We start from the raw sequence: 72,089 nt of genomic DNA on the forward strand, positions 1-72,089 counted from the left end.
TCAGAAGTAAAGCTGAAACGCCGCCCCTTGGGCAGAAAGGCGAGCAATTCTATCAGGTTATAAAACATCATTTTAGAGTATTCATAAGGTGGACAGGGGTTAGACTTATATGTTTTTATTACACAATAGAAGACCTGTCCATACATATATACAGCTAATTATGCTTATTCGGCCTGTCAGTGTCCCTTTAAGACTAATTCATTATCAATAATTACCAAATATAATTTCACATATTTACCGTTCAGGAGATATAAAAGTAGTTTTCTTCCTCTGCTTCCCACTGTGTTTCCTCATAAATTACCATGGCATCGACCTGTAGTTCTGAGCCTTTGTTAGGTCGAGCATGCTCAGTGTGGTGCCATCAATTCTCTAGCTAAATGCCTTGTGAAACAAAGGGCGTGTCAGTGTGCTGGTGATTGGTGAGTAGAGGGGCGTGACCGGACTGTAGATCAGGCAGCCAATCAATAAACTCAACTCACAGCAGGAAAGCTAGGGATTGTGGGGATTGTAGTTTTGTGAGGGAAGATCCGGCGCCACGATACTCTCAGGCTGGGTTCACACTTGAGCGTTGCGCAAACGCGCGTTTTCCGCGCGTTTTTGACGCGCATTTTTATGCGCGTTTTTGTAATAGTGAACGCGCGTTTGACGCGCGTTTGTGTGATTCACTACAGTGTCCTATGGCCACAAACGCCCCAAAAGTCGCTCATGTACTTTTTGGAGCGTCGGGCGTTTTACAGCGCGATCGTACGCGCTGTAAAACGCCCAAGTGTGAACCATTCCCATAGGGAATCATTGGTTTCTCCTTGTTGAGCGTTTTACAGCGCGTAGGAACGCGCTGTAAAACGCTCAGGTGTGAACCCAGCCTTAGTGTGTTGCAGGCTCACATAGGAGCTGGACAAATGGATTGCAAGGTAAATTGAAGCTCTGGTTATATGTATGGGTTCTGGTTGGGTCACAGCTTGCAGCCTTAATGCAGTTTTTCTAAAATTAAGTTACTTTGCCAGAATACCCCTTTAATACTGCAGAATGAAGTGAGGTTCAACAAAGAATATCAGTATATATATTTCCCCAAAAGCACAGGATACTGGTGCCTGGGCCCATGACAGACACGGGGATGGTGGAGCAGCGCTCATGGCTACTTGAAGTAGAGGTGCAGCGGCAGGCATGAGCTGCCAACATAACACTAGGCATATAGTATAAAAGAGCACCCAGGTCTAGTGCAATGAAGGTTACAGTCTACATCCAGGGTACTCTAGGGCATATAAGAAGTTAAAGGGGCTCTCCGGGAATTAAGAAAATTAAAATACTTAAGTCCTTAACCTCTGGTACTTAAGGACACAAGGCGTACCTGTACGCCCTGTGTATTTCTGATCACCGCCGCGCAGCGGGCGGTGATCGGAAGCCGGTGCCTGCTCAAATCATTGAGCAGGCACTTCGGCCAAATGCCCGGGGGGGACCTGCGTTTTGCGGCTTTTATCTATTGCGGTGGGGCGTGTGGCGGTGCCATCCGGTCCACATGCGGCTGTGGGGGGGACCCGATGGCATGGAAGGCAGCGAGATGTCTAAGGAAGGCATCGCGCTGCCTTCCGGTGACGAGCCTGTGAGATCCAGCCCCCTGGATCTCACAGGCACCGGAATCTGTATGAGTAATACACAGTATTACTCATACAGCCAATGCATTCCAATACAGAAGTATTGGAATGCATTGTAAAAGGGATTAGACCCCCAAAAGTTCAAGTCCCAAAGTGGGACAAAAAATAAAGTGAAAAAAGTTGAAAAAATTAAGTTTTCCCCTCCAAAAATTAAAAGTTTCAAGTAAAAATAAACAAAAACATAATTTTCCCCAAATAAAGTTTTAAAAAATTGGTAAAAAAATAGGGGGGGAGTATACATATTAGGTATCACATGACCTAACCCCTCAGATGAACACCGTAAAAAATAAAAATTAAAAACTGTGCTAAATAAACCATTTTTTGTCACCTTACATCACAAAAAGTAAGCAAGCGATCAAAAAGTCACACTCACCCCAAAATAGTGCTAATAAAACCGTCATCTCATCCCACAAAAATCTTACCCTACCCAAGGTAATCGCCCCAAAACTGAAAAAATTATGGCTCTCAGACTATGGAAACACTAAAACATGATTTTTTTTGCTTCAAAAATGAAATCATTCTGTAAAACTTACATAAATAAATAAAAAAGTATACATATTAGGTATCGCTGCGTCCATGACAACCTGGTCTATAAAAATACCACATGATCTAACCTGTCAGATGAATGTTGTAAATAACAAAAAATAAAAACGATGCCAAACAGCTATTTCTTGTTATCTTGCCTCACAAAAAGTGTAATATAGAGCAACCAAAAATCATTGTACCCTAAACTTCCACCCTATCCCGTAGTTTCTAAAATGGGGTCACTTTTTTGGGGTTTCTACTCTAGGGGTGCATCAGGGGGGCTTCAAATGGGACATGGTGTAAAAAAAAAAACTGTCCAGCAAAATCTGCCTTCCAAAAACCGTATGGCATTCCTTTCCTTATTAAAATGGGAAATCTGCCAAAAAAGTGAAATTTTAAAATTGTATATCTATTTTCCATTAATTCTTGTGGAACACCTAAAGGGTTAACAAAGTTTGTAAAATCAGTTTTGAATACCTTGAGGGGTGTAGTTTCTAGGATGGGGTCATTTTTGGGTGGTTTATATTATATAAGCCTCACAAAGCGACTTCAGACCTGAACTGGTCCCTAAAAATTGGGTTTTTGAAAATTTCTGAAAAATTTCAAGATTTGCTTCCAAACCTCTAAGCCTTGTAACATCCCCAAAATATAAAATATCATTCCCAAAATGATGCAAACATGAAGTAGACATAAGGGGAATGTAAAGTAATAACTATGTTTGGAGGTATTACTATGTATTATAGAAGTTGAGGAATTGAAACTTGGAAATTAGCAATTTTTTTTCAATTGTTTTGTAAAATTTGTATTTTTTTATAAATAAAAAAGATTTTTTTGACTTCATTTTACCACTGTCATGAAGTACAATATGTGACGAAAAAACAATCTCAGAATGGCCTGGATAAGTCAAAGCGTTTTAAAGTTATCACCACTTAAAGGGACACTGGTCAGATTTGCAAAAAATGGCCTGGTCCTAAGGTGAAATAAGGCTGTGTCCTTAAGGGGTTAAGGACCGGGTCATTTTTCACGTTAAGGACCAGACTGATTTTTGCAAATATGTGGTGATAACTTTAAAACCCTTTTACTTATCCAGGCCATTCTGAGATTGTTTTCTGGTCACATATTGTACTTCATGACAGTGGTAAATTTGAATCAAAATATTTCATTTTTATTTATAAAAAATTATCAAATTTTTATCAAAAATGTGGAAAAATTTGCAACTTTACAAATTTCAATTTCTCTGCTTTTAAAACAGATAGTGGTACCTCATATAATAGTTATTACTTTTCCCATATGTTTTCTTCATGTTTGGATAATTTTGTGAATACCATTTTATTTTTTGGGGACGTTAAAAGGCTTATAAGTTTAAAAGCAAATCTTGAAATTTTTCTGAAAATTTCCAAAACCCATTTTTTAAGGACCAGTTCAGGTCTGAAGTCATTTTGTGAGACTTACATAATAGAAACCACCCAAAAATGACCCCATTTTAGAAACTACACCCCTTAAGGTATCAAAAACTGATTTTACAAACATTGTAAACCCTTTATGTATTCTACAAGAATTAATTGAAAATGGATATGAAATTTCAGAATTTCACTTTTTTGGCAGATTTTTCATTTAAATATTTTTTTCCCTCGCTAACAAAGCAAAGGTCAACAGCCAAACAAAACTCAGTATTTATTGCCCTGATTTTGTGGTTTACAGAAACACCCCATATGTGGTCAAAAACTGCTGTATGGCCACACGGCAGGGCACAGAAGGAAAGGAACGCCATATGGTTTTTAGAAGGCAGATTTTGATGGACTGGTTTTTTGACACCATGTCCCATTTGAAGCCCCCCTGATGCACCCCTAGAGAAGAAACTCAAAAAAGTGACCCCATGTATGCCTTGTAAGTCTAGAGAAGTAAAAGTGCATCTGTCAGCATCCCTGGTGATGTACTCTGTGAGAGGGTTAATATCGACATTCCAGGTGGTCCAGGTGAAGGCATCCCTGGTGGTCTAGGGCAGTAATGGGGTTAGTGTCAGCATTCCTGATAGTCTACAGCAGGGGGCTGATGTCAGTATACCAGTATATCTCACTGATGCTCAAGATCACTTTGCCTGATAACTCAGCATGTTGCAAGGGTGGACTTTTCGCCTCTCTGGCTTGGGGACCCAATTGCAACTGCAAACTAGGTGACCCCTATAGCTATGCCACTGCATAGCCCTAATGCCACATGAGAGGATAATACATGGACATATGTACTACAGAGGCAGACCATGCTGCTGCAATGGGGCTTTCTGAAAGAAAGTGCCCAGTCCTGTTTATTAAATCACCTTTACTATTGGGTGTCGGAAAACTCTACAAGATTCCCTCTCCAAAGGAACTGCTTTGGTAGCAAACATGGGGGGTGGCAAATTGACCCAATAGTCATGGAAATAGTACAGATAGGAAACCAAGCACCAGACCCTTCTGTCCTTGATAGCAAAAATGTCCCACGTTAATGTTTACTAAGGAGCTCCCACTCTTCAAATCATGTCACTGGGACAAAATAACTATAGTCAGAACCTGATGGTTGGTGGCTCTATTACAAATATTATATCAACAAGCTTTAGGACGCATCACTGGCTGAAGGTTCCAACAAGCAATTCATATCTAAATCTTATTTTACCTCCTCTGATATATTTGTCAATGAGTCTCCATGAACGCTATTGTAAAGAATAAATTTAAATCAGTAAATTGTTGAACTTACCTGGGGTAAGTGGAAAAAGCTGAACATCTTCCCAGTGGCCATTACCATATCTGATGTGGATGGTCCTACCACAGCCACAACCTTTGGTTTGTAATCGGTGTAATTACAAAGAACCTGGACCACAGAGTCATTTCCTTCAGTGAGGAACATCAAGGCTGCTCGTTGGATGACTTTTACATCATGACAGGTGTCATAGATTTCATACCCCAGACTGACATTGGGCAGAATGTTGCTGCTGTTGTTAATTTCACCAACAGTAAACTTCATAGCAAGAAGCGCCATGAATTCATATTGATTAAAACTGTGGAAAGAGTCATAGAGAGTAGATGTACAGTGACATTTCTAGAATATGACTTATTGTTATTAATGCCCTAGGCCAAAGCAAACTAAACAGGCATCTGCACTCCAAAGATACTTCACCACTCTTGTTCACTGGGTGAAACATGATTAAAACTAGAATAAAAAAAAGAAGGTAAAAGTAAATGACCCCCGGGGTTCTACAAGGACATCCACTGGCTGTGGAATGGTGTAAGTCTTAATATCCTGAAACTCACATTATATTATTGGCGGTATTGGGTAAGACATTGAACCCCAATTTAATTAACTATCTTATTAGACATGCCTCATGGATTGTACAATGTGCAGGCAAGTGCATGTGCTATCAAAGACAAGCTGGTACTTGGAAAAAAAATTACTACAGATACAGCAGGCTGTATCTTTCCCCGTGTGGCATGCTACTGTATAAACGTGGTCTTCATTAACACCGCACTGGAGAGGCCATGCTACACATATTTGGCATAACCATTCGTCGTGCCATGAACGATCATTTGGCGCCAGGAACATTCTTTAACTAATGCTGGATCTGTGGGCTTCTGGTTGACCTTCCTTTAAAATGTGCATGTTAGTTTCTTAATGACCCCTCACCTCTTTCCTCACCTTTTCAAGTATAGTATATTATAAATTATGGAAAAACATATTTAAAAAAAGTTAAAAACTTGGCAGTGCAGGTAGAAATACCCTTAATCATAGCATGGGTACTTCTACCTGAAACACGTGCTGCCATGTTTTTGCAGAACCAGTCTTCACCTTTTCCATGTGAGTCCTGGGTGACCAGCCCAGCGTTTGAGCACCGCCTGCACATTGAGGTGAGCTGATTCACTACAATATTTTTCTGTTCTTATATTATAAATTAAGATGGAAAAAAAAGCTTACTTTGTGCATTGCGTAGTTTCATTTCCCCTCCAGTTGCCTGATACCTCAGCATCATTATGAATGGCGAAAAGGCCACCCAGATTGAAGTCTCCAGGTAAATAAAAAAATGTCACGTTTTCCTTCTTCATCAAAGCCGGCGATGACATACCAATGACAACTGAGAGAAGGACAATAAGAGAAAATCCCGACATCTCCACTGGGAGCCCCATTCATTTGTGCAATTGGTATTGTTGGAAAATTAGATTGCGCAATTATGGAGGACATGAAAATAAGCCACTGTTTGCTCTTGTATATTTGTGTACTGTGCTCTGCAGCTGGTGGATTTGTTCAAATATACATCTTTCAAATATGTGATTTGCTAATGATGTGCAGGGCTCATGTTTAATTATCAACCGGTTATTCCTAAGGCTCGAAAAACCAGTTTTCCAAAATGAGTGGGGACAGAAGAGAGGGTCTGGGTCATCAACCTAAGCTGGTGCTCCAAGTGTTGCTAAAACAAAATACTTACAGTACAATAAATAGATGTAAATTAGGATGTGAAGTGAAAAACTTCGGCTGATACTAAGGCCCACTGGACTAGGAGAGTCTATTCCAGTCTGGGTAAACTTATGCTATGCTTGTCAAGCCATAGATGAGTAGACCGGGAGTCCACCATGATTTTGTTGCCAATGGTAGACATACACCTGAATCAGAATAGGTTTCAGGCTAAATATCTAACTATGCCTCAAAAAGGGGATGTCCCACAATTAGATTGTAATAATTTAAATAATTTTCAAAAATTGCTCCTGTATGTAGATATTGCTGTTACATACTAGTAATGGTGCCACCAGGAGTTTTTATGTTGCCTTGAAAAAGCCTGTTCTCCTGTACCATCCTGTTCTCCTGTGCCATCCTGTTCTCCTGTACCATACTGTTCTGCTGTACCATCCTGCTCTCCTGTACCATACTGTTCTCCTGTAACATCCTGTTCTCCTGTACCATCCTGTTCTCCTGTACCATCCTGTTCTCCTGTAACATCCTGTTCTCCTGTACCATACTGTTCTCCTGTACCATCCTGTTCTCCTGTAGCATCCTGTTCTCCTGTAGCATCCTGTTCTCCTGTGCCATCCTGTTCTCCTGTGCCATCCTGTTCTCCTGTACCATACTGTTCTCCTGTACCATCCTGTTCTCCTGTACCATACTGTTCTCCTGTACCATACTGTTCTCCTGTACCATCCTGTTCTCCTGTGCCATCCTGTCCTTCGATTGTTTCAGCTTATTATTCCATTTTATTCTTCTTCTCCTGCCCCCCCCTTTTTTTATACGCTACTCCTCCTACACTTCTTCAACCTATAGTGAGGTAAGTTGCTTCTGATTTAATAAGCGATCCCACCCTCCGGGCCTCTGTGGCGGACCACCAAAGACCCCTTTTTTGTCATTGACTTTGACAAGGAAAATTTTTAAATCACTCCCACTCGCACAGTTTTGAAGCTACATATTGTTGGTGTCAACCCTAATAAAAGGGTAAGTTTTGAGGGAACACCCCTGTTGTAGAAATCTTAATAGTTGTAATCAGCTTGCATCAAAGTTTGTGTAAGGAAAAAGGTAAATCCATTTTCCCTCAGCCGCAGTTAGAGAAAGACCCAGGTGCTACCATCTTGATTGAATTCTTGCTGAGCACTCCCCCTTCTCCTTGCCCAGTCTCCGTCCTTTATTTACAAAAGGTGTAGAAGGGGCTGGCCAAGACAAGGATGCAGGAAGTGATGACATACAGGAAGTGATGACATAGAAAGACAAGACACCATCATTTAGAATAACATAGCCAGCTAACAAACAGACACCGAGAAGAGAAGAGCGTGATGCCCTATCAGCTACGCGATCGGGGTCGACAGGAGAGGGGACAGTAACAGATCTCCAAATTGTGAATCTGTCCACTCGGGGTCTCACTCCGGTAGAGGTGGAGGTCCTTAAGAGAGGCCTGTCATTTGTGCCCACCACCAACTTTAGTCTATTTTCATGGACCAAGGACCTTCACCTCTTCTGTAGGAGACTCAAGTGGCATAAATTCTTTAGAACCTCAAATAGAGATACATGTAGGAGAATGGGCCTAGATGAAGGGGATTTCGATGACCTTCAAACCCTCATCGACTTAAATAGAGATCATACTCGTGTCACTGGATCAGGTCCGTTCACTACATCAAAATTGAAAAGTAAGAAAATGCCCCCCCCCCCCTGCTAACTATGAGCATGTAGACATTTTTCTACAAATGGTCACCAATGACCTTGAACATCTTGCTCGATTAGGCCCAAAATCCTTTAATCTTTCCTGCACGGAGATGCAGGCATTACAGTCTCTCGAAAAGGACCGCAGTATTGTAGTAAAACCTTCTGACAAAGTCGGTAATTTGGTTGTTCTCGAGAATGATGCTTATATCCATATGTGCCTGGACCTCCTTAAGGATAAGGAAGGCTATAGAATTTTACCCTCGAATCCTACTCAGATATTTTTGGCCGATCTTAAACAGATTCTGCTGGCTGGCTTGGAGAAGAATGTGATAGGGGCACTCGAATTTGAGTTCCTGTTACCCACTAAACCCTTGATAGCGACCTTCTACGGGCTCCCCAAGATTCACAAAGGGGTTAACCTGTTGAAGGGTCGCCCTATAGAATCGGGAGTCAACTCACTTACTCAGAATTGTGGGGTATACCTGGACAAGGTGCTGAGGGAGTTCGTTGTGTCCCTCCCAGCATATACAAGGGACACAATGGACTTCCTCAACAAAATTGATGCTCTCGTTCTTGATTCTGACTGTATCCTATGTAGCATTGATGTTGAGTCATTATATAGTTCAATTCCTCATCAACATGGCCTTAAAGCCATAGAGTATTTTTTGTGTGCTAGGGGTATATAATACGATTCACACAATAGCTTTATTATCAGGCTACTCGAATATACCCTAACCCATAACTTCTTTGTATTCAACTCAAGATTCTACCACCAGCTCAGGGGGACGGCTATGGGGAGCCCCTGTGCCCCCACATATGCCAATCTCTTCCTGGGCTGGTGGGAAGATACACACGTCTTTCCAGATCATGACGTCTGGTGGTCCAGAAATATTAAATTCTGGACCCGCTATATCGACGACGTGTTCGTTGTCTGGAAAGGAGACTCGATGGAGCTTAAGCTCTTTGTTTCTGATCTCAACAAAAATGAAATTGGACTCCATTTTACCTATGAACAAAATCCGTCCAGCATTACATTTCTGGACGTTATGGTAACAATAGTAGGGGACCATCTATCTACTAATTTATACAGGATGACAACAGCAACTAACTCTCTCCTTCACTGGAGCAGTTACCATCCAACCTCCCTTAAACAGGGTATTCCGAGAGGACAATACCTTTGGGCACGGAGGAACTGCTCCAGTGATGAAGCTTTCTTTAGAGAGGCAAGGGCCCTCCAGGACATATTTGCTGCCAGAGGATACCCACAACCAGTGCTCAAGGATGCTTTTAAACATGCACGGTCCAGAGTACGTAGTGATTTACTCATTCCAAAAATGAGGAAAATGGACAGCCCCCAGCCGATGAGAATTATTTCTAATTTTGATACTGCTAACCAAGACGTCAAGAAAATTTTAAATAAATACTGGCCTATCCTGAAAATGGACCCTGACCTCTCTGAAGTTGTGACTGAACGTCCATCCGTCTCTTATAGACGGGGAAGAAGTCTCAGGGATCGGCTGGTGGCTAGTCATTTTATACCACCTGTGAAAGAGGGCACCTGGCTGGACCGACGGCCGATAGGTGTCCATAGATGCGGCGGATGTAAGGCATGTGAATTTTTGAATACAGCCCAACATCTGGTCAGACCTTCCAGATACGTGATTTTATCAATTGTAGATCTAAGGGCCTAGTATATCTATGTCAGTGCACTTGTCCTCTGGACTATGTCGGTAAGACAGTCAGAGAATTCAGAAGGAGAATTCTCGAACATGTCAATGATGTTAAAAATATGGAGGTGACCCCGATTGCGACACACGTGAATGATGTTCACGATGGTGATCCCAGGTCCCTCCGCTTTACTGTTCTTGAATTGGTACATCCATCTCCCCATGGGGGTGATTGGGATAGGAGGATCCTACAAAAGGAAAGTGAATGGATCCATAGACTCCGGTCCCAACCCCTCCAGGGTCTCAATGAAAGACTCACATTTTCATGCTTTTTGTGACCCGTTTTGCTTCTTGGCCTCTAGGCCTATCCCTGATATGTTCCTTTTTCCCATCCCTTCACCCCTTACCCTCTCCCTTTTCATTCCCCTTCTACTTATGGGCTCGGTTGACCTTTTGGTCCCTATATACTGCGCCTGGTGCGTGAAGCACCTGAATTCTACTATCATGGACAGTGATTATGTATATTTTCACTTATTTACTTATAATTTAGTAATCAACTATTCTATCAATTTTTGCGATCTTTAATTTGTCTTATGTCATACCCTTGGTCTAGCCACCCCCCATAGCTATTGTCTATACCTTCTATTTAAAGTAATTATATCATTATAATCACTGCCCCCTGTGGAGACTCCTTATCGTTTATCTATGAATAGGGGCTACATCAGGGCTGTGTATAATATTTATATATATTTTTATTCAAACTGTCCCCCCTCTTTGAGGCTTAGCAGTACCTTAACCGTAGTGTGTTCATAAAGTCCGGCCGATCAGCGTTCCACTCTGGAACGCATGTCCACCGGTGATGACGTCCAAACTGGACGCCACACACACGATTCATCAACCTAGTGCTGCGATGCGCTCCACTCTGGAACGCAGGGCCCGTGACGTCAGATCCGGGCGTCGCGGCCGGAAGTCGACTGTGCAGCGTGCGTTCCACAGTGGAGCGCACGCCCTCTCAGCTGGAATCCTTACCGCACCATGAGGGGGCTGTCTGTACACCTTAGCCCTTACACAGGGGCTACCCATTATCATTGATTAGGAGGGGCTGACTATAATAGGGGGCTGTCCACTGAGGTGTATTGTTGGACCCTGGGAGAAGTGACCTTCATCTGTCATAGGAGGATGAGTCAGTTGTAGGCACCAACAGTAAGTAACCCTGGCTACCACATTGATATATGTGTGGTTTGCCACTGAGGTTTTAAAGGGGGAACACGCCTCATTATATGTTTTTGTTATATAGGTGACGCAAGATGATCAGTCTCTTTATCCTAAGCGACTGTCTAATTTGATCCAGCACGTATTGTAAGCTTATCGTTGCCAGTTATATCTATGTACACTGGACTCTGTGAACACCATAGGTCTATGTGAATATTATCTTAAGGCTAACCATGGCCTTCTGTGAGACCTAGCGTGGCGGTATATATATATTGAACTTCCTCTGGACACAGTATCCACTCTGACTCTACTACGCCAAAATTACGTGCCTTTAATATCAAGACTGTTGGTGATTGTCCCTCCCTCCCTTTCTCCCAGTAAGGTTATCTGGTCCAATCTTTTAACTGTATTATTGACCGTCTGGTGACACCATTTACTGCCGAACGGGTGTATCGCGGGTGTCCCAATATTTATTGGGCCTCCCTCCGTTCGACATTTTGTCTATCTAGCTATCTAACCTAATCCATTTACCCCCTGATGATCCCACACCGTGGGGGAAACGCGTTGGGGTTGAGCACAGAATTGTCTGTGTGATCAATAGTTATCTTCTTAGGTGTCGTGTATTGTTTTATGTAGTCAGTTGCACCGTGTACCTCTTGGCATTATATACCATCAGGGTTGTATACACTGTGCATTTTGTTATATCTTTTCTGTCCGTGCCTATGCCAGTCCACCATTAGATTATTTGTTATTAGCCCATACACATTAGGGCCAACTAGGAGCTGCCAGATAGGTTCGAGGACGGGGTGTCTCCACCTTCAGGAGTCGCCCCTGGGCAGAGGGCCTAGATCTAGGTTTTGTAATTAGGGTTACCTTAACCCCCCCCCTTCCTTAATAGAATCTTGGTGGACGGTTATATGTGTGGACATTATAGGACAAATTGTTTGCCGTATGAGTAATATTAAAGTTTATCTTTTTGTAAGGGTTATGTTGTAGCTGGACTAGGAATTCTTACCTTTAACCCATTATATAGATTTGTATCCATTTAGGCTGGATTTTTACACCTCACAGTACATTCATAATTAGCGCTAGCTTCAGCTGCCTGCTGGACAAGAGTTCTCAATTTAAGAATTTCCACTTTTAAATCTTCCACTTCTCTTTTCAAACTCAGCTTCAGCCTACAAGACTCCTGATATTTATCCGCTATCCACCCAGCAGCAAAAATCAGAGCATACTTGCCTTTCCTTTTGCGACATTTTCTGGTACTGATCAGGTTTGCTACACAATTCTGGGCCTGCAGCCATGGATCAGTAGATCCCTGCATAGCCTGAAGAATGGCTGCCGTGTCCTTCAACTTTGCTACTTCTTTAAAAATACTTTCCATTGCACAAAAAACAAACACCACAATGGTTGCTACAAAATACAACACACTAGCACCAATTTCTAGGAGTTGTCACAATACTTTTGGCACAGAACCTTTCTACACAGTAGTACCCGTATTAATTATGCCAAACAAGTCTACAATTCAGTGTAACAGCCACAGATATACAAACATTAAGCAGAATCATCAACTATAGGACGATTTCACCACTAAACTGCCACTAATGCTCACACAATGGTTCCTGTATCAGACTGGTCACTGCGCTATAACATAACCGAACACTCAACCGATATCCAGCACAAAACTTATCAAAACAAAATCAAACTGTACATAGAAAGGTTACAAAAAGACAAGATAACTATTCGACAAAACTAACATTTCAGGCAAAAACAATCAAATCGCTTTCCATAGCAAACTAACTAAGATGGCCGACAAACTTAAAGATGGCCGACAAGCATGGTAAAGATGGCCGACAAGCACATGGTCGTCACACAAAGGAAATCAAGATAGTGTCTACAATATCCAGCAATAATAACAGTTTTTATATTTCCCTATGTTCCCTACCCCCTGAAACCAGAGCAAAACCTCCACTCTGTGGGTGATTTACAGGCTAACAATATAAAAACACTCTCTAAATGCTGTCTCTAATGTACAAACACGAAAACCAATTGCTGCCTCTATAAACCTCTATAAAATCGCCTCTTACAAAATCACAGTAACATAAAAGTTAAGAAGTTACAAAAAAAAACACAATACCCTGAGCTGCTCATCATACAATCTCATCATACAATCAACTCAGATCCATCAAAAACTACACCATGGAAAAACGCTTACCTTATCCTTACACCCCTTGACGCAGCAGAAAACAACCACATAGGTTGTTTAAATAGATTTTTTTTTTCTGATACCAGCAGATTGGAGTACACAGATTTCAGTTCACAAAGAGCAAAACTTTCTCAAAAATGAGAGTAAGGAAAAGGATTTTACCTTATGCCGGCCTTTTTTGCTTTTTGAAAATTAAATTGTGTCTCCTTTAAGTTCTGCTGATAACAGGGAAAAAAATTATTTCCTTCCTGAGCTCGCCATCTGTTGTAGAAATCTTAATGTTTGTAATCAGCTTGCATCAAAGTTTGTGTAAGGACTGCTTGTCTTCAAACTATTCGGATGACCTGGGAATGCATTTGCTGTGGGGGACTTCTTGAGAGATGGGCGAGTTGCGTCCTTGGAGGACCTCCGGGCATCACGGATGGCTTTGAGTTGGACCTCTTTGCATTAGGCTACATTCACACGTCAGTATTTTCCTATATCCCGATTTTCGGTCCGTTTTTCGCGGATCCGTTGTTCCTGAAAATGTTTCCGTATGTCATCCGTTTTTTGCGGATCCGCAAAAAACGGAAACATGTATAAAGTTCAATAATCAAATAAAGTTGTTTGGATTTCTTTGAAAAAATTTTTAAAAATAAAATAAAAAAATTTGTTAGGGCTCTTTCACATCTGCGTTATTGTCTTCCGGCATAGAGTTCCGTCGTCGGGGCTCTATGCCGGAAGAATACTGATCAGGATTTTCCTAATGCATTCTGAATGGACAGTCCGTCCTTCAGGATGCATCAGGATGTCTTCAGTTCCGGAACGGAACGTTTTTTGGCTGGAGAAAATACCGCAGCATGCTGCGCTTTTTGCTCCGGCCAAAAATCCGGAACACTTGCCGCAAGGCCGGATCCGGAATGAATGCCCATTGAAAGGCATTGATCCGGATCCGGCCTTAAGCTAAATGTCGTTTCGGCGCATTGCCGGATGCGACGTTTAGCTTTTTCTCAATGGTTACCATGGCTGCCGGGACGCTAAAGTCCTGGCAGCCATGGTAAAGTGCAGTGGGGAGCGGGGAGCAGCATACTTACCATCCGTGCGGCTCCCGGGGCGCTCCAGAGTGACGTCAGGGCGCCCGAGGCGCATGGATGACGTGATCGCATGGCACGTCATCCATGCGCATGGGGTGCTCTGACGTCATTCTGGAGCGCCCTGGGAGCCGCACGGACTGTAAGTATACCGCTCCCCCGCTCCCCACTACTACTATGGCAACCAGAACTTTAATAGCGTCCTGGGTGCCATAGTAACACTGAAAGCATTTTGAAGACGGATCCGTCTTCAAATGCTTTCAGTACACTTGCGTTTTTCCGGATCCGGCGTGTAATTCCGGCAAGTGGAGTACACGCCGGATCCGGACAACGCAAGTGTGAAAGAGGCCTTATGTGTTTCCAGGAACGGATTCCGCATAAAACAGATGACATACGGAATGACATCCGAATGTCTTCCGTTTTTTGCGGATCCATGGACTTTGCATTGTACCAGGATCCGAATTTTGCGGACAAGAATAGGACATGTTTTATATTTAAACGGACATGCGGAACGGAACAACGGAAACGGACAGCACACATTGTGCTGTCCGATTTTTTCCAGGACCCATTGAAAATGAATGGGTCCAGATCTGGTCCTGATCTGTTCCGCAAAAAAATTGAACAGATCAGGAAAGAAAAAACGGACGTGTGAATGGACCCTTACTCTCATTTTTCATTTATATGCCAAAAGTACCTTGCTATAGCTAACAGAAATTTTATACCCTCTTGGTTCGACACTCTTGTAGCCTCGCCCAAACCGGCAAGGAAAACTATCTCGCTAATTCACAACAAACTGCTATTGGAGGGCGCACCTAGTAGACCGGCCTTCATTGGGAGGTGGGAGCAAGATCTGGGTATACCTTATCGGATGAGTCTGTCTCCTCACTACTGAGAAATTCTCACGGGTTCTCCAGATGCATTAGAATCCAGGAGAATTCCTTTAAACTGCTGACGAGATGGTACCGTACTCCAGAGGTGCTACATAGGTTGAATCCTCTCACTTCCCCAGCCTGCTGGAGATGTCACGAAGAAGTTGGTACACTCTCGCATATATGGTGGTCGTGCCGGGGGGTCTCCCAGTTCTGGACTTCGCTTAGTAGGATATTGCAGCAAATTTGCCCTTCGGCCCCTCCACTTTCTCCGACTCTGGTTCTTCTCAATGTGCCTTCAAAGGATTTCCCCTTGCACAAATATTCTCTATTAGCACACATGTTGTCGGCTGCCAAACTTTTGATCCCTCTACATTGGCTCTCGACACAAGTACCTTCAATTGAGGAATGGACCCAAAAGGTTCACGAGATCTGCAGGTTTGAAGAACTAACCAGTTGGGAGACCCTCTCGCACGACAAATTTAGTAGCATGTGGGGACCGTGGTTGAATTGGTTGGAGACGGAATCGGGGAGCATGTGCCTCCCTACAGGGGACTCTGCAGTCACATCTCCCCTTCAGTAACTACCCATTCGTGTTGTTTATCCTATATTGTATGCCATGCTTGCTTAATTTGTCAAGAGTTATGTCTCACTCAGCATCCGCCTGATATTTTGCTGTTCTAGCCTGCTCTACTCCTGTCTTGTTGACAGAGCTGGTCATGCCCTCATGGGAACTTGACCCTTCTTATAGGTCACACTTACTACTCATGTCATGTCAGGTCTGCCTAACAAGCATCATTTTTCTTACTGCTTGTTCACTTTCGCTACTGTACCTATACTCACATCATTGTACTGTATATGCCTCCTCAATTGTTGGGCTATTGCCCGCATGTTGTTCTTGTCTTTTTTACCATGCTTGTCGTGATAAATAAAGATTTGTTTAAAAAAAAAAGTTTGTGTAAGGAAAAAGGTAAATCCATTTTCCCTCAGCCGCAGTTAGAGAAAGACCCAGGTGCTACCATCTTGATTGAATTCTTGCTGAGCACTCCCCCTTCTCCTTGCCCAGACTCCGTCCTTTATTTACAAAAGGTGTATAAGGGGCTGGCCAAGACAAGGATACAGGAAGTGATGACATAGGAAGACAAGACACCATCATTTAGAATAACATAGCCAGCTAACAAACACATGTATACAATAATCTACCATTACCACTGAGAGACAGATGACAATCTATAAAACACACACACATCCTAAGATAAAATGTCCGCATAATAATTTCCACAACAGTCCAAAGTAGGCGGAGCTAGCAACGGTCAATGAAAATGTAGCTATTTTCTATACGCTACTCCTCCCACAGTTTTAGGAGTACAATTACCAAACTTTGTACACTTGTTCGGCACATACCCAAATAGGTTGCTTGTGCTTTGTTAACCGATCCCACCCTGGGGTGGCCCCCCGAAGACCCCACTTTTTGTCATAGACTTTCATTGGAAAATTGTAAACTTTTGCCACTCGTACAGCTTTGAAGTTAAACTCATGAAACTTGGTCGTGGGGTCAACCTGAAAATTTCTGTCACATTTTCGGGAACTAAAAAGTGGGCGGAGCCACAAACAACCAATCAGATTTTCCCTATTGACTTCAATGAGAAAATTTAAATTGCTGTCATTCTCACAGTATTTAAGCCAGAATGCCCAAACTTGGCACTGTGGGTCACTGGGTGACTGGGGTTAAAATGTATAAAAAGGGGGCGTAGTCTACGATGGCCAATAAAATTTCAGCCATTTGTTTAAATGGGAAAATTTAAAACTGCCGCTGCTCTTAGACTGTCAATGGCAGGGTCCTCAAACTTGGCACACTTGGTTACTGGAGGACTGGGATTAAAATTCTGAAAAGTCGGCGGGGCTAAAAACAACCAATCAGATTTATTTGATTGATTTAAATGGGAAAAACAAAAAATGCTGGCATTCTCACATTATTGATGTCATGGACCTCAAATATCACAAATGTGGTCATTGGGTGTTTCCACTTCAAAGTTAGAAAAAATGGGTGGAGCCACCAACAACCAATCATATTTCACTAATTGATTTTCAGTAGAAAACAATAAAACTGCTGCCATTTTCACATGTTAAATGCCATAATTCCCAAACCTTATAGTGTTAGTCACTGGGTGACTGTGGTTCACAATTAGGAAAAAAAAGGGGCAGGACAACAATATCCAATCAGATTTCAGCCTTTGATCTTAATGAAAAGCAGATAAACTGCTGCTATTATCACAGTTTAAATGCCAAGTGTCCAAAACTTAGCACAATTACTCACTGGGTCAAAATTTAGGAAAAGTGGGTGGAGCCTAAAACAGCCAATCAGATTTCACCTATTGACTTCAATGTAAAACTTTCAAATACTGCCATTCTCACAGTTTTAAAGCCAGAGGCCCCAATCTTGGCACAGACCATGACTGGGCTTAAAATTCGGAAAACTGGACAGAGCTTAAAACAGCCAATCAAATATTACCTAGTGCTATTCAATGGGAATATTTAAGTTGCTGCCATTCTTACACTGTTAATGACAGGGTCTTCAAACTTGGTACATTTGGTTACTGGGTGATGGGAATTCAAATTTAAAAAGTGGGTGGAGCCACAAAGAACCAATCAGATTTTCCCTATTGACTTCAATGAGAAAATGTAAAAAGCTGTTATTTTTACAATATGAAAGCCAGGGTCCCCAAACTGGCACCATGGGTCACTGGGTGAGTGTGGTTAGAATTTAGGAAAAGTGGGTGGAGCTTTTAACAGCCAATCACATTTGAGCCATTCATTTTATATGGGAAAATTTAAATTACTGTCACTCTTTGACTGTTAATGGCAGGGTCCTTAAATTTGTCAGTCATTCGGTGACTTGGGTTCAAATTTTAAAAAGTGGGTGGAGCCACAAACAGCCAATCAGATTTCAAGCCAACATCCTGTGGTTTATCCAGAAACAACACCATCTAGTTTTAGAATTGTTCTCAAACATTCACTTAATGTCTGTGGTGCTGGAGGAGAGCCGCTTCTAGTGAACTGACCCATGTTTAAGAGAATCTAGGTGAAGCTACAAGCTACTGGGCATGTGTGACAACCACCACTGGAGATATTAAGCAAATGTCCGTGGCTAGCACATAGTCTAAATACAATTTTACAAAACTAATGTAATGTCTGTCTGAGTAAGGAGCTGTACTAGTGATGCCACATAGTGCACTAGTCTTCAGGGACACGCAGGTCTGAGCTAACATATAGGGGTGGCTGGCCTCATAATGTCATAGCCTCATCAGCCCACTTTGATTTCTCTCTGTAGAGTCAATGTGCAATCTGCCTCTGAACATCAGGGGGCACTATTATAAATTATTATTACAATTTATAATCCGTTTGAAATAATAACAGTCTCACTCATGTCTTTGCTCTCCCCAGTCTACATTACAGCCTTATAGCTCTTGCTTGCCCCTTTATCTCCTCCACTCTAAGGTTTTTCCTTTCAGTGTGCCTCTTTGCTTTTATTTCCATTCCCTCGGAAGGCTTCCATCCTTTATTTTAAAAAAAGACACAATTCTTTTAGGTAAAAATCTATTTATTGTTCTGTGTAATTTACACATTAATTGTTATAGATTTTAAAATATTCTTCTGATGCCATTTCTGGTCTGAATAGAAGAATATAACATTTTGGAGCAAAGTAACCCAATAGCATACCAAGGGAACTCAACAGAGTCACAATCATTTGAAGCAAAAGTTGGTTCCCATCTGTGACCTCAGCATAGACAGGAACAAAGACAATCCATATCAGCAAATATGCCAAGGCAGAGAATGTGATATCTCTTGCCAGGTTGTACTGACCAGGTGGAGCTTGGGCTACACAATTTAACATAAAGGAGATAAGAGCAAGTATTCCATTGTATCCAAACATCAAGAAGAAGCAGAAAACATTGGTTATTTCACACTTGAGGTACTTATAGAGGAAAGTCACCTGTTCATTTTGATACAAAGAAGGTGCAGTGAGCATGTACCATGTACAAAACAACCCCTGGATGACAATACTAAAAATCACGAAGACCCATGTTCCTATGGTCTTTAACCATTGGATATATTTTGTGGGAACATCTTTAAAATCAGTTACCAACATAACTTGGAGGGCTTTAATTGAGAAAGTCGACAGACAACACGTAAAACCCATAGCCGGAAGTGGTTGCTGCAACTGGCACACCAAATCAGCAGGTTTACCAATAAAAAGGATGATACTGAGATTGACAGCCAACAAAGAAAGAAGAGTGAAAGAGCACATGTGACCTCCAGAGGCTCTGACCAGTGGACTATGCCTGTGTTGGAAGAAGAGAATGATGGTTCCCAGGACAAGACATAGGAGAACGAAAGATAGCAGAAGAAGAAATATGACAGAGAGGTGACTCCATTGTAAATACATATAAGTTGGTATGCTACAGCTGGTGCTCCGTACATTAGACCACTGACCCACGGGACATGGCTGACATTGATATTCATCTGCAGAAAGAGTCACAAAAAGTTTGTCAATCATAAAAATCAACATACTGCACATGACATTTGTTTTATAATATCTTCTCACATTATAAGCATTTACCTTCAATAGACTGAAACATTCCTTCTTGACAATCAATGCAGTCAAAACAACAGGAATGGGTTCCTTTCACTCTTCTCACTTGTCCTTGTAAGCAATCTCCCGAACACTGAGACTCTGGAACCTTTGTGAAACAAGATCTCTTGATACTAGCAGTTCTTTACCAGTGTCTATAAACCAGTGGCTTGGGAACCACATGTGGGTGTTTATTTCCAACTTTTGGCATCTGCAGAGTATATTGAGCACTGGTGGTACCACGGGTCCCACAGTATATCTAAAAGTTGGCACTAAAGTCAAACCATATCACTAACTGATAAATGGTATCCACAGAATATTCCATAAATGTGTAAACCCAACTAGCCTGGTGAGGTGGCATGTCTCGCCATTAACTTCCATGGGAGTTATGGAAACATGGGAACAAGCATGCCATATGTTACCCTGACTCCCATATAAGTGGGTTATGCAATAAGTATCTAAGGTAAGGATAACCCTTAACACTAAAGTAAGAGCAACTTGACTGGTTGGCTTTGCTTGAAAAAGTTAGACCTCTGCTACATACTAACAGGTAATCATTTATTTATGTTAGTTTATTTTTCAGTAGGGTATAAAAATCATTTGTCACAAAACAAGCTATGGTGCTACCTCTAACCTATGCCAAAAATCATAATACCTAAACATATTACATCCAATATACCTCCACAAGATTAATATTAAGATCATGTTTAACATTTTGCCCATTTCATCTAAAACAATAGACATGTAGAAGGATGAAAAAGGACTGAATTCCATCCTGAAGTCCACCTGGAAATTTGTACCAACCACACCATCATCACTATTGATTCCATAACTCACCATATTCATAGGGGTTCCCCAGTTAATGAGAGTTCTGTTCAATTCCATGTCCTGGTTGTAAGATCCAATTTTGGTGAAGCCTATTCCAGACATACTATGGGTGACTATATCATAGCCAGTATTAGGATTTCCATTGCTGTCAAACTTGAATGAAATGTTAAAGATGGAAAAGTCCACATTCTTCACCTGCTCTAGCAACTGCCATAATAAACAAATAAAAAATGCATTCTTATCGCATCCTTAGTATAGGTTACAAAGAACATACGTGTAGTACATTGATAGATTGCATGGGAAATTACTTACCTTCCATGCATAGATTTTAGAGTCTTCTTTGTTGCATTTCACAGAGGTGCAGTTAAGAAGCTTATGTAATGCATAGGCCACTGCATAGACCGCTGTGTATACACTGTGTGCATGCAAAGCTGTGAGTGGGTTCAACATGATAGGGATTTTATCAGGATCAAGAGCAATGCTTTGATAGCCACCATTGACTTGTTGTAGGTACTGAGAGATTGTAGTTCTTAAAAACTCATCAAATCCCAAAACAGTGTGTGCATTTGGAAAGAACCCAATGATTGTGCCAACACGTTCAATGCCTGGCAAGGAAAGAATACTTTGTGATAAGACCCAGGAGGCACTTCCTATCCATACCCTTGTCATGTTGCGTACAATAACCTCCTTGAAGAGTGCTACGGACTGGGTCAATGATGCAAACACCAGCACTACTTTAACATCGGTCTGTTCAATCCTGTATAAAATATCCTCAATAACAGCAATTGTCTCGGAAGTGGAGAGGTATGTAGGAATTAGGCCTTCATAAGCAATGCAGATTCCACTAGACATTCCAGAAGCAGAGAGCTGTTGAAGAGCAGTTTCACCATAATTGTCTTCACTAGCTACTGCAGCTATCCAGTTCCATTTGAAGAACGTCATCAATGTAACCATGCCATACACTTGCTTCTTATCACTTGGCACAGTTCTGTAGAAGGTCGGATAAACACTTTTATCACTAAATAGATCAGCAGTCACTGAATAACTGATCTGAAAAAAATAAGCATAATCCAGTTAACCTATTGAGATCCAAAAAGTATTGGGACTCTATCAATTATTGACAAATGGAGATATCTGATGTAAAATCTTTCAACCAGCCTATACAGTATATCAACCTAAAAGGGTTGTCTAGTTTAGAAAGCTAATTTTGCAATACCCTACTTGGTCATGTTGATTTAATGGAGGGAATGTCTACAATGTATTACAAGAACAGCCCATTGATACCAGTAAAAATTGTGTAATGATTTATTTCTCCAGTGGGGGTGCTGCAGGAAGACTGAAGTTTAACTGATGAGTTGATTACAATAGACATACTATATCAATGTCAACACAGTGCTTCTGTTTTTGGCACAGTATCATGTACATTTAAAAGGTAATGCCCTAATTAGCTGACTTACTTGTGGAATTAAAAAAGTGCTGAACATCTTCATAGCAACAGTGGCCACCTCCGTGGATGAAGGACCGATCACAGCCAGAACTCGGGTTCTGTACTCTGTTAGATTGCAGCTCACTTCCACATCTTCTGTCCCATTCTTAGCTAAGAACAGCAGTACAGGATGCAAAATAACCAGGGAGTTAAGACAAGTGTCATAGATTTCATAGCCCAAAGTTTCTCCTGGAAGTAGGGTGGTGCTATTGTTGATTTCTTCTAAAGCAAATTTCATTGCCAAAGCCTGGAGAAATCCTGTAGGATTCCAGCTGCAGCAAAAATGTTTTAGATTAAAATAATAATTAAAGGCGTCTGGGTTACAAAATCAATTTTCAAATATCCTATTAGGGGATTCTGAGTTAAAGGGGCTGTCTCACCTCAGACATTGGGGGCATATCACTAGGATATGGTCCCAATGTATGATAGGTGCAGGTCCCCCCTTTGGGACCCACACCTATCCTTAGAACTGAGCCTGCAAAGTGAAGGAGGGAGCACGGCGCATGCTCGGCCATCCTCCATTCATTATTATGGTAGCACTCAAAATAGCCAAGTGGCGCTATTTTCGATGCTCCCATAGGAATGAATGGAGAGTGGCCCGCATGCGCGGTGCGCCCTCCTTCTACTTTGCGGGCTCCATTCCAAAGATAAGTGTGGATCCAAAATTAAAACATAAATGTTAAAAATGACATAGCTTACCATATTTTATAGATTCATACAAACCGCCTTTTTCATTGAAATAAAAATGCTAAAATGTGAACTTAGATCACGTGTGGGCTTTATGTGAGCATTCATGGGTCAAAGTAACATTTCCTTGTCGTTTAAGGACATTGGAGGAGAGGAGGAAAAGCATCTGTGCATTCTACTCCGGGTGACTCGTGACTAATAGACTCATCGCTGATCACAATGACATATTGTGGCTAGTGAGGATCGAGCATGTTCAGCCGAGGATCGGTTTGGCTCGAGCATCGCTATGCTCGCAGATACGAGCGCTATGCTGAGTACCACATGTGCTCGAGCGCCATGGTCGAGTCTCCTCCCCGGATGTTTGGCACCTTCTAAGCAGCCAATAAACATGCTGGTAAGTATTACCATCACTGTAATGCCATTAGACATGTTTTCTACTGGCATTACAGTGATTCGTTGGCCGGAACACGTCATCGGGTGTTATATAGCACCCGGTCACGCGGGTTCGGCTCATTGTGAGTCAGGGAGAACTGCTGTTAGGAAGGGACAGAGCTAGTGTAGAGCGAATTTGATCTCAAACCTTTCAGAGACCCAAAAGTCCTTTTAAGGACTATTGTTAGAGGTGGCGGCAAAATTTATTTTGGGGGAATTATTTTTTTGTGTCAGGGCGACCGTTAGTGACATTCATTTTCTGCAATCTACAAACGCTGCTTGCTGTGACCAGTAAGAAGCAAATCAGCACTGATATCTAGGCCGTGTGTGACGCCTATATTTAATCCAAATTGCAGTTACAGTCAGTTTCTGTATTATACAAACTCTGCTTGCTGTGACCAGTGAGAAGCAAATCAGCACTGATATCTAGGCTGTGTGTGACGCCTATATTTAATCCAAATAGCAGTTACAGTCAGTTTCTGTATTGTTCAAACTCTGCTTGCTGTGACCAGTGAGAAGCAAATATACACTTATTTCTAGACAGTGTGTAAGGCCTAGATTTAATCCAAATAGCAGTTACAGTCAGTTTCTGTATTGTTCAAACTCTGCTTGCTGTGACCAGTGAGAAGCAAATATACACTTATTTCTAGACAGTGTGTGACGCCTATATTTAATCCAAATATCAGTGACACCCAGTGTCAATATGAAGAAGGCGAGTATTAAGGGACGTGGAAGTGGACGTGATTCTGATGGTTCACGCAGAGGCCGTGGCTCAGGGCGCGTTGCAACTGTGCCTGCTGCCAGAGCACAAGGAAAACAGTCATCCACGATACCTTGCTTCTTGTCCCAGTTTGCAGGGCATCGCAAGACAGTCAGACCAGTGCGACCAGGTGGTAGGTTGGATTGCAGCAGATAATGCTTCCACTGGGTTAAGCACCACCCTGTCTTCCACCAAGTCCAGTCTCAGTAGCCAACAGTCTGGTCAATAACACAATCCTCACCCTGGTCATTCTTCCTCCCACCATGTAGAGTCTGGCCAAACAAGCGATCCGGTACTCGGATGTTCCGAGGAGCTATTTTCACCCTCATCACTTAATTTGGCCCTCTCCCCAAGCAATCTTTTAGAGGGACATGAGATCTTGTGCCCTGATTCTCAACCTCTAGAGCAGTGTTGGCGAACCTATGGCATGGGTGCCAGAGGCGGCACTCGGAGCACTCTCTGTGGGCACCTGCACCCTTGAAAAAGTCTTTGGTGTACTAATATGCCTTAGATTTTTCCTGTCCTTCATCAGCGCAGTGCGTACTATGAATGGCACACGCAGTGCATTGAATGTAGGCAGGCTATTATAGCTAAATGATACATGGAAGATATACTATATTTCTATGTTTAAGGAGGTGGATGATGATGAGACACAGTTGCCATCAAGTCAACCACAATTACTGTCCGCAGAGGTTGATGAAGAGAATGATATACCGTTATCAATCACTGAAGTTGTGTTGGGGTCAGCAAATGAGGAGGATGATCGGAGTGGGGAAGTTGAAGAGGACTTGGTGGATGATGAGGTGACTGACCCAACATGGGAAGGCGGAAACGTGAGCGAGAACAGCAGTCCCGAGGGGGAGCAATCTGCAGCATCGCAACAGGCTGAAAGAGGCAGTGGGGTGGCAACAGGGAGAAGGCGGGCCACGCCAAACAGGCCCGCAAGTGTTCCACAGAGCACCCCCTTGCGGAAATCTCCCTTGCCAAGGGGTAGGTGTTCCGCGGTATGGTGCTTTTTTTGCGGAAAGTGCAGACGACAAAAGAATAGTAGTTTGCAACCTGTGCCTCACCAAAATGAGCCGAGGTGTGAACAGTAGCAACCTCACCACCATCAGCATGATCCGCCACATGGCAGCCAAGCCCTGCAATAAGTGGGAGGAAAGCCTGGGTCCACAATCTGTGTCTGCAGGTCACACCACTGCCTCCTCTTCCCATATGTTGGGTGACGACCAATTGCCTGTCGAAGGCGCAGGCCCGGAGGCCTCCCGCGCTGCACCTGTACCATCGCAAGCACCATCAGCGACCACATACACTTCCCTGTCCCAGCACAGCGTCCAAATGTCTTTACCCCAGGCATTTGAACGCAAGCGCAAATACCCAGCACCCACCCACAGGCCATGGCACTAACCGCCCAACTTTCTAAGTTACTGGCGGTTGAAATGTTGCCATTTAGGCTTGTGGACACCGAGGCCTTTTGCGGCCTGATGTCGGCGGCCGTCCCTCGGTACTCAGTCCCCAGCCGCCACTACTTTTCCCAGTGTGCCGTCCCTGCCTTACACCAGCATGTGTCTGCTAACATCACCCGTGCCCTGACCAACGCAGTTACTGATAAGGTCCACCTAACGACTAACACATGGACAAGTGCTTGTGGCCAGGGACGCTACATGATGGCACACTGGGTGAACGTAGTGGAGGCTGGGAGCGACTTGTACCCTGGGATGGCACAGGTGCTACCGACACCCAGGATTGCGGGCCCTACTTCCATCAGGGTTACTGCCAGCACCTATGTAAGTGGCTCCTCCTCCTCCGCCTCCTCCTCTTCCACCTCCGAATTCTCCGCGTGCAGTACCAGTCAGCCATCAGCTGGTAGCTGGAAGCAGTGTAGGATGGGTCAACAGGCTGTGCTGAAGATGATATGCTTAGGGGATAAACAGCACACTGCCACAGAGCTGTGGCAGGGGATAAGAGACCAGACTGAGCTGTGGCTCTCGCCACTTAACCTGCAACCAGGCATGGTTGTGTGTGATAATGGGCGTAACTTGGTGGCGGCTTTGGAGCTCGGCAAGCTCACACACATCCCATGCCTAGCCCACGTCTTTAACTTAGTGGTTCAGCGGTTTCTGAAAACCTACCCCAATTTGCCCGAGCTACTGGCGAAGGTGCCCCGCGTGTGTGCACATTTCCGCAAGTCATCAACCGCTTCAGCCGGTCTGTTGACGCTGCAGCAGCGCTTGAAATTGCCAGCTCACCGGCTGTTGTGTGAGGTGAGCACGCGCTGGAACTCCACGTTACACATGTTGGCTAGGCTTTGTGAGCAGCAAAGGGCAGTAATGGAATACCAGCTGCAGCGTGGTCGTCGCCTTTCCAGTCAGCCTCCGCTCTTCACAAGCGAGGAGTGGGCATGGATGTCTCACCTCTGTGAGGTGTTAAGAAACTTTGAGGAATCGACACAGATGGTGAGCGGCGATAACGCTATTGTCAGTGTAACCATCCCACTTCTGTGTCTACTCAAACGCTGTTCGTGGGGAAGAGTTGGAAATGGGGGAAGAAGACATGACCCTGGTGATAGCCAGAACACCCTCAGTTTGTCTTCTCAGCGCGTATAGGAGGAGGAGGAGCAGGGGACGGTTGCCTCCGCCACACAGGGTAGTAGCAATGGAACTTTAATTCCATCTGTTCAGCGTGGGTGGACAGAAGAGGAGGAAGAGGATGAGGAGATGGACAGTCATCCTCCTGATGACAACAGCAAAGTCTTGCCCACTGGTACTCTGGCATACATGGCTGACTTCATGTTAGGCTGCCTTTCCCGTGACCCCAGTGTTATACGCATTTTAGATTACTGGGTGTTCACCCTTCTGGACCCCCGCTACAAAGAGAACTTCTCAGCTCTCATTCCCCTGGTACCAGAAGTTCCTTGTTGACAGATTGCTGCAAAAATTTCCATCTGACAGCGCTGGCAGCAGAGTCGGCACTTCCTTGGGCAACCGAGGTGGAGAGACAAGGGGAACACACAGCACTTCCAGCAAAGGCAGGACAACACTCTCCAAGGCCTGGGACAGTTTTATGACACCCCGCCAGCACCCTCAACATGATGCACGTCCTGGTGTCACAAGGAGGGAAAAGTTTTGGAAGATGGTAATGGAGTACGTAGCAGACCGTGTCAGCGTCCTCAGTGATCCCTCAGTGCCTTAAAACTACTCGGTGTCCAAGCTGGACACGTGGCACGAACTGGCGCTCTACGCCTTGGAGGTGCTGGCCTCCCCTGCCGCCAGCGTTTTGTCTGAGCGGGTATTTAGTGCTGCTAGTGGCATTATAACAGATAAGCGTATCCGGCTGTCAACTGAAAATGCTGACAGGTTGACTCTTATAAAAATGAACAAGGCATGGATTGCCCTGACTTCTCCACTCCACCAGAGGAAAGCCACGACTGAACATAAAGGCACTTTAAATGTGTTGTTTAGAATGTACTGAATACTCTGTATTCCCATGCAACCCTTCTGCCACAATAAAGGGTATATGGTTGAATCTTCCTTTTCTCATCCTCCTCCTCCTCGTCCATCACGTATATGCCTTCTCATATAATTTTTCGGATGGTCAGCTCACCAGCAGGCCCTCACCCATAATGTTTTAGATGGTCAGCTCATCAGCAGGCCCTCACCCATAATGTTTTAGATGGTCAGCTCAGCTGAAGACCCTCACCCCTAATGTTTTAGTAGGTCACCAGCAGGCCATCAATCATACTTTACCTCTCCTGTATAACGTTTCCTCATCCTAAATACCTATGACATTCCCTGTAATTTTTTTGTACTCGTTCTAATAACAGGCTTTTTTAGGAGTCCTGTATTGTTATTTATCGTCACTACCTCCCTGAGTCGGTACTGGGAAATTTGCGCACCCCCGCCTGCCTTTCTTGGAAGTGGTAGCCGTGGCCATCCCTCAGGCTCCCTCTCCGGAAGCAAACCCTGATTCCCCATTACTGGTGGTCACCATGGTAGGCGCAAAAAAGAACATCGAAAGTTGATAGAGCAGACATCTGAATAGATCGTCAGCTCAAAGTCCTCTTCTAAGTTTATTATCATCAGATGATAGTCTGGTCAACACAATCGTAATTACCGGGGGTCACGTAACTAATTAGCACGAAGGAGTGTCTTTGGTTATCGGAATGAACCACAAAAATTGACTCGATCCACAAGCTCAAAACGGCCATGCACCACCACCCACAGAATCGCGAAATAGGTATCAATCTGTCAATCCTTTCTGTGTCCGGGCCGGGTGAGGCTTCCCTTGCGTAGTCAAATTAAGCCGCAGACTCCACTCCTGGTGGTGCCCTTCCATCAATTAGTTTAAGTTTCAGCTTTGCAACCATACTCCCCCCGGGACCCAAAGACTTTAGTTTCCCAGAAAATGCTCGGCGGGAAATGGGAATAACGCTGCCGGGGATCGTCTTCGAACCTCCAACTTAAGTTGTTGATTAATGAAAATGTTCGTGGCAACAAAGGTTTCGGCTGTAGTTCGGCTTGCGCTGGTACAAGAATTTCACCTCTACAGGTACAATACGGATGCCACTGGCCACCGGCTGTTCCTCTTCCAATCTTCCAATGAGTTCAGTTTGATCGTCCAAGAGTCCAGTCAACACAATCAAAACCACCAGCCGTCCATCTTAGTCATGGCCCCAGTTCCGAAACTCACGGAAATTTTTGTCTGAACTTGCTCTTTATATAAAAGTAAATATACAGGAAAGAATGTTTCCTAACAATTTTTCATCTAAAATCACTTTTATCTTCGGTTTTGAGAGTTTTATGGTTAGTCTGTAAAAGTGGCGTACAACTCGGGCAACATTGTTACCAGCAGCGACATTGTAGTCTAAGATGCATCCAGACATCCTCCCCATGCTGTCCCCGACCCATTTCGGTGGTGTTTCCATAAATTTCTGAAATTTTCCTATGAACCAGGCACCCTCCCCTCTTAAGAGCAGGGGGTGCCTGGTTTAATGCTTGGGTCCTCCCATTGACTTCTATAGGGCTCGGGTGCTCAGTAGAGCACCCGAGCATCCCGGTATGCTCGGGCAGAGCACCCGAGCACCCAAGCATCGGGGTGCTCGATCATCACTAATTGTGGCGGTTGTTTCCTATCCTGTTCTACAGAGCCTCACATTCAGTCTCATACGAATAAATAGAAAGACTGACCATACAATGGATGCTGAGGGATCCAATGAGTCTTATGGGTCACAAGATCTAACTGCCAAAAGTAACAAAGTTTGAAAATACATCAATACATCCAAATAGTGTTGAGCGAAGCGAGCTTCAAATCATAAACTCTGTTTGAATGCTGTACAGAGATCCGTCTCCATACAGCATTGAAATGTATGGGCTCCGGCGAGGTGAAATTCTCTGAAATCTCATGAGACCGGTGAATAACTTTGGACTTCGATTTTTAAAAACCATTCTTAAAAAACATTTTAAAACTTGTATCTGAAACCGACTTCGGATTCAGATCTTAAAATGGTTTTCAAGTAATAAAATAGATGGGCGAAGTTATTCAATGAAGTCTTACGCTATTTTGGACATAACGAATTTCACCCTGTCGGAGCCCATACATTTGGATGCTGCACAGAGGTGGATCTCTGGACAGCATTCAAACTAAGTTTTGATCGAAGCTACTTCAGATCCATGAAACAAAGCTCACTTCACTCAACACCACATCCAAAGGTAAACTTAGATACCAGCTCACTTACAAAAGGGAAATAACAATGTTGTTCTTTAAGAGTGTTTGGGTTGTACTATCTCTCCTTGGGGAGAGAGCACATTAATTGGTGTGAGGAGAATTATAGGCCATACAGGCTCCTCTGGAATTCTGGGAAGAAAGGGATGCAAATAAGCTCTTAACAAGCTCTGCCTCTAATGCCACCAGATGTAAGGCAGCTATCCTATAAGTCAATGTTTGACCCTTTAAATAGGCCTTGGGACATGATTTGGATATTAAATAAGCCAGCCAGCATCTGCAGACAGTTGTTTTGGGGTGATTGCCTCTCATCAGTGCAGAGCAGAGAATACTGGCTTAACTGGGTGAGAGGCCTGTCAGGATTTGGGGGTGCTCTCTCTTCTTGGCAGGTCTGCAAATGAGGTGCAAATATCTCAAGACCTATTTAAAGGGTTGAACATTGACTTGTAGGATAGCTGCCTTAAATCTGGACGTATTAGAGGCAGAGCTTGCTAAGAGCTCACTTGCATCCTTCTCCTTGAGAGCATTTCATAGGATTAGAAAAACATGTATGTTTTCTTCCAAAATAGCACTACACCTGTCTATAGGTTGCACATGATTGATTGAAACTCAGATTCATTCACTTTAAAGGATTTGACTGCAATACCACCCAATCCATGGACAAGCGTGGAGCTGTTTCTGGAAGAAAATATCCATGTCTTTGTAATCCTCTACAACCCCTTTAATTCTGAGCAGTGATACAGGAGAACATATAGATGGCTGAGCCATCACAGTGATATTTGACTCATAATTTCTGAAAATGCAGGACCGGGAAGGTTTTAGACCGGTGTTCTGTCAGAATACTATACCTTACTAGAATGCTATAAGCTCGTCCACTTCCGGTGACTCAGCCACACCAGAAGTGACGAGAATCAGCTGGAGGAGGGGGTGTGCGGCGCTGCGCCAGCGCAGATCCACGGGTAAGTCAAAATTATAGCACCGCCGCGGGAGAAGCTCCCACTTAATGCGCATCTTAATCCTGAGGATCTGCGTCCGCGCGTGCGCACTCATGGGTAGGGAGATCTGATGGAACATTTTGCACTGACAAATCAACCTACCCCTGAGTGTGCACGCGCAGTGTAATCCTGATGTGTGTGGCCGACGGGAGTATATAGCCGCACGTGCGCACCCTCTCCTACCCAGCTGTGGCTCCAGGCGCAGGCGCAGTGTGTCCCGGCTTGTTTCGTACATGCACATTAAGTGGGCGCTTCTCCCGCGGCGGTGCTATAATTTTTGACTCACCCGTGGATCTGCGCTTGCGTCGCACCCCCCCTCCTCCAGCTGATTCTCGTCACTTCCGGTGCGCCAGAGTCACCAGAAGTGGACGAGCGTATAGCATTCTAGTAAGGTATAGTATTCTGACAGAACACCAGGTCTCAGCTCTCTTGAACCTACCGTTCCTGAGATACTACCAAAAAATGCATTAGCCAATAGAAGCCTGGTCACATGACCCTTATCAGCCAATAGAAGCTTGCATGCCCTTAGTCTTCACATACACACAGTTTTACACCAGGTTTCCATAACAACCCAGCCATTTTTATTTACTGCCGTAGGTCAGCTTTAAAGGGGCAGGGTGCTGTGGATGATACTGTTAAGGGAGCGGAGTGCTGTGGAGGTCACAGGTAAGGGGGCAAGTAGGGTGGCCATTCAGACCACCCTCAAAAGACTGACTTAAAAACCCAGCCCCCAGGTCCCGCTAATCCCTCGCCCCGACCCGGTTAGGTAACACCCCTCCCACTCCACAGCCAACGGGGATTGAAAAAATGAAGGTAAAAATCAACTTCTGTCATCTGCAGGGATTGGAGGGAGCATGACTTTCTCCCTGCAGCTCATGCTGAGGCAGCACAGTGCTGCTGTCTGAGAGTAAGCAGTTCAAAAGGACATCTCTGTGTCCGTCCAGGCCCTGTGCCTGACGGAGGACAGGAAGTCTGAAAGCCGGACTGTCCAGCCTAAAACCAGACCACTGGCCACCCTAGGGGCAGACTGCTGTGGAGGTCACAGTTAAGGGGACGGTCCGCTATGGAGGTCAGTGTTAAGGGTCACATTGCTGTAGAGGCCACTGTTAAGGGGACGGGATGTTGTGGAATCATTGTTAAGGAAATGGGTTACTGTGGAGGTCATTAATAGAGGGGTGGCCGCTATGGAGGTCTGGAGGTCACTGTTAAAGAGGTGGGCTGCTGTGGAGGTCACTGTTAAGGGGGAGAGATGCTGTGGAGGTCACTGTTAAAGAGTCGGGCTGCTGTGGAGGTCACTGTTAAGGGTGCAGAATGCTCTAGAGGTTAATGTTAATGGGGCGGGCACTGTGGAGGTCTCTTATAAGGAGGCAGGGAACTGTGGAGGTGACAGTTAAGGGGATGGTCCTGCTGTGGGCTGCTGTGGAGGTCAGTGTTAAGGGACGGGGTGCTGTAGAAGTCACTGTTAAGGGGGCGGGGTGTTGTGGAGGTCACATTTAAAGGGAAGGGGTTCTGTGGAGGTCACTGTTAAGGGGGTGGGTTATTGTGGAAATCACTGTTAATGAGATGGGGTATTGTGGAGGTCACTAATAAAGGCCGGCTGCTGTGAAGGTCACTGTTAAAGGCGAGGGCGCTGTGGATGTTACTGTTAAGGGGGCAGGCTGCTGTGGAGGTCACTGTTAAAGGGGCGGGGTACTGTAGATGTCACTGTTATAGTGAATGCTGCCGATATCTTTTAACAACACACACAAACATTAAATTAAATAGATTAAATATACCCGTGCAAAGCTGGGTCCTTCTGCTAGTCAAGAATAAAAGTGACACATTTGGTCACATTTAGCATTTTTTTGGGTTCTATACAAAATGAGGTTGCTCATATTAAAAGGATTGTCTCATCAGTACAGTCCCTAGCCATATGCCCTATTTGGTTCTCCTTGACATCCCCTCTATTAACCAAAGAGGACAGCTATGTTATTTCCCTGTTAACTCTGACTGTGCATATCCCCTTTTCAAATACCCAGTTAGGCATGTGAACATCATTAATGGAGACCTTCACCTCAGGACCCCGCTCCATGAGACAGAGCACGATCCTTGATAAAATTTGTTAGCCACAGATAAAAATATAAATGATTTCTTATACATTGGCACTAAGTGCAATCAGAACTATAAACTCTATCCATTAGGACATCAGGGATACCCTGACCCCTCTTGTGCCAGGCAAAGCAGTTTCATTCAGCCTCAAAATTAATTTACAGGTGACAATGCATGTTTAGGGCTCTCAACATTGAACTCTATGGGAACTATGGAAAGAGCCTAGCAAACTTGCTTTCTCTTAAATGGAGAAAGACATGCAGCCGCCTCTGCAGCTGGATGCCATTGTTGTGGCCACCTCACAAGTACAGGGGTCAGGGAATTCCTTTTACCCCAACAGGTGAGGTTCTCCACCCATGGCATGTGTGATAAATGGTAGACTGGCAGAGGTCGAACCATTGTGTCTCCACCAGTTGCTAGAGACAGGAGGGGAGGACATCAAGTTACCATGCTCAGTTTCCATTGCTTGGCCACATCTTTATACAGTAGCTAGGACAACTGTGGTAGGGAGGGATCAGTAACGAGGTCCTCGTCCCAATCAGTGAGGATCCTGTACTGACCAAACATTCTGCACTGAACATGTGATCATTGTTAATGGCTATAAAAACCCTTTAACTGAACAGCTATAAAGGTCTCTGAATTGTTTAAGTAATTATGAATAAGAAGTAGGTCCTTGAACTTATTCTAATGCAAAAATCAAGACCTGAGTCTAGGTTTAGGGTTTTCCACTGTCTATTCAAACCTATTCTCAGTCTTACCTTGAACATTTTAGAGGTTCTGGTTTCCAGTGGTTTTCAAAGTCAATAACTTCAGTGTGAAAAGGGAACAAACCTCCAATCATAAGTTCTCCAGGCTTCTTAAATATTTGATAAGCCACAGGCTCAGAGGTTGACACAAACTGCTCATTGAATCTCAAAAACAAGATGATGCAGAAGATCATTTCTTTGAAGTTGGACCGAGACGATAGACATCAATAGTATACCCGCCACAAGTATCACTGCACACAGCTACAGTCAATTGCGAAGACAGAACATAATGAGCGGAAACATGCAGTCAGTAATCTCTTGTCATCCTTGAAATGCTGTGTCAGTAACCCTAATATTTGAGTAATTGAAACTCTTTGTTTTACACCAGATAGTCAGGATTTGCAGTCAAATAGTGAGGTTTGCAGTGAGTGCACGTAGTGTACCTGACCTGCAAAATGATGTGTATATAAGTACATGCATGCACCAATTACGCTGCAATACATAGGCAATAAAAAACTGATTACTTCAGTAGAAAGGGGCTTTTTGCCATACCTTTAAATGACAATAACCCCCCCCCCCCCCCCTTTCTCCTGGCTTATGGACCTCCCAGATCAGTCCCCAGAAGAAAAAAAAAAACAGAGAAGGTATCAGCTTAGATCTCCTCACTCCTGGCTTTTGTTGTTTTTATGGAAGTGACCAGGCCCAAGCTCATAACTAGTGAAGAGCGGCAGGGGCAATATTGGAATTCAAAATATTTAGTAGAATATTTGTCATATTTGAGAATTCGAGATTATATTCTTGATTGCGAAAATCGGCAATGTAATATACAGGCATGGGTCACTTATGCTAAATTTTTTAAGCTGGTATAAGTTTCCTGAGACTGGAGAAAAAGGTTTGCATGGCAGAACATTAGAATAGCTTTACCGTATATGCAGATAGAGTGCTCCAATATATTTGCGCTCGCGAATTTTCGGCAATTAATGATGCACATATTTTTCCGCAATACGTGCAACTTGTGAAATCACAGCACTATGTCTGTAGCATGTATGAATGGACAGCAGAACCTATCATACTGCCTAACACCCTGCACTGGAACCTATCAGCTACACTAGGGATGCTCAACCTGCGGCCCTCCAGCTGTTGCAAAACTACAACTCCCAGCATGCCCTAATAGCTGTAGGCTGTCCAGGCATGCTGGGAATTGTAGTTTTGCAACAGCTGGAGGGCCGCAGGTTGGGCATCCCTGAGCCACACTATAGATCAATCTAACCTACACTGACTATCTCCCTCTAACTATCTGAATTATATATATAAGTTAACTGTCTAATGTAATACAACCAAGCACAGAGCACAGCAATGACACTGCTGTCTCGTTCATAACTGCAATAAACTTTAGAAAATGGCTGCTGGGGAGGTTCTTATATATTAAGGGGTAGGCAACTTTTCTATTGGTTGCTAGGGATGTTGCTAAGCTCAGACAAAGCCTTCTCATTGGCCCACAAGCTAGAAAAAGGGGGGGATGATCACCTGATGTGTACTGTGTTAAAAAAATTGTCATTACGAATATATTCGCGAATTCTCGAAGTGCCAATATTCGCGATAGAAAATTCGTAATACGAATATTCGCGCTCAACACTACTCATCACTACCTCCCAATTTCTCATAGGCCAACTACAGTTCCACTATTCACCCATGTGGAACACCCGCACTCTCTCTGTTAACACCAAACCTCTCCCTCTCATCGCCTTCCAGCTGAACACCTCTTGGTGAACACTGGGTCTATGCTGATGTCCCTACCTCCCACTGTAAGAACATTGTTACAGGAAAATATGGCTCTTAGCTAGAACCTCAGCCTGATGACCACAAAAATAGGCCTAATAATTGGACCCAGTGGTACTCACCCATTCAATATGGCCAGTAGTATTGTGTCCCTGGTTAGCATATCTAAGGCAGGAAGGGCACATTGTAAAAGCTCTTGGCCAAGAGATGGGGGAAAATATTTGGGTGGTCACAGGGTGGAATCTATGGTGGGGGGCTGGAACACAGGAACATATAGGTGAAACTTGGGAGTCAGGCTCCCTCTTCTCTTCCTGGCCCCCCTTGGATCAACAGCACTTCAGGAGCAAGCTAAGGTATATGTGTGCTTATGTGGGTATGTATATAAGTAAAATATCCCAGTAGACTTTATAGATGTACATATAGATATTTGTAGTCTGAAATTGTGTTACCCATAGATTATATATGCTGTTTATGCATGAGTCTCTATATGTACATGTACTAATGGTCAGGTACTGGATGTGAGTTGGTTAGAAGAGTAGATCCAGTAGACTGTATATTGGTGGCAGTGGCGTACCGCCCATAGAGGCAGACCACGCCACTGCTATGGGGCCCGCGGCACTGGGGGGCCCGTAGCGCAGATAAGGCCCCGCCCACTGATGACCAGCAGCCGGCTATGCGGCTGCTTTTCTCCCCAGGGCCCCCCCCATGTTTAGCTGAATCGCCTCCCAGAGGCGCGGCTAAGTCCTAGACACCCGCCCCCCTCCTCAGCGCTGCACTCTGAAACACCCGATCCTCCTCTCGTCGGCGTCCCAAATCCCGCGCAGGCGCAGTGCCGGCGATTGCCTGCGCCTGCGCTCTGATAATACGGCTGAGGGCAACAGCTTCAACATCGTCACTGGGCATGCGCCGAGCCCAGTGACGATGTTGAAGCTGTTGCCCTCAGCCGTATTATCAGAGCGCAGGCGCAGGCAATCGCCGGCACTGCGCCTGCGCGGGATTTGGGACGCCGACGAGAGGAGGATCGGGTGTTTCAGAGCGCAGCGCTGAGGAGGGGGGCGGGTGTCTAGGACTTAGCCGCGCCTCTGGGAGGCGATTCAGCTAAATGATGGAGGCGTTAGAGTTTTCATATTTAGGCGGGCACGGCACTAATCAGAGGGGCACCGTGGAGAAAGAAAAACGCCCCTCTGGGCTCCAGTCCTTACAGCAAGAATCGATTTTTAGAAGAAAGGACAAGACTGACATGGAAAAGAAGAACACAGATGGAAAAAAGGTACTTTATTAAACATGGATCCATGAGTACCTTTTTTCCATCTGTCTTGTTCTTTGGATTGTGAGTCTTGTCATTTCTTCAAAAAATCGATTCTTATGATATGTAAATGACGCTGTAAGGAGCCCAGAGGGGCGTTATTCTTTCTCCACTGTGCCCAGGAACGCCCCTCTGAAGTGCCGTGCCCGGCTAAATTTGAAAACTAATAACGCCTCCAAGTTCATCTAAATCGCCTCCCAAATCCGATCCTCCTCTCGCTGGCATCCCAAATCCCGCGCAGGCGCAGTGCCGGCGATTGCCTGCGCTATGATAAGATGACTGACGGCACTGCGCCTGCGCGGGATTTGGGATGCCGGCGAGAGGAGGATCGGGGTGTTTGCCGCAGAGCGCGGCACTGAGGAGGGGGGTGTTGAGCACTTAGCCGTGCCTCTGGGAGGCGATTTAGATGAACTTGGAGGCGTTATTAGTTTTCAAACTTAGCCGGGCACGGCACTTCAGAGGGGCGTTCCTGGGCACCGTGGAGAAAGAATAACAGCGTCATTTACATATCATAAGAATCGATTTTTTGAAGACATGACAAGACTCACAATCAAAAGAACAAGACAGATGGAAAACAGGTACTCTGTTAAACATGGATTCATGAAAAAAAAATTGGGGGTAAATTGCTAGTGACAGATTCCCTTTAAGGCTACTTTCACACTTGCGTTCAGAGCGGATCCGTCTGGTGTCTGCACAGACGGATCCGCACCTATAATGCAAACGCTTAGATCCGTTCAGAACAGATCCGTTTGCATTAACATGAACAAAAAAAAAAAAAACATTTTTTTTTTTGTTCATGATAGTGCAAACGGATCCGTTTTGACTTTACATTGAAAGTCAATGGGGGACGGATCCGTTTGAAAATTGAGCCACACTGTGTCAACTTCAAACGGATCCGTCCCCATTGACTTAGATTGTAAGTCTGGACGGATCCGTTTGCCTCCGCACGGCCAGGCTGCAAGCAGCGTTCAAGTGTCCGCCTGCTGAGCGGAGGACAGACGGAGCCATACTGATGCATTCTGAGCGGATCCGCATCCACTCAGAATGCATTAGGGCTGGACGGATCCGTTCGGTGCCGCTTGTGAGAGCCTTCAAACAGAACTCACAAGCGGAGACCCGAACGCAAGTGTGAAAGTAGCCTAACATGGCACCCCAAATAAGGAGACCTGCAGGCTGCAGCAGATATCCCATGTGACAGGTCACCCCCAGGAAACCCCTAACAGTTTCTGTAGGTCATGTATAAATTTATTTAATGGGGGTGTGGCATGGGAGGAGCAAAGTCAGGAAGTGGGAGGGGCCATGGTGGGTAGTGGGCGGGGTTAAGGGGCCCAATTCAGATTTTTGCTATGGGGCCCAGTGATTCCTATGTACGCCTCTGATTGGTGGACTTTGGATATACTGTATTTACATACACATTATTAGCCACATTTGCTTAGCATCCAGGGTGGGCAGGAACGGCGGTGGCTGTGTGTGGTGGTGTCCTCTATGTATTGTGTTATCTGTATCTTTATGTATAATGTCTATTGCTTTTCTCATCTATATGTTATCTGTGAACTAATTTTATACAGTATCTGCGAGGGTTGTATGTTACTCCTGGGGTATATGAAGTACTGGAAGAGGTGTAATAATACACAGAATAATCGGGTTATATGGGAAACAAGGGCAACAGTCTAGGAATAGAAGGGACAGAAAACGGAGATAGATATAAATCTCCCATTTCCAATAAGCAAACCTCCCTTCATCACACATCATGTACTTCACATCAAGAACAACTTATTTAATTTCAACCAGACAAGAAGAGAAAATTCTCACTCCTGAACTGCAAAAACACAATTTCATAGAGGTTAAAAACAATAAAAAAAAACTGATAAGCAGCTGTTGACAAATAAGAATAAATACTAAATGGGAGATTTGAGTAATTACACTGCAAAAAGAGCTTTAGGTCTGTTGTAGGTAACTACAGACTGGTGAGTTTAACATTCATTGTGTAAAAATGTTTGAGGGCTCTTAAAGGAGTTGTCCACTCTTTTTTTTTTTTTTTTTTTTTTGGTCTAGCCGCATAATTGGACATTAATTTTAATTGTGACAACATCTGCAACACGAGCCTTCAAGGAGCTGGAGCAGAGGATGCGAGTGGTAGTGTCCCTGATGAGGATGTGTCACAGGTCAGTGCAGTAAAGTAAGGACAGCACGTGTTCCCTTTGAGGGACTCCCTGTAGCTGTGGGCTCCTGACCTGGTGGTAGTTCAGGGGTGTGCATGGTGTTAATGTGGGTGCTAGGCAGGGCACGTGATAGAAATGCAAAGGCCAGCATGTGGTGTTGAGATAGTCAGAGACAATGCCAGTTTGAACTTAACAAAAGTCTCTTTTTACTGTGTGCACAACAGGAGTTGTAGTACATCCAGTAGTTTTCTGTACACAGTGTCCAAACAGTGGACAGAGACTCCTGCTTCTGGCTGCGTCCACTGTTTCGTTTCCAGTTCCAGTGGTTTCCCTCAAACAGCTGATCGGTTGGGGTGTGGGATGTCAGACCCACACTGATCTGATATTGATGACATATCCTAAGGATAGGTTAATAATAGTGGAGTCCTGGAAAACCCCTTTTAATAACTGTCATTATGGACTCTCTATATTGGAGGAAATAAACTCTGGGTACTGTATACATTAGAAACACAGATGGTCGCTTGCTTTGCACATGATTGCACCATATTTGTATAAAATAGACATGATTTTTTTAAGCCTCGTTATAGTTTTGCATGCGCCTCTGCTTATTTGAATGCCTTATTTTCATAGTTTAAGGCAAACAGGGAACTTGAGATCAGTGCTTACTTATGAAGAAAAATATATGTACTGGATGTCTCTAGCAAGTAGCCACCTTCAAGTGACGCTTCCCTTGTTTTATTGTTTTAAATTGCTTTTCCGATCTAAATAGGTATAACATTATAATTTCATAATATATCTTTGGAAAATATAGGCACCACTGCCAGCCAAAAATAAATTTGGCCAGAATATGGGCCACTTTAGAGTGAAGTAGAAACCAACTTCATCTGAAACATGTAATCCCAAGAAGTTAAAGGGGTTGGACAGGTTTCAAAAAACAAGGCTGCTTTCTTCCATAAACAGCATTACATTTGTCGACAGGTAACGTGAGGTATTACAACGTAGCATCATTCACTTCCACGGATCTGAGCTGCAAGATAGGTGTAGTGCTGTTTTGGGGAAAAAACAACTATATTTTTTAAAACCTGCACAACTCAGTTGATGAAAGAGTCTTAGGGTATGTTCACATGGCTTAAAATACACATCTGAAAAATCTAACGTGTATTTGCTGAATGTGTCTATGTATTTTATGGGGAAAGCGGAGAAAGCCGCTGCCAGACATTTCTGTCAGTGGCTTATCTCCCAGGTGAACAAAAGGATAGGGCGAAAATATTCATTTTTTCCGATCCTTGTCTCCCCCAACATCATCTGTCAGGGGAGAGTCAGAAGCTTCCCACACACATTAGTGTGTTGGATGAACCCGACGTTCTCGACTATTTAGACTTCAAAGCCAGAGGGCGTCTGCCAGAGTCAGGTAGGATATTAATGAGAGCTGTAGATATAGGTGTGTAATGAATGTAAACCACACAGTGAATACTGAGATACTGCACTATATACAGTAATATTGGCAGTTAATGGCCATCCATGTAGCAACACCAACGCTGAGTCTGGGGTCAGTGTAGAGGCCATGCCTGATACATCTCCACACTGTGGATTTTAGCACGCAGACACTGCAGCCATTGGTATAGAAAGGACCAGTCACAATCTGCATGATAGTTAGCTAGCAAATGGAGGTGAGTGGCGCTTGTCAATTAGTGCACCACCTCAGGGCCTATATAGGGGCAGAGATGCAAAAACACTGCAGCGGAGAAGGGGTGTGTTAAGCGGGGTAGACGAGTTGCATTTCCTAGCCCTCGCACCTGTGTCTATCAGTGGACCTGTGGATAGCCAAGTAAAGAGGTTGTGGGGATTCGCTTTGGTAGGCAGGGTAAGCGGACGCAGTACAGAGGCAAAAAACAAGGTTTAAATCAAAGTTCAGTGTTTATTCACACATAGCCAGAAAACAAGCCAAAAGAAAGTGTTCAGGTTTGGTGCCTGTTCACACCACACAAAGTTCACAGAGCAAAAAGACGTCACCTGGTCAGCAGATGATTTTCACCCAGAGTCCGCAGCAGTCTTTAGGGGCCTGTTTCCCCAGCCTATGGCTCACACAAACAGATCCCTCAGTGTCTCAAACCACAGACTCCTCAGCTCCTCTGTCATGGAGGATAATCCACCACCTGAACATGCTGGCTGGGTTTTTTATATTCAAGCCAAAACCCAGCCTGGAACCGTGGGGAACAGCCACCCACCCTGCTCTTTGGCTGCTCCCAATAAGAACCGGCCCGGATTGGCTTTACAGCCATTCTAACAGTTGAAGTGTCAGATTGCACTACAGACCTGACACTTCAGGAAAAAACCCGGTTCTAACCTCACCGAGGCCAGGAACCTCGGTGACACGTATCTTCCGTCAAAGACGGCTCCTTGTTCCTTCTTACATACCTCCCCCCTTTGTTCAACCCTGAGGGGGTGAACACTTGCCAGACAGTGTACGCGGGATAGGGCATCCGCGTTTCCCTGTAACCTGCCTGCCCTGTGTTCCACGGAAAACTTAAAATTTTGCAAAGATAAGAACCACCTGGTGACCCGAGCATTCCTCTCTTTGGCCTGGCTCATCCATTTCAAAGGGGAGTGGTCGGTCACCAGACGGAACCTTCTCCCCAAAAGGTAGTAGCGGAGAGACTCGAGTGCCCACTTGATGGCCAGGCACTCTCGCTCCACTATACTGTACCTAGTCTCGGCTGGGGTGAGCTTCCGGCTGAGGAAAACAACGGGATGCTCCTCCCCGTCAATATCTTGAGACAGTACAGCACCGAGACCTACCTCTGAGGCATCGGTCTGCACTATAAACTCCCTTTTGAAGTTGGGCGTCACCAAAACCGGGGACCCACACAGAGCCGACTTCAAAGCGGAGAAAGCCTTTTCCGCCTGCTCATTCCAGTGGACCGTCACTGACTTGCGTCCCTTCAAAAGGCCTGTCAATGGTGCGGCGACTGTAGCTAAATTGGGGACAAACCTCAAATAGTACCCCACCATACCCAGGAACGACTTTACTTGCCGAGTAGAGACAGGTCGAGGCCAATTCCTAATTGCCTCAATTTTGTTCACCTGAGGTTTGATCACTCCGCGCCCAATGACATACCCCAGGTACTTGGTCTCTTCTAACCCTATCGAGCACTTTTTTGGGTTAGCGGTTAAGCCAGCCTTCCTAAGGGAGTCCACTACAGCCTGGACTTTAGGTAAGTGACTTTCCCAGTTGTTGCTATGGACAACGATATCGTCCAGGTACGCTGAAGCGTATCGACGATGTGGACGGAGTACAATATCCATTAACCTTTGAAACGTGGCGGGAGCGCCATGTAGACCAAAGGGTAATACCTTGTACTGATACAGCCCCTCTGGCGTGACGAAAGCCGTTTTTTCTTTGGCAGCCTCCGTCAAGGGTACCTGCCAGTACCCTTTGGTGAGGTCCAACACAGAAAAATACCGGGCTTGGCCCAACTTTTCAATAAGCTCATCCACTCGGGGCATGGGATACGCGTCAAACTTGGACACCTCATTAAGTTTGCGGAAGTCATTACAAAACCGCAATGTCCCGTCTGGCTTGGGTATTAATACTATCGGACTGGCCCACTCACTTTTTGACTCCTCGATGACACCCAGCTGGAGCATTAGCTGTACTTCCTCCGTGATGGCTTGTCGCCTAGCCTCGGGTACCCGGTAAGGTTTTAACCGGACTTTCGCCTGAGGCTCAGTGACAATGTCATGCCGGATTACGGACGTGCGTCCAGGGAGGTCTGAGAACACATCCGTATTCCGACTAATGAACTCCCTGGCTTCCTGAGCCTGTTTAGAGGAGAGGCTGTCAGCAATTTTCACTGTGACAGCCGCTTCCCCTGCTTCAGACTGAGGGGCCAAAACCGCTTCCCCTAGGAACCCTGGTCGTGGGCTGTCTTCCGTACAGGTTTCCCTTTCCTTCCACGGCTTGAGCAGATTCACATGGTACACCTGCTCCGGCTTTCGCCTCCCTGGCTGGTGTACTTTGTAATCTACTGGTCCAATTTTTTCTAGTACCTCGTAGGGCCCCTGCCACCTAGCTAGGAACTTACTATCTACCGTTGGTACCAGAACCAACACCCGATCACCCGGGTTAAAGTTTCGGACCCGAGCCTGCCGATTATAGACCCTACTCTGGGCTCGCTGCGCTGCCTCCATATGCTCCCTAACCAGAGGTAACACTGTTTCCATCCGTCCCTGCATCTGGGTGACATACTCAACTACACTTTTGTGCGGTGTGGTTTGTTGTTCCCACGCCTCTTTGGCGACGTCTAATAAACCACGAGGGTGTCTGCCGTATAGTAGTTCGAAGGGCGAGAACCCAGTAGAGGCCTGGGGCACTTCTCGCACTGCGAACATGAGATAGGGCAGAAGAAGGTCCCAGTCCCTCCCATCCTTAGACACCACTCTTTTCAGGATATTTTTTAACGTCTGGTTAAACCTCTCTACCAGGCCATCCGTTTGCGGATGATACACGGATGTCCGTAACTGTTTTATTTGGAGCAACTTACAGAGTTCCCTCATGACCTTGGACATAAATGGGGTCCCTTGGTCAGTTAGAACCTCCTTAGGCAGACCCACTCTAGAAAACATTTCCATTAACTCCTTAGCTATGAGTTTGGCTGACGTATGACGCAATGGCACCGCCTCCGGGTACCGCGTGGCGTAGTCGAGGATGACCAGGATGTGCTGGTGCCCTCTAGCTGACTTCGGTACTGGGCCTATAAGATCCATAGCGATCCGCTCAAAGGGAACCTCAATAATCGGGAGAGGGACCAGAGGACTACGGAAATGTGGCTGGGGGCTGGTTATCTGGCAGGTTGGGCAAGACTTGCAAAACTCTTCTACCTCTCTGAACACACTGGGCCAGTAAAACCGCTGTAAAATCCGGTCCTGCGTTTTCTGCTGGCCCAGGTGTCCCCCAAGAACATGTTGGTGGGCTAATTTCAACACGAGCTTGCGATATGCCTGGGGCACCACCAGCTGTTCAATATGTTCACCCCGTAGTTTATTTACCCGGTACAGCATCTCCTGTTGAACCACAAAACGGGGGAACATAGATTCGGCCCCCGGTTGTTGCGGCTCACCCTCAACTACTACCACATTTTCCCAGGCTCGAGATAGAGTCGGATCCTGGTGTTGTGCTGTACCGAAATTATCCCTAGAGACATTGAGGTCTGCCAGCTCAGGACCCGGCGGCAAATCCTCTACGTCTCCCACCATCACACTTAACGGGGTTGTCCCCTCCTCTTCCACCGAAGTGGCGGTCACCCCTACAGCTGGTCCTTCTGACTCCGGTTCCCAAGGTTCTGGCCTCCCCCCTGAGTCAGGCCACTCTGCTAGGGGTACATCTGTCTCCCGGGTAACTTTCGTATCCGGCCAGAGTGCCGGGAACCCGGGGAAGTCTCTCCCAATGATCAATTCATATGGTAGCTTTGTGGCGACGGCCACCTCATGCATCCACCTGCCGGCCACCATTGACAGAGAGACCCGGGCGGTGGGATACTCCTTTAAGTCCCCATGTATGCAAACAACACCGACTTTTCGGCCAGTATACTCAGCCGGCCGCACCAGGGCAGCTCTTACCAGGGACACCAGGCTCCCTGAATCCAGCAGAGCCACCGCCAGAGTGCCCCCCACTTCCACCTGGCACAGGTGGCTATTGTCCATAGTCTCTGAAGTTCCTGTGGCACACAACATCCTGGCATATAATGAGTGGCGGAAGCCATAGTTGGTGTCCATGGGTTCCCCCCGATGGGGACAGTCCGCCCTTATGTGTCCAGGCTCCTGACAACGCCAGCAGACCACCGGGTTTAGGTCGGCAGGGGGTACATCCCGGGCGGGTCTAGCTGGCACCGGCCGCCGGGTCTGGGGCGGAGTTTTCCGGGGTTTGACTGGCCCCCTCCCAAAAGAACCCCCCTGTAGATTTCTGGTGGCCTCATAGCGCTCCACCAGGTCGACCATCTCCAGGGCATTATTCGGAGACACCTGGCCGATCCAGTGCTGGAGAGGGTACGGCAAAGCCCTCCAAAACACATCCGCCAACAGCCGATCCAACATAGCAGTGGGAGTCAACATGTCCGGCTGCAGCCATTTTTGCAAACGGTGCAGCAGATCATAATATTGTGGTCTAGCGGGTTCAGCCGGGTTAAATTCCCACCGATGCACCCTCTGGGCCCGGACCAATACATTCACCCCGAGTCTCGCCAGGATCTCACCTTTTACTGTCGGGTAGTCGGCCGCCTGATCATCGGGGAGATCAAACAATACTTGCTGGGGACCGGACGCTAGGAACGGAGCAACGACCTCAGCCCACTGGTCTCGGGGTAACTTTTCCCTCACGGCCACTTTTTCGAAGACCGCCAGATAGGTCTCGACGTCATCCGAGGGGGTCATCTTCGGAATCGCCGCGCGGACAGCTTTCCGGGCATCGTGGACATTCTGGGACGCTCCTGACGCCTGCAACGCCATCACATGTTGCAATAGCAGCTGGTTTGTTTCTTGTTGCTGCTTGTTAGCCTCCCGCTGCTGCAAGTTAGCCTCCACGAGGGCCTTCACGACCGCCTCCATTTTGTCAGGGGATACGGGTCGTAACCTTGCCGGCTTAATGTAGGACATGCACTTGTGCCCGGATAAACAAAAACTTTTCGGCCTTCAGGCCTGCCTCACTGCGTTTGCCCGCATCCGACACCAAATGTGGGGATTCGCTTTGGTAGGCAGGGTAAGCGGACGCAGTACAGAGGCAAAAAACAAGGTTTAAATCAAAGTTCAGTGTTTATTCACACATAGCCAGAAAACAAGCCAAAAGAAAGTGTTCAGGTTTGGTGCCTGTTCACACCACACAAAGTTCACAGTGCAAAAAGACGTCACCTGGTCAGCAGATGATTTTCACCCAGAGTCCGCAGCAGTCTTTAGGGGCCTGTTTCCCCAGCCTATGGCTCACACAAACAGATCCCTCAGTGTCTCAAACCACAGACTCCTCAGCTCCTCTGTCATGGAGGATAATCCACCACCTGAACATGCTGGCTGGGTTTTTTATATTCAAGCCAAAACCCGGCCTGGAACCGTGGGGAACAGCCACCCACCCTGCTCTTTGGCTGCTCCCAATAAGAACCGGCCCGGATTGGCTTTACAGCCATTCTAACAGTTTAAGTGTCAGATTGCACTACAGACCTGACACTTCAGGAAAAAACCCGGTTCTTACCTCACCGAGGCCAGGAACCTCGGTGACACGTATCTTCCGTCAAAGACGGCTCCTTGTTCCTTCTTACAAGGTACAGAATTGTAGAGGATATTTGGCACCCAAATAATGAGCCATCAGGAAGGCATTATAGGTGTTTATGCTCTAGCACAAATAGATTACAGAAAAGCTTTTTTCCAGAGGCTGTGAGGATTTTAAATTTAATATGTTTTTTTTACCGGCACTGAGCTGTTGAAGACTATTTTAATTAGGATAATTTTACATGTATTGTCTGTGTTCTTGTCTTATGGATGGATGCAAATGTGTTTCATTGGTGTTGTGTTTGATATGTGCACAATAACAATAAAGTTGAATCAAATCTAATCTAAACTAGTTGGTTTGCCATATGTAAAGAAAAGCTTGTGTAGAGTGTGGCATGCCAACTATGCTAAGTAGAGACAGTGCTTAGTGCTATGCCGGATGTGCATGGCCACATTTTAAGAAAAAACTGAACATAATAGTACTCAAATAGCACTTTTCTTTGCAATGCATACTTGGAGGTGTGGCTGCCTCCAAGTCTGAATGCACTCCTATTATCCCGCCTATTCCACAGGGAAAAGGTTGTTTATGATTAGGTGATAAATATTGTTGAGCTTCCTCTTCCTCTCATTGGTTGCTTAAATGCACACAGAGATAATTAGCAACACAGTATATGTTCAGCTTCTGCTTTCCTGAATATAAATGCCTAAATGCCCATGAGATAGGTATTAGAGCTGGTTCCTGCCTGGACTGAGGTCACCTTGCTGTTGTAGGTGGGCACACCTTCTCATTCAAACTGTTTTCTTTATTTTCATGACTATGAAAATTGTAGATTCACACTGAAGGCATCAAAACTATGAATTAACACATGTGGAATTATATACATAACAAAAAAGTGTGAAACAACTGAAAATATGTCATATTCTAGGTTTTTCAAAGTAGCCACCTTTTGCTTTGATTACTGCTTTGCACACTCTTGGCATTCTCTTGATGAGCTTTAAGAGGTAGTCATCTGAAATGGTTTTCACTTCACAGGTGTGCCCTGTCAGGTTTAATGAGTGGGATTTCTTGCCTTATAAATGGGGTTGGGACCATCAGTTGCGTTGTGGAGAAGTCAGGTGGATACACAGCTGATAGTCCTACTGAATAGACTGTTAGAATTTGTATTATGGCAAGAAAAAAAGCAGCTAAGTAAAGAAAAATGAGTGGCCATCATCACTTTAAGAAGTGAAGGTCAGTGAGTCCGAAAAATTGGGAAAACTTTGAAAGTGTCCCCAAGTGCAGTCACAAAAACCATCAAGCGCTACAAAGAAACTGGCTCACATGTGGACCGCCCCAGGAAAGGAAGACCAAGAGTCACCTCTGCTGCGGAGGATAAGTTCATCCGAGTCACCAGCCTCAGAAATTGTGGGTTAACAGCAGCTCAGATTAGAGACCAGGTCAATGCCGCACAGAGTTCTAGCAGCAGACACATCTCTAGAACAACTGTTAAGAGGAGACTGTGTGAATCAGGTCTTCATGGTAGAATATCTGCTAGGAAACCACTGCTAAGGACAGGCAACAAGCAGAAGAGACTTGTTTGGGCTAAAGAACACAAGGAATGGACATTAGACCAGTGGAAATCTGTGCTTTGGCCTGATGAGTCCAAATTTGAGATCTTTGGTTCCAACCACCGTGTCTTTGAGCGACGCAGAAAAGGTGAACGGATGGACTCTACATGCCTGGTTCCCACCGTGAAGCATGGAGGAGGAGGTGTGATGGTGCGGGGGCGCTTTGCTGGTGACACTGTTTGGGATTTATTCAAAATTGAAGGCATACTGAACCAGCATGGCTACCACAGCATCTTGCAGCGGCATGCTATTCCATCCGGTTTGCGTTTAGTTGGACCATCATTTATTTTTCAACAGGACAATGACCCCAAACACACCTCCAGGCTGTGTAAGGGTTATTTGACCATGAAGGAGAGTGATGGGGTGCTGCGCCAGATGACCTGGCCTCCACAGTCACCGGACCTGAACCCAATCGAGATGGTTTGGGGTGAGCTGGACCGCAGAGTGAAGGCAAAAGGGCCTCTGGGAACTCCTTCAAGACTGTTGGAAGACCATTTCAGGTGACTACCTCTTGAAGCTCATCAATGCCAAAAGTGTGCAAAGCAGTAATCAAAGCAAAAGTTGGCTACTTTGAGGAAGATAGAATATGACATATTTTCAGTTGTTTCGCACTTTTTTGTTATGTATATAATTCCACATGTGTTAATTCATAGTTTTGATGCCTTCAGTGTGAATCTACAATTTTCACAGTCATGAAAATAAAGAAAACTCTTTGAATGAGAAGGTGTGTCCAAACTTTTGGTCTGTACTGTACATCCGCATATTTCTTTAACATATCATGCAGGATGCTTTTAACTTCTTTCTTTCTGTAAATTTTTTCAAAAATATACTGGGTAAGATGTGATTTCCTTACATGGTGAAGCCATGCTATAGTTATTGGCTGATGTTGTATGGCTTCCGAGGTGGTAAAAAATAAAGACATGAGAGGTTCTACATTTTATTAATTAAACATTTGTTTAATGGCTCTAGAAGGCTTCTTGGGTAATAAATTATTTTCTAACTCCACTGTCACATCAGTTACTTTCATCACTCAAATGTTAAAGAAGTTCACCAACTAAGGCCTCATGCACACGACCGTTGTGTGCACCCGTGGCCGTTGTGCCGTTTTCCGTTTTTTTCTGCGGCTCCATTGACTTTCAATGGGGCCGTAGAAAACTCGGCTTGTGCACCGTTTTTACACCGCGCCCGTGACCCGTGTTTCGAGGCCGTGAAAAAAATATAACCTGTCCTATTTTTTTCACGGCCAACGGTTCACGGGCCCATTCAAGTCAATGGGTCCGTGAAAATCACGGATGCACACAAGATTGTCATCCGTGTCCGTGATCCGTGCCCGTTTTTTCCTATCAGTTCAATGGCAAACTTGACTTAGATTTTTTTTTCATCTTTCATTTCCGTGGATCCTCCAAAAATCACGGCAGACCCACGGAAGAAAAAACGGGCACGGATCACGGTACAACGGAACCACGTTTTGCGGGACGTTAAAAAATACGTTCGTGTGCATGAGGCCTTAGGCTGAGTTCCCACTTCAGTTATGGTCCATTCAGACGTCTGCATAAATGGTCCGCATCCTTTCCACAATTATGCAGAACAGGTGCGGACCCATTCATTTTCAATGGGGCCGGAAAAGATGCAGACAGCACACAGTGTGCTATCCGCATCCGCACTTCCGTTCCATGGCTCGGCATAAAAATAGAACATGTCCTATTCTTGTCCGCAATAGCGGACAAGAATAGGCATTTTCTATAAAACCACGCAACAAAAAAAAACTTTTTGTCTGCTACTGGGCAAAAAACATTTGTCCTATACTAAATCGAGTGTGCGGATTACAAATCCGAAGTGAGAATTGTTGTAACACGTCACAAAATGTTGCTATGCATAAGTATGCCTAAATGAATTAAGCATAGAAACATAGAATGTGTTGGCAGATAAGAACCATTTGGCCCATCTAGTCTGCCCAATATACTGAATACTATGAATAGCCCCTGGCCCTATCTTATATGAAGGATGGCCTTATGCCTATCCCATGCATGCTTAAACTCCTTCACTGTATTTGCAGCAACCACCTCTGCAGGAAGGCTATTCCATGCATCCACTACTCTCTCAGTAAAGTAATACTTCCTGATATTACTATTAAACCTTTGCCCCTCTAATTTAAAACTATGTCCTCTTGTAGCAGTTTTTCTTCTTTTAAATATTCTCTCCTCTTTTACCTTGTTGATTCCCTTTATGTATTTAAAAGTTTCTATCGTATCCCCTCTGTCTCGTCTTTCTTCCAAGCTATACATGTTATGGTCCTTTAATCTTTCCTGGTAAGTTTTATCCTGCAATCCATGTACCAGTTATCCTGCAATCCATGTACCAGTTTAGTAGCTCTTCTCTGAACTCTCTCCAAAGTATCAATATCCTTCCATAGGCGTGCGCAGCCTATTGCATTAAGGTGTGCACCCTAAAGCACAAACACACGCCTAGCGCGCGTGTGTATGTATGTATATATATATACACACACACGCAAATACACTAAGGGGTATCAGGGTATATTATTATACAGGGGTAATATAACTAAGGGCTATCAGAGTAAATTACACAGGAGTTATATACCTGAGGAGGGCTATCAGGGACATTATACAGGGGTAATATAACTTATATTATATCAGTTATATTACCCCTTAATCATGTCGCCTGAGATAGCCCTCCTCAGTTATATTACCCCTGTATAATAATGTACCCCTAATACCCCTTAGTTTTACCCCCTGTATAATTTACCCTGATCCTTCAGTTATATTACCCCCTGTAATTTACCCTGATACCCCTCAGTTATACGGTATCATATAACTGAGGGGTATCAGGGTACATTATACAGAGGTGTAATTGAGGAGGGGTAGCAAGCAGCAGGGAAAATACAGGGCAGAGTTCCAGTGGCGTAGCGTGGGTTGCCAGCACCCGGGGCAAGCCAAGTATTGCCCCCCCCCCCCCCAACCTGTGAACACGCCCCTTTTTACAAATAATGCAGTACCTGTCACCTACAGTCCTATGAAACACCACAGATAACACAGTGATAACTGAGTACAGATAATGTAGCAGATGTCACCTGCAGTCCTATGTAATACCACAGATAACACAGTGATAACTTTGTGAGTACAGATAATGTAGTAGATGGGTGTGAGGCCCCAGAATTCAGAACAAGTACAGTGTGACCTGAAGTCTGGGGGCAGGCTTGGGCAGTGTGGGCCAAATCCTATAGCCACCCCCCCCCCTAAACAGATATGTGGATGGGCATTACATATAATGGTACACACTATACAGTAGAGTACAGCAGCACATACCTGTTACCTCCAGTGACATCTCCTGTCATGTAGACCTTCCTCAACGTCTTCATTCGGACATAAGACCGCCATGATACCTTCTTTCAGCCGCGACTCTGCAGAGTTTCACAGAAAAATGGTTAGATTCCTCACTTTACTATCATCCTCAGATAACAGACCTCCCCTCCACCCGCAGTGCCCAGAAGTATAATGCCCTCTGTGTAATTATAATATATACTGGCCCCTCTGTGTTATTATTATTCTTAAAGGGAACCTGTCCCCAGGATTTTGTGCATAGAGCTGGGGACATGGGCTGCTAGATGGCCACAGAGCTGGAGCGCCGAAATCTCGCGTTCCCTGTGCTGATGCCAGTACAGAGAATGAACATGATGCCGACACTGCGCATGCGCTAGCTCGCGCATCGCGAGATTTCAGCGCTCCAGCTCTGTGACGTCAGCCAGCAAGGAGGAGATTTGGAGGACGCGGGGCGGTGCTGGGCTCCTTTCCGCTTGACTCATCTCCGGATACAGGACTCATATCCGGTCATTTGCATATGGATCAAAACTGTTTTTTAACACAATAAAAGCGCAGAGAGCTCTGGGGACTGGGTATTGCGGATGTGCTAGTGGCCATCTAGCAGCCCATGTCCCCAGCTCTATGCACAAAATCCTGGGGACAGGTTCCCTTTAATATTATAATGGCCCCCTCTGTATTAGGCTCCATTCACACATCCGCAAAATGTGTCTGCATCCATTCCGCAATTGTGTGGAATGGGTGCGGGCCCATGCATTCTCTATGGGGACGGAATGGATGCGGAAAGCACACAGTGTGCTCTTCGCATCCGTATTTCCGGAGCGGCCTGCCGAACTTCCGGTCCGTGGCTCTGGAAAAAAATAGAACATGTGCTATTCTTGTCCGCAGCTGTGGACAAAAATAGGCTGTTCTATGGGGGTGCCGGCCGGGTGTATTGCGGATCCGCAAAACACTACGGACGTGTGAATGGACCCGAATAGTAATAATTATGGCGCACTTCAGCCCCTCCAGCATACAGTCCCATGTAAAATACATCACTCCTTGCCTTCAGCCCCTCCAATATACAGTCCCATGTAAATAATATCACCCTTCCTCTCTTCGCTGCCTGCCTTGAGCTCCTTCAGCATACAGTCCCATGTAAAATACATCACGCCCCGCCTTCAGCCCCTCCAAAATACAGTCCCATGTAAAATACAAACCTCCCCCGGCCTTCAGCCCTTCCAGCATACAGTCCCCATGTAAAATAATATCACCTCTCCTGCCTTCAGCCCCTCCAGCATACAGTCCCATGTAAAATACATCACTCTCTCTGTCTTTAGCCTCTCCAGCATACAGTCCCATGTAAATAATATCCCTTCACCCCCCTCTCTTCAGACCCCTCTAACAGTCTCCAGTGTACAATGATTATTCCTCCTCCCTTCAGCCCCTGCAAAAAGCCCCCCAAGTCCATATAACAGTCACTCTTCTCCTCCACAGACTAGCCTAGAGTACCTCTCTCCAATATCCTGCATATATTGAGGCCCCGCCCCCTGTATGACGAGACTCCGCCTCTTTCCCGACATCATACATCCCTAGAGCAAATCCATTCTAGCGCTCTACTGTCTCATAGGCTTCAGACCACTAGTGAAGGATCGCATCAGGAGTTGGCAGATGGCAGTGCAGCGAGGAGGTGATGATTAGAGTGTGCCCAGGCACCCCCGGCACACCCCGTGCGCACGCCTATGTATCCTTCTGGAGATAGGGTCTCCAGTACTGCGCACAATACTCCAAATGAGGTCTCACTAGTGCTCTGTAGAGCGGCATGGGCGCCTCCCTCCATTAATTTCCCCACTATTGATGTCAGGCTTACTGGCCTATAGTTGCCCGATTCCTCTCTACTACCTTTTTTGTGAATGGGCACAACATTTGCTAATTTCCAATCTTCTGGGACGACTCCTGTTGCCAGTGATTGGTTAAATAAATCTGTTAATGGTTTTGCTAGTTTACAGCTGAACTCTTTTAATAGCTTTGGGTGTATCCCATCAGGCCCCTGTGACTTATTTGTATTAATTTTAGACAGCTGACTGAGAACCTCTTCCTCTGTAAAGACACATGCATCAAAAGATTCATAAATCTTCTTTCCTAACTGAGGTCCTTTTCCTTCATTTTCCTTTGTAAAAACTGAACAGAAGTATTTATTGAGGCAGTCAGCTAGTTCTTTATCTTCTTCCATATACCTTCCTTCTTTTGTTTTTAATTTAGTAATTCCTTGTTTTAGTTTCCTTTTTTCATTTATGTATCTGAAGAATGCATTATCGCCTTTTTTCCCTGCCTGAGCTAATTTCTCTTCTGCCTGTGCTTTAGAAGCTCTTATAACTTGTTTGGCCTCTCTCTGTCTAATCTTATAAATTTGTCTGTCATCCTCGTTTTTTTTTTATAATTCCTAAATGCTATCTTTTTGTTTTTAATGATTTGGGCCACTTCTGCTGAGCACCACAGTGGTCTCTTCCTTTTTTTGCTTTTACTTACAAGCCTAATGCAATTTTCTGTTGCCTTCAATAGTGCCACTTTTAAGTAGTCCAATTTCTCCTGGACTCCAATGAAACTGTTCCAATCTGATAGGGACTCGTATACCACTAATCTAATTTTAATCTAAAGTCAGTGTATTTTAGCAGAACGGCTGCAAGGACAAATGAAAAAAACACACTGTTATGTACTGCTGACATTAGCACATCGCTAATGTCAGTCAGCTACCTAACACAAATTCGGATGGTAGAAACCCTTTAAAATTATATCTCCATTTTAAACAAGGAGCTGAATTAATTGATAGATGATATGAGAAGTAAAGAGTCAGCAATGTTGAGGACACACTAAATGAAGTTGTAAAGAAAACTTTTGTTTTTGTGTGGTGTGACTCAGTCACTGTACTTATAGTAAACCACACTGACTGGTGATCACTAGATCCCAATCTTTCCCCTACAGTAATATCATATACCAAATTCCCATTTGTGAATCCTAAATCTAAAATGGCCTCCTTCCGGGTTGGCTCCTCAACTACTTGCTGTAGAGATAATCCCAGTAGGGAATTTAGAATATCTGTACTCCTGGCAGAACTAGCAATTTTGGTCTTCCAGTTTACATCTGGAAGATTGAAGTCTCCCATAATGATAACTTCCCCTTTCAATGTCATTTTAGTTATTTCATCAACTAGTAGATCATCTAAGCCATTGGAAAGCATTGAATAATTTTGAACAGAACAAGTTTTACTCCAATAATTACCTGATCTACATCAAAGTTTGCGTAGTAAACAGTGTATAAAAATGTAATGGAATAACTAAATTTCAAAAAGTCTTGTTTTTCAGTTTAAAAGTCTTACTTGAGCAAGGCCCAGTACTGTTAAAAGTGCTTCAGGCATCTGCTTTTGCGTTTGTGAACGGTCATATTTTCCCGTTGCAAAAACCAGCAGTAGTCCACCATCATGTTGGGATTCCAGCGGCCATGATACCTGTTCTCCATTGTAGAAATATCTTTATGGAACTGCTCTCCATGTTCGTCACTTACGTGTCCCAAATTGGGTGGGAAAAAGTCAAGATGGGAATGTAAGAAATGCACTTTCAATGACATTCGGCAGCCAAGTTGTTCATATCCTGGAAGCATGTTGTCTACTAATTCAGCATACTTTGCATCTCGTCTGTTCCCAAGGAAGTTCTGCACTAATATCACAAATGCATCCCAAGCTGCAAGACGCACTCGCTTTGTCAGATTCTTGCGCTGATCATAAGTAGTGTATTTGCCACATATGTAGCAGAAATTGTCTGGATAGTTAACACATTTACGTTTATCCATCTTAAGTTTCAAAGCTGATCCAGTGTTAGGGCTAATTCAGACGCCTGTATGCTGTCTGCAAAAATGCAGATCTTTTTTTTTTTGCGGATTAGATGCTGTCTTATTTAGTTCTATTGGGCCCTTTTCTTCCATTGCACGGCTCAGCGAAAAAATTAAACATGTCCTATACTTGTCAGTGAAAATCAGGACATGGCCCTATTATAGTCTATGGAGGATCAAAAAAACAGAATGCAATCCGTTGTTGGCGGACATGCTGAACTGTCCACAAAAAAATAGGATCCGCATTTTTGCGGACAGCATACGGCCGTCTGAATGAGCCCTTAGGGTCCATTCACACATCCGCATTTTTTCTTTCCAGAATTACGTTCCGTTTTTTGCGGATCGGTGTTTCAGCAAAAACCTTCAGTTTTTTCAAATGTGCATCAGCATCTGTTCCGTGTTTCCGCAAAAAAAAAAGATGTTGCTAGGGTACCAAAAAAATTATGTTTAAAACAGAGGACAAGTGATAGTACAGGGGCCATTTTCAGTGGCGTAACTACCAAGGAAGCAGCTGCTTCGGGGCCCCGGCAGCGTGTGTGACAGTTTATTTTCAAGTTAGTTAAATATCGCTAATGTGATCTAATCCTACTGTCTACTAAAGTCTCCTGAAGTGTCTGGGATTCGAACCCACAGCCTCCAATGTATCAGTGGCAAAGCATTTACCCACACAGCCATAAAGGCTGCATTGCAACTGATTAAAAAAATATGAGACTTCTACTGTTATAGCTGGCTAAGTGTACATCTATACACATGACAGCTGCCCCAACACACCCAGCACTGCTATATCTCTATATGACAGCTGTCCCAGCACACTCAGCTCTGCTAAATCTCTATATACGAGCAGCTGTCATGTGTATAGATGTACACTTAGCCAGCTATAACAGTAGAAGTCTCATATTTTTTCAGTTAGCAGCAATGCAGCGCTTATGGTCTTGTGGTTAAGTGCTTTGCCTCTGATACAGAGGGTCATGGGTTTGAATCCCAGCAGAAACTTTTCTGAAATACAAGCACTGACTCCATATATGGACATACAGGATGGGACACAGGAAGAGGCTGCATTGCATCGCTGATATGGAGGTAAGTATAAGTGTTTATTATTTATTTTTTATTTTTTTAACACCCGACTGTTACTGCCATGGGGGGAGCAGGAGGCACTTGATACTGGCACATGGGGGAGGCACATGAGGGGAGGGGGGTTGGCACCTGATACTGGCACCTGGGGGGTTGGCACCTGATACTGGCACATGGGGGGAGAGAGGCACTTGATACTGGCACTTTTTTTGTGGGGGAGGAGATGGCACTATGATACTGGGACATGGGGGAGGAGAGAGGCACTTGATACTGGCACCTGGGGGGGGTTGGCACCTGATACTGGCACCTGGGGGGAGGGGGGGTTGGCACCTGATACTGGCACATGGGGGGGAGAGGCACCTGATACTGGCACCTGGGGGGGTTGGCACCTGATACTGGCACATGGGGGGAGAGAGGCACTTGATACTGGCACTTTTTTTGTGGGGAGGAGATGGCACTATGATACTGGGACATGGGGGAGGAGAGAGGCACTTGATACTGGCACCTTGGGGGGGGGGGTGGCACCTGATACTGGCACCTTTTGGCACCTGATACTGGCACATGGGGGGGAGAGGCACCTGATACTGGCACCTGGGGGGGTTGGCACCTGATACTGGCACATGGGGGGAGAGAGGCACTTGATACTGGGACACGGGGGGGGAGAGAGGCACTTGATACTGGCACCTGGGGGGGTTGGCACCTGATACTGGCACCTGGGGGGAGGGGGGGTTGGCACCTGATACTGGCACATGGGGGGGGAGGCACCTGATACTGGCACATGGGGGGGGAGAGGGGTTGGCACCTGATACTGGCACATGGGGGGGGATGGAGAGAGGCACTTGATACTGGCACTTTTATTGTGGGGCGGGGGAGATGGCACTATGATACTGGGACATGGGGGGAGGAGAGAGGCACTTGATACTGGCATGTGGGGGGGGTTGGCACTTGATACTGGTACATGGGTGGGTTTGGCACTATGATACTGGCACATGGGGGGGAGAGAGGCACTTGATACTTCTACTGTTATAGCTGGCTAAGTGTACATCTATACACATGACAGCTGCCCCAACACACCCAGCACTGCTATATCTCTATATGACAGCTGTCCCAGCACACTCAGCTCTGCTATATCTCTATATATGAGCAGCTGTCATGTGTATAGGTGTACACTTAGCCAGCTATAACAGTAGAAGTCTCATATTTTTTCAGTCAGCAGCAATGCAGCTCTTATGGTCTTGTGGTTAAGTGCTTTGCCTCTGATACAGAGGGTTGTGGGTTCGAATCCCCGCTGAAACTTTTCTGAAATACAAGCACTGACTCCATATATGGACATACAGGGCGGGACACAGGTGCATCGCATCGCTGACATAGAGGTAAGTATAAGGCCTCATGCACACGGACGTTTTTTTTTGCGTTCCGCAAAAACGGTTTCCGTTGTTCCGTGATCCGTGTCCGTTTTTTCTTCCGTGGGTCTTCCTTGATTTTTGGAGAATCCATGGACATGAAAAATGAAAAAAAAAATCTAAGTCAAGTTTGCCTTTGAAATGATAGGAAAAAACGGACACGGATCACGGACGCGGATGACAATCTTGTGTGCATCCGTGATTTTTCATGGACCCATTGACTTGAATGGGTCCGTGAACCGTTGTCCGTGAAAAAAAATAGGACAGGTCCTATTTTTTTCACGGACTGGAAACACGGATCACGGACGCGGATGCCAAATGGTGCATTTTCCAATTTTTTCACTGACCCATTGTAAGTCAATGGGTCCGCAAAAAAAACGGAACAACGGCCGCGGATGCACACAACGGTCGTGTGCATGAGGCCTAAGTGTTTATTTTTTTAATACCCGACTGTTACTGCCATGGGGGGAGCGGGAGGCACTTGATACTGGCACATAGGGGGGAGGCACATGGGGGGAGGCACATGGGGGGAGGGGGGTTGGCACCTGATACTGGCACCTGGGGGGGTTGGCACCTGATACTGGCACATGGGGAGGAGGGAGAGAGGCACTTGATACTGGCACCTGGGGGGAGGGGGGGTTGGCACCTGATATTGGCACATGGGGGGGAGAGAGGCACCTGATACTGGCACATGGGGGGGAGAGGGGTTGGCACCTGATACTGGCACATGGGGGGGAGGGAGAGAGGCACTTGATACTGGCACTTTTTTGTGGGTGGGGGGAGATGGCACTATGATACTGGGACATGGGGGAGGGAGGCACTTGATACTGGCATGTGGGGGGGGTTTCACTTGATACTGGCACATGGGTGGGTTTGGCACTATGATACTGGCACATGGGAGGGAGAGAGGCACTTGATACTTCTACTGTTATAGCTGGCTAAGTGTACATCTATACACATGACAGCTGCCCCAACACACCCAGCACTGCTATATCTATATATGACAGCTGTCCCAGCACACTCAGCTCTGCTATATCTCTATATATGAGCAGCTGTCATGTGTAGATGTACACTTAGCCAGCTATAACAGTAGAAGTCTCATATTTTTTCAGTCAGCAGCAATGCAGCTCTTTTGGTCTTGTGGGTAAGTGCTTTGCCTCTGATACAGAAGGTCGTGGGTTCAAATCCCAGCAAAAACTTTTCTGAAATACAAGCACTGACTCCATATATGGACATACAGGGTGGGACACAGGAAGAGGCTGCATCGCATCGCTGACATGGAGGTAAGTATAAGTGTTTATTATTTTTTTTTTAATACCCGACTGTTACTGCCATGGGGGAGTGGGAGGCACTTGATACTGGCACATGGGGGAGGGGGGTTGGCACCTGATACTGGCACCTGGGGGGGGGGTTGGCACCTGATACTGGCACATGGGGGGAGGGAGAGAGGCACTTGATACTGGCACCTGGGGGGAGGGGGGGTTGGCACCTGATATTGGCACATGGGGGGAGAGAGGCACCTGATACTGGCACATGGGGGGGAGAGGGGTTGGCACCTGATACTGGCACATGGGGAGGAGAGAGAGAGAGAGGCACTTGATACTGGCACTTTTTTTGTGTGTGGGGGGAGATGGCACTATGATACTGGGACATGGGGGGGAGAGAGGCACTTGATACTGGCATGTGGGGGGGGGTTGCACTTGATACTGGCACATGGGTGGGTTTGGCACTATGATACTGGCACATGGGGGGAGAGAGGCACTTGATACTTCTACTGTTATAGCTGCCTAAGTGTACATCTATACACATGACAGCTGCCCCAACACACCCAGCACTGCTATATCTCTATATGACAGCTGTCCCAGCACACTCAGCTCTGCTATATCTCTATATATGAGCAGCTGTCATGTGTATAGATGTAAACTTAGCCAGCTATAACAGTAGAAGTCGCATATTTTTTCAGTCAGCAGCAATGCAGCTCTTATGGTCTTGTGGGTAAGTGCTTTGCCTCTGATACAGAAGGTTGTGGGTTCAAATCCCAGCAAAAACTTTTCTGAAAAACAAGCACTGACTCCATATATGGACATACAGGGTGGGACACAGGAAGAGGCTGCATCGCATCGCATTTTTTTTTAATACCCGACTGTTACTGCCATGGGGGAGTGGGAGGCACTTGATACTGGCACATGGGGAGGGGGGTTGGCATCTGATACTGGCACCTGGGGGGGTTGGCACCTGATACTGGCACATGGGGGGGAGGCACCTGATACTGGCACATGGGGGGAGATGGGTTGGCACCTGATACTGGCACATGGGGGGGAGGGCACTGGCACTTTTTTGGTGGGGGGGGAAAGATTGCACTATGATACTGGGACATGGGGGGAGGAGAGAGGCACTTGATACTGGAACCTGGGGGGGGGGTTGGCACCTTGTACTGGCACATGGGGGGGAGAGGGGCACCTGATACTGGCACCTGGGGGAGGGGGGGTTTGCACGGTCTGATACTGGTACATGGGGGGGAGGCACCTGATACTGGCACATGGGGGGAGGAGAGGCACTTGATACTGGCACTTTTTTGTGGGGGGGGAGATGGCACTATGATACTGGGACATGGGGGAGGAGAGAGGCACTTAAAAATGGCATGTGGGGGGGGTTGTCACTTGATACTGGCACATGGGTGGGTTTGGCACTATGATACTGGCACATGGGGGGGAGAGAGGCACTTGATACTGGCACTTTTTTGGGGGGAAGGTGGCACTATGATACTGGGACATGGGGGAAGAGAGAGGCACTTGATACTGGCATGTGGGGGGGTTGGCACTTGATACTGGCACATGGGTGGGTTTGGCACTATGATACTGGCACATGGGAGGGAGAGGCACTTGATACTGCCACTTTTTTGGGGGGGAGATGGCACTATGATACTGGGACATGGGGGGGGGAGAGAGGCACTTGATACTGGCACATGGGGGGGTTTGGCACTATGATACTGGCACATGGGGGGTGGGGAGGAGAGAGGCACTTGATACTGGCACATGGGGGGGAGATGGCACTATGATACTGGGACATGTGGGGGGGAGGAGAGAGGCACTTGATACTGGCACATGATGGGGGCATCTATGGGGACACTTACTGGCACATTATTGGGGGCATTATGGGGGACACTAGGCCGGCAGCCTATCAGAGGCCGGACACTGAGGGGCATCTACTGGGGCACTCTATATGGGGCATTTTATACTGGTACATTATGGGGGGCACTAGCAGGAAGGGGGAGAGGAGCACTATGGGGGAATTTACTGGGGGCGCTATATAGGGGTATTTTATACTGGCACATTATGGGGGCACTATGGGGACATTAGCTCAACTGGGGGCATTACAAGGGGGTATTTTTGCACTGTCACATTATAAGGAGAATTATTACTACTGGGGGGGGGCATTATGGTGGGCTTTATTACTCCCCCATGGTATGACCCCCTAGTAGCAGCACCAGCCTCCCCCTGCTCTGCTATCCCTCTGCCCCTTCTCCAAATCCTTATTATGAAATTTTCTCATTAGGATAAAGCACAACATCAGCTCCGCCGAGCCCCTTGCTAAAGTGTTGAAGTGGTGCCCGAGATCCCCAAGGGCCAAGCCAAGTAATTGTAAGTTTTCATATGAAATATGTTTATGTTATACACATATAGCCTACACTGTGCCACACAATATACAGTATACCGCTACACTGTGCCAAAGGAGTGGGGTTTACACAGGAGGAGGGAGGTGCGAAGCGCGCTGGAGGGGCCCTTACAAATATTTGCTGTGGGGCCCAGTCACTTCTAGCTACGCCCCTGGCCATTTTATTGTGCTTTTGGTGTCGTTCAGAACTGTGTGAGAAACCTTTGCTTGGCTGGCATAGTTTTCTTCCTATTTTTCAGCGATCATCATGGCAGAAGACCTTATGGATAAAGTACTATTTCACAGGATTCTTTATCGGCGATTGGGACGGCAGTCAGCGATGGTGGATGAAGAACCTGGGAGGAAGAGGAGACGGCAGTGGGTCCATCCCATTGTTGCTCAGCGCCTTCCCAAAGGACAATGTCATACCTTGTATAACGAGCTGCGACGTGACCCCATCAAATTAAAAAACTATTGCCAATGTCCATGGAAGCATTTGATCACCTTCTGGCCTGTCTTCAGCCTGACCTGACTTTCATGGATACCAGTATGAGGTGCAGCATTGAAGCAGAGCAAAGGTTGATAGTCACCTTGAGGTAAGTGAATTTTATTATTTTCTAATTAATACTATATTGAATATTAACTTATATAAATTAAAATTAAAACATATTTTTTCTGCATTGAAGCAGAAGACCACGCTGTAGGTACTAATTCTCTTGCGATCTCCTTCCATTACCGGTCTTTTTGGACACGGTCGTGGTACACCTCTGACCGGGTGTCCCATAGGGATAGGCGCTCCTGTATCAGAACAATTAACTTTTCTACATCAAACAATGACATTTTGTACTTCTAATCTCTTTTCTCCTTCTCTCTACTCTGCTTTCCTGGGTTCTGAAGTTCACAGGAGGCAGGCCTATTTTTTTTCTATTCCCTGTGGATCCGCAATTGCGGATGACATGCAGATGACATATTGCACCTTTCCGCATGACGGACCACAATTTGCAGACTAGAGTAGGACATGCTCTATTTTTTGCGGATCTGCATAACAGAAACGGAACTACGGATGCGGAAAGCACACTGAATGCTGTCCGCATTTTTTGTGGTGCCATTGAAATGAATGGGTCCGCATCTTTTCCGCAATTTTACGGAGCGGATGCGGATTACTAAATTGCGGAAGTGTGTATAGACCCTTAGGAATGCCGAGTGATGACGTGGCCTGATAGTTTTGTGTCACGGTGCTCCTACCTGGATACTGTCGCTCCCCAGGGTTAGGCTCCGTAGCATCCAATGGGTTGTAGTGCGTGGAATAAGTCAAGCCCAGACTTGGTAAAGTTCTACTTGAATAAACTTGAGATAAACTTGTGTCATCCAAACAATACTTGATCTTTCTCTTGGCTCCAGCAGGCTAAGGGTAAACTGGCAGGTGAACTTGAATACTTTGCTTTATCTTTCTCTGCTGTGCTATTCTCTGGCTTCAATCTGGTTACTGGACTTCTCGTACCTTTGAGTGGGGTTCCTTTGGCTGTTGACCCCCTTGTAATACTCAGTCTATGAACTTCCTGGAGCCATGATGCTCTATGAGCTGCTTCCCCTCACTGCCCCATGTAACATCTCCTTCCAACTCTCAACTCAACTATAGCTTCCTGCAACCCCATCCCCTGGTAGGAAGTAGGACTAGCCTACTTCTGCCCAAAAGGGGAGAGACTGGAATTGTACGTTCCATTCTATCTAAACACCTCTCTCTGCCAGATACACTGCCACCTGCTGGGCAACCAGGCATATTACACACAATACAATATATAAAAGTTACATGGCAATATTATTAAGGCACAGTATAAGAGGACCTGGAATTATATACACAGATGACATTATCTGCTAACCATTAGAGACAGAAGCTAAGTATAGGAATGGTCGTGACCTCTCTGGGGTACTACAGAAGCCTACTCAGACATAAGGTATAATGGAAAGATTTACACCTGTTCTGTGTTTTTGACTCGCACCTGGTTTTGGCTCACAGTAACTGATGGAAAAAACTGACCAAATAACTGATGTGGGAACTTGGCCTAACCTTTACAAATGAAACAAGGAAGGAATATCCAGCACTCCTGTGAGCGGTGTAAAATTTTCTATACTTTATTTTAAAACATCAACATGGTTACATCTTCCATAGCTTTGCTTAAGCGTTTCGATCCTAAGATCTTTGTCTTAGTTAGATCTGTGAAAGGGCTCCATAAGAAACACAGTAAATGAAAAAGGATCGTCAAAACCGGAGAGGGGGAGGGGTCTGCCTTTATGTAATGTCCGGTCTAAAGACCACACTCCGTGAAGATATAAGTGAGGGACATGAACATGTGGAGTCACTGTGGGTAGAGATACATGGCGCTAAAAACAATAATAAATTACTAATAGGAGTTTACTATAAACCACCTAATGTACCAGAGTCCACAGAAAATCTACTACTAAACGAGATAGACGAGGCGGCAAATCATAATGAGGTGGTTATTATGGGGGACTTCAACTACCCAGATATAGACTGGGAAACTGAAACTTGTATATATCATAAAGGAAACAGGTTCTTGGCAATAACCAAAGACAATTACCTCTCCCAACTGGTTCAGGACCCGACTAGAGGGACGGCCATACTGGACTTAGTATTAACCAATAGGCCTGACAGAACAACAGACGTGCAGGTTGGGGGACACCTGGGAAATAGTGACCACAAAGTAATAACCTTCCAATTATCATTCAAAAGAGCGTTTCTACAGGGAGGAACAAAAATACCAAACTTCAAAAAAGCTAAATTTAGCCAACTAAGAGAGGCCATAGGCCTAACTAAATGGGATAAAGTCCTCACAAATAAAAATACAGCCACAAAATGGGATATCTTTAAAAGCATCCTAAAATCTCATTGTGAGAGGTGCATACCGTATGGGAATAAAAGGTTAAGGAACAAAAAGAAACCAATGTGGATAAACAGAACTGTAAAGAAAGCAATAAATGACAAAAAGAAAGCATATAAAACACTAAAACAGGAAGGTAGCACGGAAGCACTGAAAAACTATAAGGAAAAAAATAGAACATGTAAAAAACAAATAAAAGCGGCCAAACTAGAGACTGAGAGATTAATTGCCAAAGAGGGTAAAACTAACCCTAAAATGTTCTTCAATTATATAAATGTTAAAAAGTATAAATCTGAAGGTGTCGGCCCGTTAAAGAGTAATGAGGGGGGAGTCGCAGAGAGCGACGAGGAGAAAGCAAAGCTGTTAAATATTTTTTTCTCCAATGTATTCACTGAGGAAAATAAACTGTCAGATGACATGCCGAATGTTGAAATAAATTCCCCATTAAAAGTGTCCTGTCTGACCCAGGAAGAAGTGCAACAGCGACTTAAAAAGATTAAAATAGACAAATCGCTAGGACCGGATGGCATACACCCCCGTATCCTAAGGGAATTAAGTAATGTCATAGCCAGACCCTTATTTCTGGTATTTGCAGATTCTATATTGACAGGGAATGTCCCACAGGATTGGCGCATGGCAAATGTGGTGCCAATATTCAAAAAGGGTCCAAAAACAGAGCCTGGAAACTATAGGCCGGTAAGTTTAACATCTGTTGTGGGTAAACTGTTTGAAGGTTTTCTGAGAGATGCTATGTTAGAGCATCTTAACGGAAATAAGCAAATAACGCCATATCAGCATGGCTTCGTGAGGGATCGGTCATGTCAAACAAATTTAATCAGTTTCTATGAGGAGGTAAGTTCTAGACTTGACAGCGGCGAATCAATGGATGTCATGTATCTGGACTTCTCCAAAGCATTTGACACTGTACCACATAAAAGGTTAGTATATAAAATGAGAATGCTCGGACTGGGAGAAAATGTCTGTATGTGGGTAAGTAACTGGCTCAGTGATAGAAAACAGAGGGTGGTTATTAATGGTACATACTCAGATTGGGTCACTGTCACTAGTGGAGTACCTCAGGGGTCAGTATTGGGCCCTATTCTCTTCAATATATTTATTAATGATTTTGTAGAAGGCTTGCATAGTAAAATATCAATTTTCGCAGATGAAACTAAACTGTGTAAAGTAATTAACACTGAAGAGGACAGTATACTGCTACAGAGCGATCTGGATAGATTGGAGGCTTGGGCAGGTAAGTGGCAGATGAGGTTTAACACTGACAAATGTAAAGTTATGCACATGGGAAGGAATAATGCAAGTCACCCGTACTTATTAAATGGTAAAACACTCGGTAACACTGACATGGAAAAAGATCTAGGAATTTTAATAAACAGCAAACTAAGCTGCAAAAAACAGTGTCAGGCAGCTGCTGCTAAGGCCAGTAAGATAATGGGTTGCATCAAAAGGGGCATAGATGCCCGAGATGAGAACATAGTCCTACCACTTTACAAATCACTAGTCAGACCACACATGGAGTACTGTGTACAGTTCTGGGCTCCAGTGAACAAAGCAGACATAGCAGAGCTGGAGAGGGTCCAGAGGAGGGCAACTAAAGTAATAACTGAAATGGGGGACTACAGTACCCTGAAAGATTATCAAAATTAGGGTTATTCACTTTAGAAAAAAGACGACTGAGAGGAGATCTAATTAATATGTATAAATATATCAGGGGTCAGTACAGAGATCTATCCCATCATCTATTTATCCCCAGGACTGTGACTGTGACGAGGGGACATCCTCTGCGTCTGGAGGAAAGAAGGTTTGTACACAAACATAGAAGAGGATTCTTTACGGTAAGAGCAGTGAGACTATGGAGCTCTCTGCCTGAGGAGGTGGTGATGGTGAGTACAATAAAGGAATTCAAGAGGGGCCTGGATGTATTTCTGGAGTGTAATAATATTACAGGATATAGCTACTAGAGAGGGGTCGTTGATCCAGGGATTTATTCTGATTGCCTGATTGGAGTCGAGAAGGAATTTTTATTCCCCTAAAGTGAGCAAAATTGGCTTCTACCTCACAGGGTTTTTTTTTGCCTTCCTCTGGATCAACTTGCAGGATGACAGGCCGAACTGGATGGACAAATGTCTTTTTTCGGCCTTATGTACTATGTACTATGTTACTAAAATGAACTAAAAAAATATATATATAAATCACCCCCCTCTCCCTAAAATGCAAATAAAAATATGTAAACAATAATAAATAAAAAAATACACATCATGGGCATTGCAATGGAAAAAAAGTTGAAATGGCCGAGTTACCGTTTTTTGGTTGCTTCACCTCCCACAAAAAATTAAATAAAAAGTGTTAGAAAGTCATGCACACCCCAAAATGGTAGAGCCTTCACATAGCTCTGTACTCATAACTACAAAAAAGGTAGGTGGCTCAGAATATGGCTATGAAAAGAAAGTCTTTATTTTTTATTTTTTGCATTAAAACGTGCGATTTTCACGCATGGTTGCTAGGTGACAGTCTATTCACTGTATTATTTTCCCTTATAACATGGTAAATACAGAATGCTTAGTAGGTGGTCAATTGAGGGTTAAAAAAAATAATAATAATTAACTCACCTTCTCCTCTTGATCGCGTAGCTGCCGGTCTCTTCTTACTTTTTTAATAATGAGCTGCCAGCTAAAGGACCTGTGGTGATGTCACATCACATGGTCCAATCACATGATCCATCACCGTGGTGATGGACCATGTGATTGGAGCATGTGATCTGACGTCACCACAGGTCATTGGGGAGATGGGAAAAACAGAACTACTGCCACTGTGTTTTTACGTTATACATTTTATGGCGTTCATTTTTCGGTATAAATAACATAATATCTTTATTCTCTGAGACACTATGATTACATATAGTTATTTTTTTTTCGTTTTACTACTTTCTTGCAATAAAACCCTATTTTTTTAAAGAAAAATGTTTTTCTATTCCCGCTTCCCAAGACCCATAACTTTATTATTTTTCTTTTGATGGAGTTGTGTGAGGGCTTGAATTTTGCGGGACGACTTGTATTTTTAATTGGTAGCATTTTGGAGTAAATGGCGCTTTTTGATCGCTTTTTATTACATTATTTCGTTGGCAACTTAGAATAAATTAGCAATTCTGTCTGTTTTTTTTTTTTTCTGTTTTTTTTAAACGTTCACCGTAGGGGATAATTTACATGATATTTATGTAGTCCGGGTCGTTACAGACACGGCAATACCAAACATATGGGGAAGATTTAATATTTTTTTTTACAGTTATAGGATTTTTTCATTGAATAAATCTATTTTCTTTTAACTTTTTTTTTACCACTTAATAGTATGATGTTAAAAACGGAGACTTTAGCCAATGTTTTCCTGTCAGGAACACATCGGAGCCCTTTTGCACCACCGTCAAGGTATCTCAGTGTGGCATGGGTCTTACCACTAGACTGTCACCTATGGTGTGTGAACATAGCCTGAATGGTGCTAAGATCTAACTCACAGCCAAGCTCCCACATACCTCCATAGTGAGATCACTCATGCAGTGGGAGAAGGAATAGGGCTGCAAGCCCCACCTATAACAGGCCATGTGACACAGGCTACCAGGTGCACTAGAAGGTTACCAGCATTGCGCAATGGCACATTCCATACATATAAAGAAAAATCACTAACATAAAGTGGCCTAAATGGGAGGAAATGCTCAAAAACCCCAAACACTGTAGCGTGTTTATAACCGGGCGAGCAATTCCTCCGCATGTGGTCCTTTGCTAGCAGCAATCCCCAGCAAAAAATGATGACCGTGGTGCAAAAGGGTTCTGTTGTGTTCCTGAGAGGAATACATTGGATAAAGTCTCAGTTTTTAACATCAGTCTAAGGGATTAGCCAGTGTTGTCAGTTGCATATCATTGTGGTGCATCTTTTGCAGGGATTTATGTATTTGTATATTTTCATCCACACACTGCTCCATCTTGTGTAGGATGCCTTTGTGGTGCATGTGGTCCGCTGCCGACATCCTCCATTGTATGCATTTTTTGCTGGGTATTGCCGCTAGCAACGGACTACATGCAGAGGAATTGCTCTCCTGGTTATAAACACACTACAGTTTTGGGGGTTTTGAGCATTTCCTCGCATTTGCGGGGTGCCGATGGTAGACAGAGGGAGTCCGCTCCCTCTGTCACCGCTTTACATGCGACGGGCGCCATGTAAAGTGTTAGAGCAGTGCCGCGGCTGCCTGCTGCACGGCCTAAAGCCCCTTAGTGACCACCATAAAAAGGTGTATGGGTGGTCACTAAGGGGTTAAGTGCTCCACCTGATTAACTGCTAATGAAGGGCAAAGAGAAACTGACATTATATGGGAAAATGAGTGTAGGACTACACGTAGTGTTGAGCAAATCAAGCTTCGGATTATAGATCCAAAGTCAATTCATTCTAACACTCCAACATTTTAATGCTGGGTAACCAGGGCTGCCAACCCAAATTTTTCCTTTTTTTGGACAACTTATCCCAAATCACAGCCTCGAAGGTGATGCTAGGAAGGCTCGTCCCACATCCTGCTATTGGCTAGTCCAGAAGCACCCCCCCTTCCCTGTCGCTGGATGTTTTGATCCGCGCGGAGATGTAGCGGCGGCCGTGCGCCATCATAAGCGACGGGGGTGCCGGGGAGCAAGGTAAATACAACCTGTGTGAGGGACCCAGGCATTAGAGGGGACATTATAGTGATTGGATAACCCCTTTACCTATTGAACTAGGGCTGCAGTCAACAAGATTGCATTCAACTGAATACTTTGAATTGGACAGCAGCTGTAGTTCAATAGTTAAAATCGATCAGTCACGCTAGTCAGAAGTCGCATTGTAGCCCTAACCTTACTGCAGACTGCTGGCAATTTATTTGTAAACTTCTAGCAGGAATAATACAGGAATGATACATCTCAGAGTTATGCGATTAGATGCTCCAGTTTTTTATTACCTGGGGAATGCAAGTAGTTACTTAAATTGACATGTCAGGAGAGGTGACAGGTCCTCTTTACAGTGCAAGGCAGGTTCCCTTGGTGCAGTTGTGTATGTTGGTGCACTGCAGCGGTGCAGGGAATAATCAGGCAAAGTTTACAGCAAACTATTCTTTACAGAAGATTCAAGTTCAAGTGCATTAATCACAGGTTCAGCATGCATGGACTGGCAGATGTTCACAAATGCAATTTCCAGAGATTTTACAGGTTACACCGCTGCGATTTGAGTTAATAGGCACAGTTGTCTCTTGGGAGCACTTTTCCTAACACTGTACTTCCCTAGTTGACTGTAACACATAAGGATCCAGGCATGAGGTGTAACTTTTCTTTTCTTGCAATGCAATGCAACCAACAGGGTGGTTCCCTCTAATGGTAGGCCAACTCTCTGCACCTTTTTTTTATCATGTTGCTTTACTTTCATTACACGTCCACATAATCTGCTGTGGGAAGTGAATACTTAATAGTTGGCCAAGCTGTTTTTATAGTTGTCCAGGCACCGGAAGAAAACTCCTTAACACGTGTGATCTAGAACCAATACCTCCTTTTAGACAGGTTATCTCTACTGAGCTTTCACTACACATCTCTCTTAGATCTGGCCTGCTTTTTGTAGGTTTTCTCCATGGCGGCCTTGTCCTAGCCGGTACCTGAATCTGAGACAAGCAAGTGGGTCAGCTCTCTGCTCTAGCTCCTGTCACTACTGTGTCTGGAATTTCTACCTTGTCCTCTCTAATGGAGAGGAAACAGCTCCACTAGTGGTTGGTGGATACAGCCTGTTATCTCAAATCAGCACATACAGGAATACACAGCAAATCACAGTTTTGGTCTTTACCAGCCTAAATTTAGGAAATGCGTAGCAAGCCCCTTCTTGCAGTGGAGCACTGCTCTGCAGTGGGACACTGCATAAATGTATATGCAGATTTATTAAAGAGTAATCACATTAAAATGTTTATATTATAATTATTTATACCATCAAAAATATACAAAACAACAAGCTCATGTTTAGGAGTCATTCTGAGTAATTAAATGCAGTTCTATTGGGCAGCTGTGAAATATGCCCCACCGCAGTGTGACAATCTTACTTTGTGCTCCCACTCCCTCTCTTGGTGTAGGATTGGATGGTTGACTGGAAGTGCTTTGTGGTATTAAACTGAGGCTTACAATAGATAATATAGCATTTTGGAAAGAAATAGCCTCCTTTTATACCCATAAGACTGGCTAAAGCCAGACCTGCATTGATTGGGGTGACATACTCTCCCACATCAATGAGCTGAGCAGTAAAGAAAGAGATGCAGACCACAAAAAAAATCAACATGGCAAGAGTGATACATTTGGCTTCGCTGTAGTTTTTCGGCAATTCTTTGCCCATATAAGAAAATGTAAAACACAGAAGACTGAGAAGAGCGTTATAACCATACTGTAGGATGTTGTAGATGGATCCAAATTGGCTGCAGTCCAAGAGAACATTATCTATGCTCAGGTCCTTTGTGGTTGCCTTAGGAGGGTTGGTGAAAATCCACACACATGAGATCAGGACCTGAACACCGGAAAGGGCAGCCAGACAGATGTACTGCCCGTTCTGTTTTACCCAGTAGTCATAGGTGGCTGGCAACTTTGAAGACATTTTGAATATACAGACTATCTGAAAGGACCGTATCGAGATGTAGGAGAAGCAGATGGTGAGAGCAGTGCTGTAGATAGGAAGTCTCATTGTGCACTTGAGTACACTAGGCTCTCCAAGATAGGCCAAGACGCTAAGATAGGCTACAGCAAGTGATATAAGCATAAGGAAACACATTCTACCACCCGCCGCCTTCACCACTGGACTTGATAAGTGGACAATGAAGGTGACAATGACAACAGCTGTTAGCAAAATCCCCAAGACTCCTGTCACAAATAAAGCTATAGTTATAACGTCATTCCAGGCCAAAAAGCATCTGGTTTTATTATAGCAAAAGGTACTTCCCTCCGTGGACCACTGGTCTGCACTGCAGCTCACACAGGTACCTGAAAAGAAAGACTGATATAATAAACTTCACTTACTCTCATATAATATAAGCCCACACATGCTTGCAAGCATATATGATTATTAAAGGGCCCATCAACTTTGGACAATCCAGTTTTGTACCAAAGAAACACATGGTTTTTCAGGCATTTTTTGTACTAAGCAAAAAGGCTTAACCCAAATTTAAAGGGAATCTGTCACCATGAAAATGCTGGGCAGATGGATATATATTAATTTACATTCCTGTTCATTCTGGACTTTGAAGTCCAGGAGGAAGTCCTATCAGTGATTGACAGCTATCTCTGTATACACAGTCATAGAGAAAAGGTTGTCAATCACTGATAGGACCGTCTCCTGGACTTCAAAGTCCATAAGGGACAGAGATATCAATGGATAAATTACAAGTTTTACTGAATCTTTTCCCATAAAACTATATATCAATCTGCTCAGTTCCTCATGCTCTGTGTAATGCTGATGGCAGATCAGACACCAAGTTCAATGTGACAGGTTCCCTTTCAGTGTGAAGAAGGCCATAAAGGGACGGCTCCAAGGAAAAAGCTCCTAAAACTGATTGAATCTATGAAAAAACTGCATAAAACTTTCAGCCAATAGGGCATTCTGTAGTGTTAAACCACATGATATTTCATAAAATTCCAATTCAAATTATGGGGTAAATCACCTCAAATTCATAGGGTCTAATTGCGGCATGGGTTTACCTCATCCTCCCCCAATAATCAGCTTGTGAGATTGAGCTTAGAGAACTGCCATTAGTGAAACCAAAATTAGAAGGACTTTGCTGGTGGTTGCAAAGTTATAGCATGGGTTGGTTTAATGTACTGTATGGAAGAGAAGTAAGATCCCAGACTAAGAATATTGGAAGTCAGAAGATGTACAAACCATTCTTATGGAGGTAGGTTCCGGCCACACAGCTTACACATATAAAACAACATTTGTATTGTCCTTTTTGCTGTTTTTCCTGTCCTGGTAAGCAGTCGGA

General features: G+C 44.8%; 2 protein-coding genes across 3 annotated transcripts in view; both read right to left on the reverse strand.

Annotated features, from left to right (window-relative positions):
• Nucleotides 1-3,717: 3,717 nt before the first annotated feature.
• On the reverse strand, nt 3,718-33,918 carry LOC122926183 (taste receptor type 1 member 3-like). Its single transcript, XM_044277563.1, has 9 exons — nt 33,737-33,918; nt 22,267-22,567; nt 21,122-21,859; nt 20,819-21,016; nt 19,970-20,090; nt 19,069-19,872; nt 9,500-9,608; nt 4,908-5,208; nt 3,718-3,726 (listed from the first exon to the last, which is right to left on the reverse strand). Exons 1-9 carry the CDS (start codon nt 33,916-33,918, stop codon nt 3,718-3,720), a joined length of 2,763 nt encoding a protein of 920 aa, XP_044133498.1.
• Nucleotides 33,919-69,058: 35,140 nt separating this feature from the next.
• Nucleotides 69,059-72,089, reverse strand: part of LOC122926796 (taste receptor type 1 member 2-like) — a 22,729-nt gene continuing 19,698 nt past the window's right edge. For both annotated transcript variants that reach the window (XM_044278281.1, XM_044278280.1), the window contains 2 exons: nt 71,990-72,089; nt 69,059-71,094 (listed from right to left, as the gene is read on the reverse strand). The exon at nt 71,990-72,089 is cut by the window's right edge and continues 21 nt beyond it. In XM_044278281.1, coding sequence (XP_044134216.1) covers nt 70,166-71,094; nt 71,990-72,089 — 1,029 coding nt within the window. In that variant the 3' untranslated portion in view covers nt 69,059-70,165. The remainder of the gene's footprint in view (nt 71,095-71,989) is intronic.

The sequence above is a fragment of the Bufo gargarizans genome, chromosome 2, assembly GCF_014858855.1.
Source record: "Bufo gargarizans isolate SCDJY-AF-19 chromosome 2, ASM1485885v1, whole genome shotgun sequence".
In the NCBI taxonomy this organism is placed as follows: Eukaryota; Metazoa; Chordata; class Amphibia; order Anura; family Bufonidae; genus Bufo; species Bufo gargarizans.

Coding starts and splice junctions, on each gene's coding strand:
- LOC122926183 (XM_044277563.1), bottom strand. CDS start 33,918: ATGATCTTCTGCATCATCTTGTTTTTGAGATTCAATGAGCAGTTTGTG. Junction 21,860..22,266: donor GCACTTTTTTAATTCCACAA/GTAAGTCAGCTA, acceptor TATTTTTTTCAG/ATCAGTTATTCAGTGACTGC. Junction 19,873..19,969: donor AATGTTTCAGTCTATTGAAG/GTAAATGCTTAT, acceptor CTCTTTCTGCAG/ATGAATATCAATGTCAGCCA.